A 68,476-nucleotide genomic window follows, 5' to 3' on the forward strand; every position below is an offset into this window, starting at 1 on the left:
GGGAGTTCAGTATACCCAAGGTATCTTTCCGTTATTATTAATATTATGTCCTAAATGACTGAAATAATACCCGGACATTCCCATGACGGATGATCTGATATTGTCGTGTTGGTGTTGTTCCCAGATGACAATGAGGCACACAGTTCGTGCTTTATTCAGTGGCTTCAATAAGGTATGGTGTAACAGCCTGCACCTATAAAAAGTATACTCCCAGAAGAGAGTCTATATCACGCCTAACTCAGAACATAACCTGCTCAGGGTAGTTTTAGTTTTCAGTCTATCAGCTGCAATTTGCAGCTATTTAAGAATTTGACAGAAAGGTTCAATTTAAAAGGACAGTTTAAGATGGATTATCACATATTCACAAATAAAACAAGAAAATATAAAAGATGACATGAAAAATAAAACTGTATCAAACATAGTTTTCATTAGATATAATGATGCTTTGTGCTGCTGAGTACACATGCTGCTGAGTACACATGCTGCAGGAACACAAAGTTCTCTTGCCACCCAATAAGGTAGCTGTACATACTTGAAGTGGACCAATCAGATAGGGAGAAGTACAAACATACAGAATGTTTGGCAGCTAACAGTCTCACATGTGAACTACATGTGAAGGAGGCAGACCAGAACCGTGTCTAAGGCCAGCCACAGTTTTTGGAGCTGGCAGCTTGTTGACGTTCCCAGCATTCCCTGAAACTGAAACTGTGGAAGATTCTCTGAACTTCTGGGACGTACCAGAAGGAGGAGGGGTGGAAAAAGGGCGGGAGATCAGGGTTAGTGCGGTGGAGTGTTCTTACCACTGGACTTTATTTTTAGGACTACAAGAAGAAAGACCGAGAGAGCGAGAAATGCAAAGACAAGCTGCTTCAGTCACATTTTAGAAAAAAATTGACTTATCATCATGACCCAAAGAGTTTTTTCATCATAATCTGCTATATATTTATTTGTGCTGCATCACTTCTGCATTCAGCAGCCACATGACTGTTTCAGACACTTGTCTGAGTTTGCCCGGCAAATTAAAGAAGTAGCTTCTCCTTTAGTGTTCTTCAAATGAAAACCAAAAGCAAGCAAGAAAGAAAAAGCAAGAACGCGTGAGAGAGAGGAAGACGACCCACATTACATGTCTGCATTGGGTTGGCAAAATGTTTTTTTTTGTTCTGGCACTGAGTCAAAACCGTGTTTGACTGCAGACTCTGCAGAGTGGTTAATAACCAGCAAACATTATGAAATAACCATTGAGGATGTTGTGTTTATCCACTTCTGTCACTGTGACTGGAATCAAAATGTGAAAAGGGGCCAGCCTCAAAGGTTAACTATTGCACCTAAAGTGTGAGTTTGCAGCCACGTTGACATTTTTATGCAAAAAGCTGGAGTAATCTTTAAACTTGAGTTCGATTTTGACCACTTCTTACTGAATACGCTTGAACCGCCCGCAGGGCAGGTAGTAAAGACGTGCCTTTTACCAAGACATGTTCCATTTACCGCAAATTCCCTGGTAGCATCTTTAATGTAACAAAATATTGTTACATTACTGATTATCAACAGTAATGAGTTCATGAGGTTGCCAGTCTGTCACAGACCACCATTCACACTTAATTGGTGACTAATTGGTGATGGTTAATCGGTAATTTAGAATCACCAATTAACCTAACCCCTGTGGACTCTGGAAGAACATGCAAACTCCACACTGAAAGACCCCGGCCAGGTGGAGGATTTGAACCCAGGAACCCAGTGCTAACCACTATTTCACTATTCTGCCCAATAATGGACATTTAAGAGGCTAATTGCGTTTATAACAAGTGATACTATAGTTAAACTGCAGCTCAATAAATGAAATTTCTGAGACCTTCTACTGTCATTTATCATGTTCTATCCTTTATGTTCATAAATACATGTGGTCTGAACACGTCTCTTTTTCTTTTTTATTTAATCTTTGGATGAAAGCATGATACATTGCCTGCATCAGCTGACACTAGTATAGATCAAGATAACTTTTTTCCCCACGTGCACACACACGGACACACACCACAATCCATTTGAAGGGGACATGTTTGGATGCTTGTCCATCCTCTCCATATTTGGCGGCTTTTTGCAGCCACACACATTCCCCTGCTGCTCCTTCTCACCACGACTGGGACAGAACCCAAGAACCTGACGACCTCCCTACCCGCCCCTCCTTATCCTCCTTCAGCAGGTTCACTGGGTGATCTTCTGGGAATCAGAAGCACCAGCACTGTTTTTGGACAGCTGGGTAGCGGGAGTATTTCTTTCTCCCTCCAGGCAAAGTGACGAAGTGTTCACAGAGTGACACTGAGCCTGAACTGTGTTTGGCTGCACAGCCATTCTATATTTGTCAGGTTAAATGCCAGCCTGCTCTATATCATATACAACTTGTGGATAAAAAATAGAAAAAGAATGACCTTTTCTAGAGTTTACTTTGGAGAAAGTTCCTGTCACAAAGCCAAAAACGTGCACCTTTGTAAAAATATAAAAAACGTATTTCAGTGATCCACACGGCACTCTTTCACTCATGATCATGTGTTTAAGCAGAGGCGGCACCAACACTGCTGATTGGCCGGCTATACTGTAGCAACTGGCCCCGCCTTCACTCATGCAGCTGTAGCATGCCTCATTCAGAGTCCTCTCCAAGAATAAATGTGCTACTATGTCATCAGAGAGAATATGATGTGTGCAATGCAGCTGAGCGGGTCAGGTCAGTGAAATCCTCCACTCGCTCTATTTCAGGCAGGAATCTGCTGGCAGGAGTTTGCTGCCTCAACACCCCGGAGACCAAAAAAAAAAAAAAAAGGCTTCGTCACAGATTCTACACCTGACTCTGCTCTCTAGATAGCCATCCATGCCTACTCCTCTACACTTACATACATAGCTTTGAAGGGCTGGACTGTTCGAGGCATTTGGAACAGTTCCAGATGTTTTTGACTGCTTTTTGAATTGTATTTATATATGAATGAAATATTACATATGGGTGCTGTCTTCCTCAAGCTCCTGTTGTCTAGCAGAGGCCAAGGAGTTGCGCAGTACCTTAGCTGTCACCAGGGACTACACTCTTCTAGACAGCAACCTCAGATGTTGTGTCTGGAATCTCCTGGAGCCAGTCGCCTAGTTTGAGGGTTACAGCTCCTAGTGCTGTACCACTGGGACCACTTTGGACTTCCACATCTGCTCCAGTTGTTCCTTCAGCCACTTACTTCTCAGTTTTCTCGTTCTCTTTCTTTCTGATGTTGCTGTCGACTGGGATCTCCACATCTATTAGTACTGCTCTCGTCTGCTCCTTGTCAAACACCGACATGTGCAGTTGGTTCGCCAGCAGCTGCTTATGTGTCTGGAACTGAAACTCTCAGAGGATATTAGCTATTGTTGTTCTCGGCCACTTTAGGAGGTGTATGCTATCGGGACTCACAAACTTCTCATCCATAAGCAGCACAGATGTGCCAGACTCTCGGGGGAATCTTTGCACAGACAGCACCTTTGGTCCTGTCATTTCCACGTTCTTAGTCCTAGTCTATGTGTGTCTTGTTCCAGTAGCCCACCTCTTATTATGTATTTCCTGGTCCTCGACATCTGACCCAGTCCTTGGTTATGGCAAAAGGGATCGTTTCAAAATCAAAATCCTTTGGCATCCAGGGATTTATTTTAATATACTTTTTTTGAATGAGTCGCCCAGTTTTGGAGAACTGCAAGCCTACTGTAAAATATAATGGAACAACGTGGCACTTTCTGTGTGGTGCTCAATAAGCCAAGAAATGCATTTAAAAAAAAAGATATTAGAAAATATCTTGCAGAAATAATCATGGGCTGGTTTTTCTAAATTACACTCAGTAACTGTGGCACCATGTCACACTGTGGAAACAAACATCCAGCTACTTACAACGCAACTGTATTCAAACACTCAGCTGACCTGTAATGTTAGCTGCAGGCTTCTACGTCAAACTGCTACCAAAAAAGACTTTTTGTAGTAACTGAGTCATGATTTCTGGAAAGAGACGCTGCTGATGAGTCTTTAAAATGCATTTTTTGGCACTTCCACTATTGTCAGTAGAATGCAGACTCTTTATAGTCAGTGTCTCTAAAACGGGGTGCGCCACAGTAATCTAGATGGATAAGGAGCACTAAAGGCCAGAGGAAAAATGCTCAAATAAACTATCTTTTTAACTTTTCATAGAAATTTTATTCAGTGGCAGCACTTGTTTGGGGCTTAACCAACATGTAACCAAAAGCACACCATGTTCCCTAGTCTTAATCAAACTTGTTGAACTTAGGATTGGTTTGTGTCTCCTGTTATGTGTTCTGACCTCTCATTCTTAATGTCTCAGTATGTTTAAGTTCAGTTTTCATGGAGTACATTGTTCAAGTTGTTGAACGCGATTTTTATTTGATTCTGTGGTATTTATTGCAGGAAGCCTCACAGGCTGTAAACTCAAGCAGTCGGTCCTTCAGAGCTCTTTAAACACACACACAGACACACACAGTCAGTGCAGAGTCAGGCTGACACAGCTGACGTGGCGTCCACACAGCACGTGGAGTAATGTGTGGAGGGAGGTTACGGAAAAAAAAAAGGGGGCTGAGAGTTTTTCAGTTGAAAGGATTTAAAGGGGAGGGCCGCATTTAAAGCGCTCTTTCACACCGGCACACATTTTGAACCCTTACACAGGCAAAAGTGCTACAACCTAAAGCTCACGTGATGACCCTGTGTTTGTATTTTTGAATTTGAGTGAGTGAATAGGTGGCTGCAAAAAGCTGATTGGCCAGCATGACAGCTGCGGGGTCAACAGCCAGCTTGCGGGCTTTTCTCTTTTTCAAACCTGCCCCAATCATGTAAGCAACACCTTTTGTGCAGCATACTATGTGCTTAGTATATGCATCATAGCAAACATGGTAAGCAAAGTGCATGAATTCAACACAGTAAGTTGTGCTTTTATAAGTTTTCAACTTGTAGACAAAAATGTAACTTCTTATTTTTTCAGCATCTCCCTTTAGGGGTCACCGCAGCAGATCATCTGTCTCCATCTGTTCCTAGAATCTTCTTCTATTAGTTGATGATCAGCGTGTTTGATTCAGCAAAGACTTTACACTAGATGCTCAAACCTCCTCATTTTTCTGAGTTTTGGTCTGGAACCAGGAGGACACTGGCTTGTGGCCCCCATGTCGGTGGATTGTTTAACATTTATAGACACTAAACAGAAAATCTCCACCACACTAGCGACCTATTATTAGTATCAAACCTGAAGATGCATTACCACCATCTTCAGACTGGCTCCAAATTGTTTGGAGGGGCGTGTTGCGGTCCAGTCTGACCACAATCCCACATTTTTAAACATGCGTACAACAAATCAGCCAGCCTCTTCTCTCTTGGTGTGTGGCAAGTGTATAGCTTTAAATAGTCGACTAATCATTATGAGTACCTCATCTGGGTACTTGTAGCATAGTACATGTAGCTATACTTGTTAACATGAACATGTAGGTACTCGAGTATGCAGTATGAGGCAATTCTAAATACCCTCATGGAAGTAGACAGAGCTGCATATGGAATCTGTAGCATTTTGTTTTCTCTTTTCTCCTGTTTTGGAATGTCAGGCTCTGTGGTTTTAAGCTTTAGTTTAACCTTGGAGGTATTTTAGCTTAACATAGACTGATTAAGCCACATGCCCATAAATCTCACAAATTCTGCTGAAAAAAAGACAAGAAATAAATACTTTCACTAGCTTTTAGAAGCTATGAAAATTGGAGTTTCACTTCCATGTTGTGTAAAATGCACAACTGATTCACCTCTGGCTCCTTGAGAAAATATGCAATGAAGTTGCAAAGTTTTGTTGTTGCTCAGGAGACTCATGTTCCTCACACCCACGACCAGGATTACATTTACATACCATATGTACTTATGCGCCTACAAACATCACAACATTCAGAGGTGTAAAATGCAAGAGAAAAACAATATTCGTGGCCAGAGTCTGTACATTCCTATTGGGTTAAAGTAGCAAATAAAACATAATCTGCTTCACCATGCAAATCAGTGGAGGCTGCTGGATAAGGTCTCATTTGCTCATGATATCTATGCGCTGGTTGCAGCGCTTTCACAGCATGAATCTGCCCCCTGAGAAGAAGCTGCTGGAGCCACCTAGTCTGCAGCTCGCACAGAACAACAGGAGCAACATGTCAGGATCAAACTGCATGACAGGAGTCTGATAATGGCTTAGTCCAACAGCGTGTCAGAAGCATGAGCGAGCATAGACCATGACATTTATCCTCTGCAGACAAAGCTTGATGAAGATTAAAGCACTCCTTTTCTTTTTCACTACTCTCACTAGTCAGAGTGTAGCCTACTCGATCAAAATCATTTGTAGTTGCATGAAGATTGCAAAAAACAGTTTGTAACAGCTAAAAAGTTATAACATGTCACAATATGTCTAAAAAGGCAAGTTTTAATGAACACATAGAAATCAAACTTTTTTTGTGCATGTCTACACCCATCATACTCATCACTAGATTTGAAGGTGGTAAAGAGTGATGACATCTCCAGTCTGACATTGTTAAGCCCACCTATGAAGCTCTGACTTTAATTGGAGGGAAAAACTGCCAGTAGGTCCCAAAAGGTCTGTTTGACCACTGAAAAATAAGCATAAAAGGGTGATTTTAAGGTCAAGTTGGAGCTTTTTTTCAGCTTTTTTTTTTTTTGTCTTGCTGTCTACCAGCCAGTTCCATGCATCCTGTAATCTGCAAAGTGTCACTGCTGAATAGCAGGTTTTATTGCCACTGCATGAACCCTGACTAACTGCTTTGCCTCTCCCAATCTTTGTGCTAAACTGAGATAGCTACTTGCTGAAGAAGTGTGGAATTTAGGGTCATGACAGTGGCACTGGTATTCATATTTCTTGTGAAATAGTAAAATGATATTGAATGGTAGGGTCACATGGTGTGTAAGGGGGAAAAAAACTACAGGCTGGTTTTCTGTGGTCGCCAGTTTGTTTGTAATTGGTAAATCGTTTGTTTTTGCAGCTTGTACTATTATCATTCAGGTCCGCCCACTTTCATCTGTTCTGCAGCCCTTCATGCATTTCTCGATCACACGAGTCCAAACTCGCCCGTTCACCTGTTCTCTGTAAAAAATTTTGAAATGTTTCAGTAGTCGTGTCATGTTACTGTGATCGCAGATCCTCAAGTGTGTTTAAAAACAGAAAGAGAAAGTAAATTAATGTCAGAATTTTAATATTACATGTTTGACTATCTTAACACGAACTTGGCTTTTGCAGTGTGTGGATGCTGCAGCACTCACCTCTATTTATGGTTGTGGCATATCTTTAAATTATAAGTTGTTAGTTTTTTTTTATAGCTGACATTAACTGTGGGGAATTTTTAAGCCTCAAGGGTTCTTTAAAGTCATGAAACTCCTGCACAACCTCAGTTGCAATATTTCAAAGACACTTGATCTATTATTGCATTTCTTCCATCCATTTACACACGGTTTTATTGCACTAAAGTATTTTCCAGTTGCATATCGGGAAAAATGTTTCCCCTCCTATGACTCTGTCTGCAACAAACAAGTCCTCTTTGTTCTGTTTCAGCTTAGCAGCAACAGCATTCAGCAGACCATGACGTTCTTAAGTTGTTGAGAAACTACACCAGGAGTTTGTTATCTTAGCTGGCGTACATTCCTCCAGACATGTCTTTTTTTAAATAGTTGTATTTTTCAGTCGTTCTCCAAGCTAGCGCTAAAGGTCCTTCATTACAGACACCAGCACACTTCCACTCTGACCCAGGTTGTTTTTTCATCGTGAATCAAAAGAACAGCCTTTCGTATGCTGTAGCTGGAAGATGGGCATCCATAGCATGCCTCTTTTACCAAACCAGGCTAACACAAACAGTAGTAAAACTTTAGAACTTATAATTTGTACAACCACTCTTGTGCATATGTTACTCAGTAAGTAAGGCTTATGCAGAGCACCGACCAGGATCTACTCATGCAGCAAAGTTTTTAAGTGCAAAAAAGAATCTTATGCTGTACTCCAGGTATTGTTAGCAATACCAATGGCTAGGAAGCAACACACTGACAACCTAGCAAGACATTTTCAACCTACTGATTCTGGAATATGGTCCTAAGTGGGACATCATTCCCAGACTTAACACTCAAGATGTAGCATATATATAGACAAGATATAGACAAGCATTATGACCCTAAACTATCTTTAATAGGGTGTTGTATGCATGTAAAGTGCAGTGCTGGACGATGGGTGGCACAGTGGTACAGTGGTCAGCACTGTTGATTCACAGTAAGAAAACTATGAAACTCTGAGGCCTTTTCTGTGGGAGTCTCTATGCTCTCCCTGTGGCTGTGTGGGTTTAGTTCGTCAGTCCAAAGACATGTACTTCAGGTTGAATAGCGATTTCAAATTGGGTACAAGTTAGATGTAGTGCATAAAATAAATGAATGTGTGGGTAAATTCCAGTCAAGTTTATTTTTGATGGATGTGTTAGGCCAGCAACACGCTGTTTACCTTCCATGGAACCTCGTGCATTTTTTGGTGCCCATATTATCAGGTTAGGGAAGCCACAAGGTCTGCATGACTGGGTCTCACCATAAATATAAAGTAAAAGACCTGGTAAGTTATTTAACCATGCATGTTATTAGATCAGAATCAGGACTGCCTGTGGATACCACACATGCTTGAGCCACAGCAGTTCAGTGAGGTCGCCTGCCACGCACAGTTTAAAGGGTACAAACCTCGGCTTGTAAGGTTTCACGTTTTCTGATGAGTTTAAAAGACCGCACCTCCCATTGCAGCATCTTTGAGTTCAGCAGATCCTGTAGTTCTGCTGGCTTCATTATACTGTGACCTTCAGCTTTTCCATTTGAATATCTGTAGTCTGAGCTGTGGTGGGGACATTTTGCTGATTTGAATCACTAAATTCAGTTTAAAGCTCTGTAGCTATTGTGTCTCCTTGTAATGGATTAGCCTATACAATGTGCACAAAGGTAATTGCTCTCATACTGACTTTTTAATAGGCTTTTAATGAGTAAATCAAGCACAGTGACTCATGGATGAAAATGGTCCTATAAGTCACCATTGAGGGAAGCTCACTGGTGATTCATTTCAGTCAGCTGAACATAGACAAAAGACACAAATCCATCCACAAATGCACAAATGCAGTCCAGATGCAGTGAAGTGTTTTTAACAAACACATGTTTGGAAATGTAAAAAACAAAAACAAATAAACCAGCGAGGATTGTGATGAGGTAATGGAGATCAGGTGAGGTGAATCACATTAACTGATTCACCTCCTGTTTGGAGGAGGTGGGCAGACTGAGGGAATCCAGAAAGGCAGGGAATGTAGGAAAAACAGGGAGGGACCCTGATGCATTAGCATTTTAACAATTTTGGGAAGATGGTGCATGATATAAAGTGACGCACTGATACGGTTTCAGGTGCAATTCATAACAGAATGCTGTAATGAAAAGATGATTGTCCTAGGAGTAAAATACGTCATTTACTGAGTACTTTAGAGCTGTGCTCATCACTTTCAAGTAGCACCAACAGGAAACCTACACCCCCATCTTCAAGACAAGTGGGAATTTCATATCTCACTTGTCTTGGTGCCTGTGCTGTGAGGGAAGCTCAGTATAGCCAGGATATCATTTCCTTATTTGGTTTTTCTTACATTATCTTATCAACTTGATAAATCAACTCAGGGTTTCCCAGTGCATGCTCTTTCCCAGAGCACATTCGCGTAGGAAATCCAAAGAGGTTTCACAGTGCAAATGAATAATACTGGATTAAAGATGGTGAGCTTTAGACACTGTAGTCAGTAGGACTGGAAAGATAGCAAAATGTCAGCTATAAAAGTGTAGAGCTAGGGACGTCCTGTTGAATTATATTACTATTTAAGGCCTAACATGGCTTTAGAGTTGCCGTAAGACTGTATGCTGTATGCTATCAGCACATGCTTGATTTTGGACATGTTTGCTGATGCCACGTTAGTATAACAAACCCAAAGTATTAACAAAGAACAACTAATTCATTGTAAAGTGTTTTATCCTAATGTAATTTCATCCAAAATTGTGAAATTACAAGAAAGGGCCTCAAAATCTGACTTTTTGCTGGGTTGACCGAATGGAATATTAGCTTAATATTACATTACAGCATGTAGTTGTCTGGCCTGTTTAAGCAATCAGAGAATCAACAATCAGAGAAATAGCAAAATTTTTCTGATATATGGCTATAAATATAGAGTCAGAGAGCATATCTGAAAAGTCTACCAAAGAATGTTTTGGAACTTTCCTGTTGAACGTTAGCCTCTGTATTATGTCACAGCTCAGCTGATGGCCAAAGCAGATGGGAGATAGAGGACTCAAATGAGACTGAAACCATGTAAGTTTAAAATACGCAACCAACTCTGAATGTGTGCTATCATACTAATCATGTATTACTATAGTAGAATATAATGATATAATATAATGACACTCGTCACTAGTGCTGTGAGATGCTGCAAATTTTGGTATAGATCTGATACCAAGTAAATTAAGAGCAGTATTGGTGATACCAATACCAATACTTGTAACCTAAGAGAGCTTGTGTAGAGGAGAGCAGTCTGTCTTGATTTATTCTGTCGTTTAAATGTGCCATAGGCTATAAAGAATTAACGTGATGATATTTCTTCATTTAAAAAAACAAAGATAAAAATGTATTTAACACAGTTCAGTGGGATACAGTGGGGTCAAGGTTAAATGGGGATTCTAAATTGTCCATAGATGTGAATGTGAGTGTAACTGACAGGCTGTCTCTCTGTGTTAGCAGTGCCACAGACTGGCGACCCGTCATTGTGGAATTGCAAAAGAGAATGATGGAGAGTGGGATACATACTGGACTTTGAGGATAGAAACAAAGTATCAGTCCACTTGTGGTAGTATTGATCCGATACTGATACCAGTGTTGGTATCAATGCAATCGATATTTGGATTGATCTGCCCACCTCTACTCATCACATTTTGTTTAACAACAACAACAACTAATAATTTCCAAAATTTAAGTTCAGTAATAAAAAAACAGCTTATCTCATAATGCATTTACAGGTGTCTACACAGGTGTGTCCAACATTTTCTGGCTTTTTCTCTCTCCTAACGCTTCTCAACACCACAGGATCCACAGGAGGATTTAGTGGAGTCTGAAGACGCTCTACAGTAAGACAACATGCTGACCTTGGGTTTTTCAAGCATTACCCGCTTATTATTTGTGTTGCTTCACACAAAAGCTGGGCAATATATTTTTTATGAATGTGAATATTTCATGTTTAAAGCATTACTAGAGAAATGTATTTCTTTTTGAAACACAAGTATCCTCATACTAGTCCTCTTAATTGTTATGCTGCCAGGTGACATCCCTGATAGTCACCTCTCAGTCTCCTTCTGACCTACCAGAAAGTCTTACATTTAAAAGTTAATTTAATTTCTCAATTACAAAATGAATCTCACACATCCTGTACATCACCTACTCTGGAGCAGGTTAGTTTTGCAGCAGAAGTTGCCCTTGTAGTGTACAGTCTACTCTGGTAAGCACCAAATCCATTTGTTAAGTGAGAAAACCCAGTGTTAAACCTGAAGTAACCCCTCTAAGCCCCTAATCCTGCTTCGAAGTACAGACCTCTGTTTTGGCTGCTTACACTAATATTTCTCAAAGAGCTGAAATGTGAACTGGAAACATCCCAGTGTGTAACAGAGGGTGTGTAACTGATTTAACAATAACAGTTTTGTCAGCAGTCTGACCACAGCCAGCCAGACGTGTGCAGACTAAATCCATGCTATTTAAAGAACACTGAATGTAGAACTTCATAATTATGATTATTATTGTTTGAAACATGTATGTTTTGGAAAAACCCGAAGTTCCTCCTCTGAATAGTTGATGGTAGACTGACTCATTAGACAGCTGTCTGTTGCCTCCAGTTCCTCCTTAACAAAAGAAAAAAAACAAATGAAAAAGAGGGATATTAAGAGTCAGGACTGACTCCTAATTCCTCAAGTTTAAATATAAAACAGCTTGTTAGGATATCATGAAGTGAAACTCAGACAAAGCAGTCTGCAGGTTGGACCTGAGATATGTTTCACTTGGGGGGTTTTTCTCATCAGAGAATTAAGCAAACCAGCAAAAAATAATAACACTTTGGTTTTAATTAAATAACACCAGTTCTCAACAGCAATCACCTCAAATGTGTTATATTGTAAGTTTATACCACACAATATTAGTATCAGAACCCTACTGACAACATGATCCTCTATGAGCAAAAACCTGGCAAAGGTGGGGAGGAAAAACTCCCTTTTCAACAGGAAGAGATCTCCAGCATATTGGCTCAGAGAGGGGCAGCCATCTGCTGTGACTGGTTGGAGTTTGAAAGACTATGAACAACATCTAAGTCAAAATCCAAACTACGAGAGCAGAAATAAGTGATGCACGCAAAAAGTCTTGAGTAAATGCACGGGGTGAGAAAAAGAGGGAATTGAGAAGAAGAGTTAAGGGCTTCATGGGAAGACCCTCTGCAGTCAGAGTCTACGTCAGCATACATCTGATTATGGATGTGACAGTTTTGACAACAGGAACTCAAACTCAGAGTAGGAGCTGGTTTAACAGGAGACGGGCCTGAAAACTAAAGGCTCCATCTCCCATTGCGCTTATGGAAACCATTCAGGACTGTATGTAGGGAAAATGATTTTCAGCTTATCGTTCGAGATCAATCAATTGGAGACCAGAACAACAAACGACGGAGGCACCAGACAAGTGCAATCAAACGATGAGTTTATTAACACCGGAGAGGAACCATCAGCATATGTCTTCCTCTGACAAAAATACATCTCGTACATCTTAATAACTATAAACAGACATATAACTTCTCTTTTCTATAACACCTGCCTTTTAAGGTAATAAACTTCAAGCTTCAGGGTCTCTAAGGGCTAATAATGGACCCTCGTCATCAATCACTAAGTAGACAGAATTGGCGCAGGTCTCAAAGAAAAGCAGAAGACACTTGGGCCTTCGCTCAGGCCTGCTACTAGATTTAATGTGTATTGTAAGCATGCATGCAATTAACCTGCTATGTTCTCATCTTCCCTCAACATGTATCACCTGGACACTCTCACCAGTGAAGCTTAAAACCCTCTTGGATGGAACATCAACTCTAAACAAGCACAGATATGCAATGTGTATAAACTGAACTCAACCTGTGAATAGAAAGGTCAATGTGATAACAAACATATTCAATGCAATATGAACCCTATAAGAAATATTACTGATAAAATAATACTATAAGACATGTTATTAATGCATTTATCATAAGGCAGATTATATGATAGCAATAAAAGAATCTCTAAATCCCAACAAGCTCAATTCTGGATTTGACAGGGAGCCACTGAGGAGCAGTTAATATAGGGGAAATGTTCACGTCTTTCTGGTCCTTGTTAGTGCTCTCTGTTTTTTGGATCTACTGAAGGTTTTCAGAGGAGAACAACTTGATCAAAATTACAGCACAGTAGACAGTATCACTTGTCTGTAACGACATACTAATCATTTTAACAATACATCGAAGACTAAGTCTAATATAATTGTTTAATGTGCTAGTTAAAGGACATATCCTGATCAACACACTGACTCCAAGGTTCCTCACAATAGTGCTGGAGGCCAGTTCAATGCCTATTAAAGCATATTTCTGAGATTTTGGGGGCAAATGCAATGACTTCATTTTGCTTTGTCTAAGTCTAAGCTTTGGTATGCCATCATCTTGAACCAAGTGTTGCAGATTAAGCACTATGTTATAATAACTTCACAAACTATAGAAACAGATATAATGTTTAACTTCTTGTCTTAAACCAAATATCCACTTATACAACTCACAGGAGAAACACTGTTTATTCAGGGAAGGGAAGGTGCACAGATGCATACATACGGTAGTCAGGATCTAGCACTAAAATGAAAGCACAGTACATAAATGATAGTCTATACCAGGGGTCTCCAACTCCAGTCCACGAGGGCCGGTGTCCCTGCAGGTTTTAGATCTCACCCTGGGTCAACACACCTGAATCAAATGATTAGTTCATTACCAGCCTCTGGAGAACTACAAGACATGTTGAGGAGGTAATTTAGCCATTTGAATCAGCTGTGTTGGATCAAGGACACATCTAAAACCTGCAGGTCACCGGCCCTCGAGGCCTGGAGTTGGAGACCCCTGGTCTATACAATGGTACAGAAGGGTTTTGTAGAAATGTTGTAGAAAATGAACAACACGTTTTATATTTACAGCACATTTTATAGATTGTTTGGCCCCACTTGATATTTGACTGGTGCTCTTTTAATATCACCATGTAGCATCTTTGTCTTAAGCAATGCTTAGAAAGCAGAAACCAGGAAATAATCAATTTTTAAAATTTTATTTAACAATATCATGACATTTTCATTACTGTATAGAGGGATTGGGGGTGAGTTATCCATATAGTCAAACTTTTAACTTACACACCACTTTCTTGCACTTAATTCTTTATCAATACCTGGTTGACCAGTAACCAAATTCATATAGTAGTATATAAAAATCAGCAATGTGAAAAATGTCTCGCTATAAACAGTTTGAAAATCTATAACACTGAACATTTATTTGGTATTTACTTATGTTAAAGTAATGACTTTTTTAACTACCCATAGGAATGTTGGAAATCAGCATAAAGGCTTGTGCTAAATGCTAAAATGTGCTAAACAACTATTTGTCAAACCACCATTTTTGGTCCAGTAATATTCATCACTGTGTGTTTTTCTCTGGGTGTTTTTCCATAAGCTGAAAAGCCCAGAACAACCTCAGCGTGAGTCATTACACATCAGAGGCACAGTAATGCCTGAAAAATTAAGAATAAAATGATGGTCAGCTTTTTTTGGTGCTATTCGGTGCATGTTTGATATTTTCCTTTTCGCTGTGGGGGGAAATGAACCAGCTTCGTACGACAACCATGAGTCAATGAAGCTGTCTGTTCATCAAGGGAAGTATAGTCATTTTTAAAACTGTCTGCATCTAGCTAGCAGAGGAAATCGGTAAAGGAAGTTCATCAGTCATCCTGTCCAAAATCCCTTTGGTCCACTTTGTAGCCTGTTACCCTGTGTGATTGCTGTTGAGACTGGACAAAAATGACAGGATACCCAAAGGAGGAAAGGTCCTCCTGCCCATCTAACGTTCACACCAATTACCCGTTGCACCTTTTGTTTGGCTGCGTTAGATGCAGATCGTGTTTTTTAACTAGAACATTGTCTTTTATGAACATTGGCAAGAGGACTTTCCTGAACTTTCAGGAAAGGGGAAGTCTGTGTACAATCATTTTGTTTCTTATTATTTTATTCACTAGAAAAAACAAATAGCCAGTGGAAAGTGAAAGAAAGCTAAACAATAAAACACAGAAAACCCCAACAATCAGACGACCCTCTGTTGGAAAGGACTTGGTGACAATATAATGGAAAACTCCCTTTTACCAGGAAAAAACCTCCAGCACAACCAACATCAGGGAGGGGCAGCCATCTGCCAGGACAAAAGGACACACTGTGGGAGAGAGCCAGAGATTAATAATAACTAATAATAATTAAATGCAAAATGGTTTCTAAACACAAGTATGTAAAGAAAAAATGCATCACTGGAAGCTTCCAGCAGTCTGGCCTATTGCAGTGCAAGGTTCAGCATCAGCTGATCCAGCCCAAACTGTTTGCTTCATCAAAAAGGAAAGTTTTAAGCCTAAAGGTTCCACAGAAGAAGAAGAGGACTCAAAGATGAAGGCTCTGCCTCCTAATCTACAACTATTCATTCATATCTCCTGTTGTTGAGCTAATGAGCCAAATTACAGGAGACCACATTATGACAATCCAGAGGACCACAGAAGTAAGTTCACTATGCAACACCATTGCTTTTTACTTGGAAGTTACTTTTGACTTTGCAATCTTGCATCTACATTTACTGTGAACAGAAGGAAAGAATCATGCCAGATTGCAGTTAAAATACAGACTTACATCCTTATTGAGGATCACATCTTTTAATAGCCAGCATAAATGAGAGGAATTAACAGGGCTGGAATAATCCAGAGAACGTTCCACCTTTAGTTAATAAATAATTAGGTCCAATAAGCATTTTAATACAAAACAGGCTGCTGTCAAGAAAAATACATTTTCATGGGCTCCAGCCTGACAGTCTTCACAGCTGATGCCACAGAGGCAGTTAATGGTCCAGCCAAATAAAACGAATACCAAATATACCAAATATAACAACTAATATAACAACTTTTTTGCTTAAAAAAAAAAAGGTACAGATGCTGTGAAACAGATAAAACTACAGTTTTTATTACATTTGTATTTAAAAACTTACATCTGTATGACGTGTTAGTACTTGTAAGTTATCTGTTTATGCATCTCACAACAAATAGAAGATGTTTATATTGTCCAGGTTATACATAAAAGTAAATGCAGGTAAAACTGGCCAGTTTTACTGTGGTGCACAGTTTACAGTGACGGGCGTTGCACTGTGGTGATGTTTTGGGGTAATTTTCTGATCACACCTCCAGTGACTTTTTAGCTTCATTTAGCATATTTAGCACATCAGCAGGTAGTTTGATTTCAGTAAACAACAATGCTGTAACAGTACCAGTGCTTTCTGCATTCTGGGAAGTTAATAGAAAGCCAAACTTAAAGCTTGTTGTGTTCTACAATGGTTTTCAAACACCCAGTGTAAACCTGGCTGAATTGCCTGAAAGGAGTTTTTTTTTCTTTTTTTAATTTGCCTCTTAAATGCTCTGACTGTTGTTCAACAACATTAAATGACTGTATTTAAAATTGTTAGGTGTATCCTAGACATGCTAAGAAATATTCAATTTGCAGCTCAGTTTTAGCCTTAATGTCTAGACACTTGTGAATCACCATATCAGTGCTTTGCACTGAGGGAATTCACCACCTGCTGAAACAAGTAGATGCGGTTTAGATTGAATGTGTAGTAACTTGGCAATTGTGTAATAAGAGATAATCCCATTGATTATAGATTATTTGTAATTCATCAGATTTTTCTTTTCTGTATAACAAACTGAGCTCTGCTCTGTCCATTTTCATTCCTGGTTTCCAGACAGAACATCTGGTCACCAGAACCACTGACTACGCCTTTTCATTTTTCTACCAACAAACCACTGTGAGAGGTTTTTCCTGTGTGTGTGTGTGTGTGTGTGTGTGTGTGTGTGTGTGTGTGTGTGTGTGTGTGTGTGTGTGTGTGTCCCAAATCCCAAAGCTAACATCCGAAGCTAGTAGATCCCAGCTGATAGTGCAGCGGCTCGCTCTGATGGCATCATAATCCAGAGACAGGAAGTCGGTGGATGAGTGTGTGGAAACACACACACACACAGCTGACAAAGAGAGAAAGTATGGACTTGATGTGCTTTTAAATCTCAAAGAATCACTGGTGTTCATCAGGGTTGATGGTTTTATGTCATTCAAAGCTTTATACTAAAATACACACACACACAAGAAAAAAAAAAACCCTTACAGCCCTGCTGTTTAATCTAAAAGTACAAGCTGTACTGTACTAACAAAAATATAACCATAGGGAATTGTACCGAACAGCTCTACACCGCTTTTGGCATGTTTGGCTTTTCATAACCTACAATTACTAGCTGAACTGGCACAAGGGAGGACATGGTCTCAGGGCTTTCTGCCTGTCAGACTTTTTAAGAGATTTTTAATAGCGCTGAATGTGTCCATTCAAACTCAAACAAAGATTATTTTTCTGAATCAAATCAAGTAGTTTTGATACCTAACCCTAACTGTGACTGAAAACTGAAAATATAAATGGAAAAAAGAAGCTTTCAACCAGAAAGCCTTAAAAGCAAAATTCTTCTAACAGCAATAAAGGTTGCAATTGATTTCACTGAAGCCTTTGTTGCCCAGAGATTGAATCCTGGACATTATTGCAATTCCTTGAATATTCCTTTAATGCCATCATTGGGTCAAAATGGAAAATTTATTAGCTTTTATGACCAAATACTTATTAAAATCATTAAAATCAGATGTATTTTTTAGTGTCTAGCTCAAACTGGAAGGAGATTGCATATTAAGTAAGATATTACAGCACTTGAAATGTTTGTTTAGCATTTTGTAATTTTTTTATTTCCTTGATCCCAGTAAAATGAGCTATCCATACATTACCCGGCACAAAAAATTAATTTAAAACTACTGTCACATTCAGGAAATATGTCAGCTGCACTGTGCAAATGTTGGTGAATCAAAACAAATCATAATTAAGAAGGTTGTGCAGTCTGCATCGTATCTACCTACCTGTCACACCCCCATTTCACAACATGAGGAAACAGCTTTACCTGGAGGTGAATCGGAGAAAGTGGTGAAGGTGTTTTGAGAAAGAAACCTGCAGCACTACACCAAATAAAGCAGGACAAAATCTCTTTTTTTGTCACAGTACAATATAAGCCACACTCCACTTTTCCAGATTTTACTGGAAATGTGTTCTTGTAATAGCTTATAAAAACAGAGTGCGCTACATGTACATGGAATTGTTGAAGTATAGTGACCACAGCACACAAACTCTTCCAGGAATTTTGTCCGCTTTATTACTGATGCAGTCAAACTTGATAATCACAGTCTAAAGATCACAGGCAAACCTCCCCGAAGATGGTTAATTATGATAGATAGCGTAGGAAAACGGTGGGAAAAAGAGAGAAAATCTAAGGGTAAGCGAGAGCAGAAGTGGGAGATGTTCTACAGTAACATTTAATCTTATCACATTTGTTTATAAAGTCCTTCCAGTGCATGCGTCAGTTTTCTGGAAGCTGCGAGGATGGGAAATGGGCAGGGGGAAAAAAGAGAAAACTATTCCTTTTCATTCCACACAGGGTGGGAGACATAATGGTTTAATGGTAGTGAAGGAATGAGATCATTTCTAGAATAACAGCGACTGAGAACAGTTTTACTTTTTTCTCCTTCTTCTTCTTTTCTTTTCTTTTTTCTTTTTTTACAAAACAATCATACTCTGTTTCAACCAATTTCTGTGTTTCTATTCTTTACACCCTTGACTGTTACAAAACATTCCGTACAATTCCAGATCTGGGAAATGTTTACTGAATCGTATCTGAGGTGTTTTCAATAATCCGAGGGCTAAAGGAAATGAAAATGTTACCAGGTGGGCCGGTGTGTTTGCTGTGTGGACCCAAAAGCAGACACAGGAGAGAGGTAAAGAGGGAAATGGAATCACCTGGGGAAACACAGCTGGTGCAAATGAACATGATGCCAGAGGGGAAGCAAAACTAAACACACTGAACATGGAAACACAAGACTTTCAAAATAAAGCAGGAAACACAGAGAGACGTAAAACGGGACACACATGGGAAGGGGGAATGGGCAACACCAAAATAATAAACAACACGAAGCTAAACTGATTCCCACACACCTAACCTTACCAAAATAAGAGCCAAAAATAAAGACAGAGTCTAACCTCCTTAACTTACTTAAAAACAGGAGAAAACGGGCGATCAAAAGAAACGGCAGCTCAGCCCTACCCACTCCACTTCCTCAACTGTCACCAAATGACAGCAGCCAGAGGCGTACTGCCTGGACGTTGGGAGAAACGCAAGAACCTCTCTCGCCACGGCGCTCCAGCCTCCATTTAATGGGCGGGTCCTCCAGCTGGAACCAGTCACTCCAAAGCTGTATATCCATGCACCAATCGCAGCAGGGCCCCGGCACAGCTGAATTAATATAACCAGATGCATTGAATGCACAAAATAAAGACATACAATGCAGGTTCGTAACATGGGCATACATGGCATGGCTCTGGTCTGGGAGCTCCTTGTCATTGTATGTGTATATGTGGGAAGCTGGAAGTGGTGAAGGCAGCAGGAAAACCCCGGCACGGAGGAAATCAGGCATCACTGACAACAGATCATACTTTAATTAGGTATGATGAAAGGGTGAGCTGGGGTGGAAGTGGGTTGCAAAGCATCTTGCAGATCCACAGCAGCTGTAGGCAGGCTAAAGCTGCTTTCTTTCTTTCTTTCCATTACCACAATAAGGCCATGCTGCTTGAAATATACTATTTTATGTTACACATCTCTTATTCCTGCAATGTCAAGTGTGTCATATTTTATACATGAGGTTTTTAGACCTGTACATCATAATTTTCCATTAAAAAACCTGAATAAATTGCACAATATATTCTTAAGCAATACACAAAACAGCCAGTTTTAGAAAAAATGATGTAAATCAAAACTCTATGCATCTATCCATCTATCCAGGGTCATGGGGGGGCTGGAGCTTATTCCAGCAACTATAGTGTGAGAGACGTACACTATGGTTCAGGCTTTACAGTGTTAAAGTTGGATTTTTTCTTTTTCTCATCTTTGCTGCTTAATCCCACAGACGGAAAACTAGCAGAAAAGGTTTCAATTTTTAATCAGTTCCAGCCCCCACAGTTTGGGCGCTGCACACATCTGGCATTTCCAAAGCCACAAAATATCCTAAACACACGCAAACTCTGTCTGACCTTTTGTCTCTGTGTGTGAAGATGAGCAAAAAACGATAATGATAATTTAAGGTTATCGTAAAATGTGTCTGTGTGCTTGTGCAATAGTGTGTGTGCGAGGGGTTTACAGCATGTGAATTCACAGCCACAGAAGGGTGTGTGCTGAAGGGTGGGACACCGTATGAGGTACTGCACGCGTAGGTGTTTAATTAAGAAGATTTGTTGTAATCTGTTCTCAGACTTCACAAATAATAAATCACACATGAGCAAGAAAGACGAGTTGGGTAAGAGTTAGTTTGTTCCCTCAGTGACTTCATCCACACTGAAAAACTATGTGAAAAAGTGCACAGATGAACACAAACGTTTCTACAGTGTCATAACAGTTTATTTGGCCTGTTTAATTTCAGTATTGGGACATAAATGAGTTTGCAGGAAACTCATAACATTACCCAACACATTAGAGTGTATGAAAATTTCACTCTTTCCTCATGAGATCCAGACAGATGTAGGATATATGCCAGATCTCTTACTTCAACTCAAATTGCAGATGAGATGCAGATGAGGAGTTGCAGCGTGAAAACGGCTGAGTTCAACCCTTCAGCTGCACTGAAAAAAACCCAACAATACCATGCACACATGGTAATTTTTTTGTTTGTTTGTCTTTTGGGGGAAAATTGCAAAAGTAAACAGCTACATTAATACATATTTTAAGAGGTCATGTGATTGGCTTAGATTATCTCTGAGCTGGCAGGATTAATCTGAAAGTTACTGACAAAGTGATTCAGATCCACATGTGGATGCAGGACTTTTTGAAGGACTCTTTACTGTTGAAAGTGTATATTTTGTGTTGTATCTTCAACATACATAAAAATGTTTTTACTCATTACATACGGGGGCGGGGGCAAATTAAACAACCTGGCAAAGGAGCATTCTGCAAAAGTCTAAATCTCTGCTGTAGGGCTGGAGCCCACTTTTTCAATGATATTCCCTCATTTGGTGTTTTGATGATGCTGGTCTGGATGCTAAAATAGGACGCTCCTACTTGAACAATTTAGTAATCCCTTGTGTCTGGTGGATCGGGCTTTTGAATTCATGGAAGAGACCAATTATGAAATTATGACTGTGGGTCATCTGACAACATCTGACCAGTGGTAAATAAACTGGCCCTTAAATATCACCTTTTTTACTAAAAATCTCATTCACAGAATTACACACAGATTCATACAATGCTGTTATCTGTACTTAAGCACTTGGATCTAGCATTCACACACACAGACCCTTAGGGAAACTCGAGATTCTAGTATCTAGTATCTTGCCCAAGGAAACTTTGACACATGGACAGGAGGAGCTGGGGATCAATCCATCAACCTTCAGATTAGCAGACAACCTGCTTGACTACCTGAGCCACAGCCAAAACCTGCAAATCACCCACTATAAAAACACCCTGAACCCCAGGCCAGCCATAAACTCAACCTAACATAATACATCAAAGCCTGAAAATAATCCCTAAACTTATCTTGGTTTCACATCCACGATGCCACCAGCTGTAAGTGCTCTTAAGATGCTGATATTTCGCAACTGCACCAGAAGCCGTAGTTAAACCTGACCTCTGAACCCTCTTCAGAAACCAGTCTGACCTGACAGCAGCACTTAATGCAGTGTTAAAAGGTTGTGCTCATTTCACGCATTTTTTACACCAGTGTAGGACTTTCCACAGCCAAAAGTCTGAGAGGATCCACTTGGGCACAATGTGATGTAAATTTCACCATCAGGGCAAATGTTGGGCTCAAACCCGCCCTCCAATTTGTTAATTTATTCTGACACATGCAGATACTACATTACAAGGGCACCAATAACACATGCGCCCTCCAGGCAGACCTCAGTGAAACAAACAGCTACTTTTCAGTATAATCCAGGGAGCAGAGATCAGGACAATTCAGCCTGAAAACAGAAAACAACGCCTTAAACCTAAGACCCTTCAGGTGTCACATCGTACCTCAATTTAAAGCCAAAGATGGCCTCAGGTTGATGTCTCGACCTCCCAAGACAGAAAGCAGGTAAGCTAGAATAGTAAATATTGTAAAACCATCATCCATCCATTCTCTTCTGATTATCCGATTCACCGTCGCGGGGGAGCTGGACCCTATTGTTCTAAGTATACAGCTCTCGGCTGTCTAGATCAAGGTGGCCCTAAAAATACTATTAAAAACTTAATACTTCAAACTGTTAAGCACTAAGCAAGTATTTTAAGGCTGCAGTGTTGTATTTGTATTTGAAAACTTGAAAAAAATAATTAAAAAAACTCTGCAATTTAAAATAAGTTTATCAGTTCATTAAAAACAGCTGAGTTAATTAAGAAACTACTTTAAATGTTCACAGATCTTCCCCCAAAACACAATCATGGGTAGAAATCTCTTACAACCACATCTGGATGGGAAATGACCCCACATAAAGTCACGACCCAACAGCTGAGGTAGGGCTTTATGAACCTGAATATGCATTTTTGTTTCCTCCGGGGCTCATTAGTGACATGTGACTGAGTTCACATCACTCACAGAGCACTATGACCCAGACACAGTTACATTTCCAATATCCAACTACTGTCTGTGGACTGTAACACTGAACTGCTCAGCCTTGCGTGGCTCTGACACACTCTCTCACACACAGGAAGTTACTCAAGCAAGCTGTAATTTCATTCAGATGCTCCATCGCTCTGTGTGTGTGTGTATGTGTGTGTGTGGACAGTTGAAACAAGTGGACAGGTTCAAGTATATGGTCGCCATCTAGTGGCTGATGTAACTACTGCCAATTAAGAAATAAGAAGGAATGTATTTAATATTTTATTATGTACAGAGGGAAAAATAATAACTCAGCAGAACAATTAAAGTCAATAGCTTGTCTTTGAATCAGTGACCTCCCTTTATCCCAGCTCTGCTATGATAAAGGGAAGCCAAATATAAGATGCTCAAATCTCAGGAGTAGTAATTGAGTGTTTTAGTACTGTGTGACTTGAGCATCTTCCAGGCTTTTGCCTTACTCTGGGGTCAAAATGTTATAATTAAGAAAAAAATGTAAAAAATAATCAAATAAAACAAAACAAATCAATGTATACATTCCATATGTTAATCTCTTAAACATAAATAAATAAATAAGGAGGTCAGTCTATGTACAAGCAAAGCCTACCCACCAAATGTTCAGGCTTCAGACTGCTCTAAGGACCCAGTTTCAGATATTTAGTTCTGCTCATCTCCCTGTATGATGTCTTTGACAGCCAATCAGTTGAAAGCCAGATTAAAGGGAGAGGGAGGTAAAACAGCTTGTTTCAGAGGACAATCTGGGAAAATGCACCACAGATGGTATGAAAGATGGATGTAGCCCCATCACCTACTGGTTTCACAGGTTCTGGTTTAAATCCTTTGAAATTTTTGCATGTCCAGTTGGAAATCGCTGACTCCTTGCAGCCTGTCACGGGGCTAATGCAGGGATTCAGAGATTTCCAACTGGACATGCAAACAGTTCGATGCGACAAGTGATTACCCATTGAGTGTGATTTTTCATAGCACAGATAATCCTCCATTTTTTAAACATCGTATGACAGAGGTTTACATAACAGGCTTAATTTCTCATTCAGGGTGAGCTAAAATGAGTGACTGAGCCCATAAACAAACAGAGGTCAAGACAAAGATCCACTTTCCCATAGACTTCTATAGGACAGGAAGTCTTTTTGGAACCACAGCTATCACCATCTGGTGGCTTTCAGATAGGATGCAAGTTTTAGACACTTCTGCACTGGTTTAATTTTTCGGACATGGAAGCTGTGTCCATGTTTGTCTTTAGGATCTCCACACAAGAACACCAAGGCACAAGATAAATAAGGATTATTTTGAACTGTTAACCATGTAAGGCTACTCTAGAGTCCAAGAACAAAACCATGGAGCTGGAAATAAGTAAAATAGGTCCCTCTGAAAGGTCCAAATTCTGCTTCTGGTTTGATCTGATTAATTGTACAGACTGTACTAAGATTACATTACAATATTAAAACCAGCACAGTGTTGCAGTGTTGGCACCTTCCCCTCTCTCTAGGCTTTCCGGCTTCCTCCCACAGTCCACGCATGTTAGGTCTAAATTGGCTGTGGACGTGGGGGTGTGTGGTATAGGAGTACCCTGCCTCTAGCATCAACTCTATCCCTCCACTCGGATAAGAGGTTAGGAAAACGGATGGATGGATGGAATAAAAAAACAACCCACACACAGTGGAAGCTGGTGTATTCAACATTTATTGTCTGTCATTTTAAAAACTGTTTGAGGACAATCAAAATATAAATACATTTCTCTCTGTCACTCTCCCTCTCTCACACATACACACACAAACACACACACACACACGACCCCTGCCCCTGATTATGATGTTAAAAGGTGCAACAAAACAACCATCAACAACTGAGAACAACCGGGATCTTTCAAAATCAACCGGATTTCAGAAGCTTTTACACATAGAGAGATCCTTAGAGTATACAGTCATAACAAGCAGGACCCACCGCACTGACATGAGCTTCAGTCACAGATTCACACCATGTTTTGCCGTCCTCCTAAGACCATCATGACTCAATACATGGAACAGTTAAAACAGAAGGTGGGTATAACTTGAACCATATTTGAGAACAAGCTTAAACTCGAACAGTTTGATAAGATTTGATCAAGTAAGAACTGTGAAGAAGTCATTTGCATAAACAAACATCAATACTGGGAGGAAATCTGGTAATGACTTTGCAAAGGACTTTTTTAGCCAACACTGCGTTGACAGAAAACGGAACTTTTAGTTTTGAGGTTCAGTGAGACTTTGAGGGTTTCCAGCTCTCCTTGAACACAGCAGGAGGGACAGCTTCTGATTCCCAGTTCCAAGCTGCAGAAGCTAAAGCTAAAGATACCCAACACTTAGGACTGAAAGTTGATCTTCCCCCAAAAATATGAACCTCAATTCAACTCAAGGCTCAAAAAAGCTCACAGCATGCTCTTGAAATTGTTCATCATTGATGTAAGCCGAGCCTGACACTTTAATGATGTAAAACACCATCGAGGTTCTCTGAGAAAAGATCGTTTCCAAACCAACAATTTCAAACCCAGATTTCGGTTCAGTCTGACGATCTTCAGAATAAACAACAGGGGCGAAGTTCAAACTGGCAGAAACATCTGGACACCACATGGTGACTCAACATGTGAGTCAGGAACACAGTCAGACATTTACACGCTCTCTTCTTGTGGTTTGAAGCTGCCTGTTGACCCCTCTCATTTACTGACTGAAGCTTTTGGATGAGAATAACACTCGGGTCACGGGGATGAGGAGGAATATCGTCATCTGAAGCTACTGGCTGCACCAAATTTTTAACATCCGCATTTCACAAAAAAAAACAAACAATAATTTAACCGCAGTCTAAGCGGGCAGATTTATATTTAGCTACCCCGCCGTATGAAAGAAATAGACAAACCTCAACAAATCAACCGCTTCCCTCAGTATTCTAATTCAAGAATATCTTTTTTGTATTCAAAGTGTTGAATTGTTGGATTCAGCCCCTCTCCTGAGGCAGTGATCAGTGTATTTGCACATATCCTGAATACAAAAAAAAAATGATGGTAAAATCATGGGAAAGATTTCATTTCCAATTCACATTATGGGAAGAGTCAGGGGTCACTTTGGTCTCTAGGGAGGCAACTTCCTCTATAACCATAAATGAATTACAACAATTTTCTGTAGACAGTCACTATAAAATGTCATGTGACCAAATCTCACTGTTCAGGTTTAGGGGAGAAAATAATTGAATGACTAAAGTCAAGGGGATGCTGAGGAGAGGAGGATACGTAGAGTGCAGTCTGGAAGATGTGTCATTAGAACCACACACACCACCACAGTGAGCTATTGTGATTCATCTTTGTATTTTCTTTCCAACCCGATGATATGTGATAGAGTCAAGTTCTTACACTAACCTCAGACCAGTAATCCTCAGACTCACATGATGTGCCTATGTGTGTAAACCTGATGAAAGTCAGACAGATGGAAACGGTGCAATTTAACTAATATTCCAGCAGTAAATCCGAGGGAGTTTTATTCAATCCCCATTAGTTTTCCCTCCTCGGGTGTCGGGTGGGCAGAGACTCAGTCCTAACATCTGTTTTTTAGCCACCATATGTAGAATTCTTAAATTAATGACTCCTTCAACTTCCAGTAATAGTTTTGAGGCAATAAAAGTTATAACTGTTAGCAAGAAAGCAAAAATTTTAATCACGTCTTTGAATTTATTTATTTATTGTTCAGCAATTCAAATAGTTCAAATGCTGTGTTCAAAGAGGGGTGATTATCTGAGACAGCTGCCTCTGATGGTGCAATAATGATGGAGGACACCGACATGAGGCTATTTTAAGTCTACTCAAAAAAGCGGTTTGACTGAATAATCAGACGTCTTTACATAGCGGCTTTAATTACGTGGGAATATTTGCAGTGCTCTGATTTTATCATTTCATTTTTTCCCAGCTACACACAGATTGAGGGCTGGGCTACACAGCTTTCATTTACACAACACTGAAACATTTCTGTCATCTATTTAGCACGCCTGTGTTTTACTTCACTCAGGTCCTGCTTGGTTTATAACATGGTCAGGGTATTTATCAGAGCTCTGATGAAGACCTGCAGGCCACATCGCCAGAATAAATTGGTGAAAATGACATTTTTCATCTTTTTACCGGAAGTTTGTTTATGCGTTGTATTTGAACCTTTAAATATTCAACACTGAAACTAATATACTGGGAAAGTGCATCTCAGGATTCAACTAGGTGTTAACGTAAGTCTTTTTTTTGGAGGGACAGGGGGGTTAATTACATTTTAGCAATATTTAAACACTAAATTCAACTTCTCAGTTGTACAGAAAGACATAAAGGGATGAGAATTTGCAAGTCAGGCTAAATTTAATATTTTTCTTGTCAATAAATCCCTTTTGAAAAGACCAAAACCAACAAACTATCTGACTATCTAAATACATAATACTAAAAAACAACAGCTTCCCAGTTATTTCTTAAAATAGCCGGTTAGTTAGCTTCATTAATTTGATTTACAACTGTTATTCAAAACAGCCAGTTGGCAGCAATAGAGCAGGGTTGGTTTAGCTCTTTTGTGGAACTTGCTGAGAGTAAGAAAGATAAAATAAGACAAACATATTTTACATGATTGTGACTTTTAAGGCCTACTGGGGCTTCAATTTGTGTGAAATTTCATCAGTGAGTCCAGGTTATATGAGGTGAATAAGTGATAGATGGCCTGAATTTCTCATTCCTCTAGACACGGGGCTCAACCACGCTCCTCAACAATCATTCGGTGTTGTGATCTGACAGTGGACCGGTGCGCAGGTCCTTTCCCCCCCCGGAGGCTGGGTGTGCATCTGCTGCTGTGCTTGTAATCAATCACAGAAAAATCAATCTCTGATTCTGTCTCTGTCCTGTGTGGAGAGGAAAATTCAAAAACGCACAAGTTCCTCTCCAGACTTTTTCATGAACAAAAAAAGAGGCAGAGAAATTTAAAACCTGGACGATTTAAAACCTCTGTCTCTCTCTGCATTTCTCTCCCTCGACCTAAGAGAAGACAGAGAGATGGAGAGCTGTGCTCCCGCTTTCAAACTTCTCCCTCCACCTTTCTGCCCTTCTTCTCTCTGTCCTTCTGGCTCTGTCAGTGTCTTGGTCTGTGTTGCACCGTGGAGGCCACTGGGGAGCGCTGTTAGGATGTCTTCCCCAGCTCTATCTTCTTCTGGATGGCACGAGCTGAATGGTAGATGAGCGAGTCGATCAGACCGGCCACTGCTCAGGTCAGGAGGTAGGATAAACACAGAAACACAGTTTTATTACATTTTTAATATTATATCCATATTTTATTGCACAGGTAATAACAGAGGGCTAAAAAAGGTATATGTAAATAGCACCACTGACCTGTAAATACTCCTCCAATAATGGCACAAACTCCTGTTAGGAAGTGCGTAAAGGATCTGAACATAGAGAGAGAAATTATTTGGTATTTAGATTTGGCAAAAAATATGAGGTTTCTTCTTGTGTAAAGGGAGTTTTTTGTTCCCATTGTCGCCATGCAAGTAAATATTGAGTCTTATAGATGACCTATCTACTAAATCAAACGGGTTTACTGCAATGGCACACTCACAATATAAAAACTTATCATAGTGTTTGAAAAACGGTCATCAATAATGAAAGCTACTGTTACAACTTGCCTGTGTTTCTCTGTGAATTTAACCATCATGGGTGACAGCTCATATAAAACAAAGACGCCTGGCAGCCCCTGGTCTCCTATTAGCCCGTTGGCCACTTTCTCGTGCCTGGTGACTGAGAACTGGTTTGTTTTTACCACCTGGTGAAAAAAAGGAAACACAACAAAAAGCTCAGTAATCAGGGCTGTAATATATTTGTTATGTTTTTGGTGCATTTGAAGAGTAAACATGAACAAATTGTTCGACTAACCTCGCCATCAGTTTTCATGTAGATGGTAGGAACAATTTTCACAAAATACTGGTACATCATTGACGCTGTGGGGAGGAACGTTTTTACCATTAAAATATGAAAGCAGTCACATTTAAAAACATAATAACAAAAAAAATCTATAGACTTCAAACCCAACCACCGTTGTATTCTATTGTCTCAGATATTAAAACAAGTGTTCATCACATGTTTTATATTTAGGGCTACTTTTAATTCAGTTTACAACATGGCGCAATCTGACAACACTTCAAACCCTAAACAAAAAGAGTCACACACACACAGTGAGGGTACGAAGCTGAATCACAGCATGTCAATTAACTTAAAATGAATGCACATAACTAGCTGTTTAGAGAGTCCTTCTCCTGCCATTATTTTTATATTTTAGCTTTGTGCCACTTCTCATCTATACCTCAGGAAATGAGACACCTTCAGCTGGCAGCAGGACAGAGGAGACCAGGAACCGCAAATCCATTACTTGGATATCCCAAAGAACCAAAATGCTTTTTGATTAGTAAAACTTTATGTCAGAATCTTAAAAAATTTCAGGGGGGGTGGGTAGGTAGTTTCTGTACTCAAACATGTGATTTAAATTTGGATTAAATCTACACCACAGCTTTTAAAAAACTGACCTCAAAACAGAGGAGTAACAGTAATGTGTTAAAGAACACAATAGTGTGAATGCTGTTGGGAATTCACACAATTATCTGTTTAATGGAAATAAATAGGAAAATTGTATTAAATGTTGTAATGAAACAACCACAGGATGGCGCTGTTTGCTTCCCCCGTCTACGTTACTGTAGCTCTTTATGACCTTCCTCTATCTTTTCCTTCTTCCTCTGTCCGGTTATGGAGGTCTGCTTGAAAGGCATTTAACAGCAACTGCGCTCAAACTCACGAGAAACCTGAAGTTTCAAATCTAAAAAACAACTCAGTTTTAAATACACAATTAAAGGTAAGCGTGACTTCGGACTCATTCTCTTCAGAAATCACACAGGCTGTCGGTGGGACCGGGCCTCGTCTGTCTCAAGGCCACAGGTGACGTTAGCATGCTAGGCTAGCACAACAAACCACACGGAGAGAAAACGTGAATTTGATAGGTTTCATCATGGACGAGTTGAAGTCACCAAAGGAGACCACACTTTCCTTTGTTATCTTGGTTTACACATAAGCGCTCTTAAACGGCAAACGTTAACACACATGGACAAGCTAACGTTAGCCTAGCATCCCAGTTAGGGAACAGAATAAGTCTATGACCTGATTTGTATTATTGCAAGACAACGCAACAGATTAAAATGTCTTTAAGCTGTAATGGTTTTAACTTGAGTGACTTTCATTACAGACTGATCTCAGGTATGTTTTTATAATATTACTGGCAACGATGCACAAATGTATCCACAAAGTCAGCAAACATACAGAAATGCGCGTAGCTGGAAAATAAACTAATTACTGATGGTAACTGCAGAGTGTACTGGGATGCGTGCGCAACTGGGATCGCTGGATTAACTGAGTAACCTTAAGGCAAAAAAAACCCCCAAACAAACACTTAGTACATAATTGTTATACTTGAATACTTTCATTGCAAAAAAACTCAACAAGGTTCTTGTAGGCACTTTGTGAGCTGTAATGACGACCATGCAGTGATCTGAGATTGTTTACAAGCTTCAACCCGAACATTTACCCGTGACAGCTGCTCACCTACATCCTTGCAGCTATTCTTAGATTTATAGTCTACTTTTATTAATGCAGTTTACACTACTCTTGTATAATCTCAATACTCTTCTTTAGCCCCATTTTTAGTTATTTTTTGTTATCATTGTTGCATTTAAATACATTTTTTTGTATAAGGTCCTAGATATTTGATAGCACTTTTACTGTTTTGTCATTATACACTGTACTATTTTTATTTGTAATCTTGCTGTTGTAGTACTAGTTTTCTTTCTATTTTGACATAAATTAGAGACATTGTAGCCTCTGACACCTGAACTCATAAATAAAGTTCAAAGCCCTGGTTGTGCCAGTTAAAGAATAATATTCTTTAGAAGAATACAACCCGACACATGTAATTTTCTCACGTGGGAATAATATTGTTGGCTGATATTGCCAAGATGATTACTGATGTTTACTGACAGCGCTGACTGAGATTTATTTCAGGATGGGTACATTTTTATGGCTAACATGAGGAAAAACATCTTGAACAGTTCTTCAGTATTTGGATACTGAAGTGGTTTTTTCCTGCCAGAAAAGGGGAATGAATAGCTAAAAAAAGCACCATTTATCAGACAAAACATTTGAATACTAGAATCAGCCCGGAGTTTCATTAATGGTGAATCACAAGTTGCAATCTAGAACTTGCAGTGGTTAATCTAATCAAATGGTCTACAAAAATGATATGCTATCAGTTTTAGGAAGTTTTACTTTTACTTATTTACTTTTATGGCTGGAGTGGTTATGTTGCCATTGCTTTTGCAGATAAAATAGCTAATACTGATGAAATTAGTAAATATTATAATCTCTGAAGTCATCAATTTTGTTGCTCTCTGTAGATGCCGGTGGCTGTAGGTCCATATGGCCAGACCCAGCCAAGTTGCTTTGATCGGGTCAAAATGGGCTTCATGATGGGTTTTGCAGTAGGAATGGCTGCTGGTGCCATGTTTGGTACTTTCTCCTGTCTCAGGTGGGTTTGAATTTGGTCTGGGAACAAACTATGTACATAAGATGTAACAGTATAGTGCTGCTCGAAGTGATCTAAGTGGTAAATCCAGACAGTGCGTTTTGTGTGTTTTGCTACAATAATTGAAAACAATCTTATTAAAAAATGTGTCTTATGCTCACAGATATGGAATTTTTAAATTTAATGTAAATGTTGCTTGCTTTGACTCGATGAAGAAATTAAAGCTTTAACATGTTTCAATCTTGAGGCTAAATATGGAGCGTCTCACTCTAGGTTACATGAATAAAAAGTAAGACTGTTGTTTCTGTCTCCAGGATCGGGATGCGTGGCCGGGAGCTCATGGGAGGAGTAGGAAAGACCATGATGCAGAGTGGAGGGACGTTTGGCACTTTTATGGCCATTGGTATGGGTATTCGCTGCTGAAGACAAGAGGAAAGACCTATATACAAATATTCAACCATGGGACTCTTCAAATATTCCCAGTCACAGCTTTCTGTCCATTCAGTGCTGCCACATTCTCAGCCTACAGTCTAGTTTTGTCAATAAAAGTTCAAATTCGTGAAATGGTTTTCAGGGGGCATGTGATTTACTTTTTGATGCCTTACAAAAAAAAGAAACAAACAATTGGTAACACAGGTAATTATATTTAATTCAGTGACATAACAGGGAAATACATTTTCTTATCAATGCTGGTTTCTTTTGGTTACCAGCCAACCTTCTATTTTAAACATGACCGGAAACCTGGAAGTTCACAATTGGCACATCTCTAACCACAGTTAAGAGTTTGGAGTTGTTGATCAATTTGTCACTGAACAGTTGTTTGACAGGTTTGTCCAACTCAGAAACATTAATCCGAGAAGTAAACACTTGAGATTAAGTGCCAGGCTGCTCCTGCTTTGATGTCAGCAGCACTACTGATATTAAAAACAAAAACTTGTATCACTCACCCTGTGGTGCTGTGACATCGGTCCCATCCAGGGGGTTAACAAGACCGGGGTAATCTTTACCAAACGACAGGTGTTTTATCAGATGGGTCATGTTTATCTGTAGAGAGAGATTACAAGTTAGCAGATCTTGGAAAGTCCTGAGTAACGAGCAGTAGGCATAAAATTTCACTGCTGAAACAACCAGATAGCTTGGACTGTTACATACTTGCAGTATGTATTATGAACACCTTCTTGAAATTACAACTTTAAGAAAACATCAAGAAAAATTTGTGTTACTTACATTGTCCAAGCCAAAACTCTGCAGGTCGTGTACTGCAAAAGAAACAAAACCACTTTAAATCGCTTACTGAAAAATAAAAAATGCAAATACAGGCCATGTGTAGTGAAGGAAATAAAATGTGTTCAAATCAGTTTGTGTGATTGAATAGTGCCCCTTTGTTCAGCTGTTTGACTCAATTGGTGGATGAATCTGTGGCTCCCTGGCACAAAAGTTCATTCCAGAGTTGGTAGATATCTGTCAAATGCTGGAGTCTCGAAAATGGGATAAATTTAGGGCACTTTTATGGTAAGGAGGTTGGATTTAGAGGGACTGACAAGCAGCAAGTTCTACAATGGCTCCACAGACAAACTCGTCACCTTTTTGGAAGAACTACAATCACACAAACAAGTGCTGCACAGTGCAGAAGCTGATCAGGGCAAAATCTTAGTGTAGCCAAAGGATTGAGTTCACCACATGCTTAGCAGTAATGTATTACCCCTGTACTGCAATTATTACTTGTATGTGCAGTAATAAAGGTACTGGTTTAGTAAATTTTATGACAAAAAAAAAAAAAAGTAATACCTCTACAAATTCAGAAAAGCAGACTTAAAATACATTTTTTCTTATACAAGCTGTAAGCCTGGTCCAGTACAATGGGTGTCATTATGTATTTGATGAATTTGGAATTTTACTTATCACACTCATGAGTTACACAGTCAGGGGAACAAAACAGCCCAGAGACCAGAAATGTTAGGTACGCAGATGCTTGCCATTATTATACACAATGTAACTTGGAGCTTCGATCATCAAGCAAAGAAGAGGAGCAGTCTACAGAAGTCAAGTTATGTTGAACCTACACAATCTTTCCATTTTCAAACTTTAAAGATGATGCTGACTTAAAGGGAACCGATTCTGCTTTATTCCTGCTCCATGTGTTTTTTTTCTTGCACTATACTGCAGTAGTTTAGCATGATTTACAGTCCAAAATTATTCATCTTATACTGAGTGCAACTCTTCAGTTCGCCTTCTCTCTGAAGTTCTCCCTTCCCGCTCCCTGTAAGCCTACTTTGTTCTGCTCACAGCTAAAGTAAGAGGACTATATTAGGGACATCCAGGGTTTCTAAAGACAAAGCCAGTAGGGGGGAAAAAAGTGAAACTGAGTGTTTAGGAGGCAGATCTTTTGGCTCACACCATTACTTCTATGCTGACCTCATTATTTTAAAGTTCAACCATGTTTAATAAGAGCGTCCACCACTGGAGCAGTATATACTGTCTCACACACACACACATGTTGTTGACCTGTTTCCGCTGCTTTGGTTTTAATTAAATTAACAACAGGCGCACTAGAGGGGCAACAATGAGACAACCTCCAAGACAAGAATGGTCTTACAGGCGGAGGACACTGGCATTTTTCCCATCTTTGTCATTTCTGACAGTTTTTGATTTATTAGTGTTGCATTTAGCTAGAGTCAGCATCACTGCTTGCAGCATGAGGCAATACCTGGACCCTACAGAGGTTGCACAGGTACTCCCAACTCCTCCAGGATGATCATTAATACATGCCACTGCCAGAAGACTGTCTCCCAACACTGTCTCAAGAGCATGGAGGAGATTCCTGGAGACGGGCAGTTACTCTGGGAGCCCTGGACAGGATTATAGAAGTTCCTTAACCCATCAGCAGAACCAGTGTCGGTTCCTTTGTGATGAAGCAGGATGATGACAGCCAGAGCTAAAAAAATGACCTCCAGCATGGCACTGGTCTGAATGTCTCTGGCCAGGCAATCAAAAACAGGCTACCTGGCACCGTGGAGCCCGACTGGCATTTGCCATAAAGCCGCACAGAGCTCTACAGGTTAGGCAACAGCACCCTGACTGCCCTTAGATATGAGGATGAACTCCTTGGACCCACTGTCAGACCTCATGCTGATGTGTTGGGTCCTGGGTTTGATTTTGGAAAAATGGTCGAGCCTGCCATATCATTTTTTTCACTTTTGTTTTTCAGGGTGTCTTTAGCTAATGTGCTTTCCCCACATTTTTTTGAGCAGTGTTCTTCATTATGTGCAACAATTTATTGTAACAATAAGCAGGCTAATAAACTGCATTAAAGCTGTTCTTCAAAAGAATAAAAAAAATAAAATCTGCAAAAAAGGATGGACTTACTTTCCACAGCGTGCACTACAGAAAAAGGAGAAAAGAGTCACAATAGTAATGCAGGTAGACAGCAAACCATGTTATATTAAAGTGGTTGGGCGTGTCAGTAGGGGCTGCACAACTTTGACAAACTGAGTTTTTATGCTCAATACTTTTAGATTTATTCCATTAAGAAACTAATAACAACTCGGGCAATGAAAACAAGCTCTTTGTGTTTGTGATTTGGCTGTTTAGGAGTATTAAAAGCTTAACTCCTTTATACATTTTGATTTATAAGCTTGAGATTTACAGCACAGAAAAATATCCAATTGAGGAGGATTATATTTGTCAGCTCTAAAAGGTTTGAGCCCCTTGTGATTTAGAAAACAGTTTGTATCCTGTCGGAGTAATTGTGCAGTCCCACACACACAGTACAGAGGGTTTAAGGTCAGTCCAGGCTGGAGATGATTTGGGACCAGAGTAATAATGAAGCTGGTTTATTTCAGCCACAGCCTCGCTTACAGTCCTCAAGTGATTCTTGTCTCTTGTTTCTGCTGATAAGCATTTAAATATTACACCGATGAGATTCAGTCATGATCTCACATTAGCAACTCAAGAACAAAGGTCAGTGTTTTATGTTCCAGGTAGGAAACTAAAATCAACAGTGGAAAGTGCAGTAAAACGTCAGCTTCCTTCACTGTTTTACCAGCCAGCCAGGTTTTTATTAAAACACATGATTCTTTATACTTTTAAATTTGGTATTCAGACAGTTTTAGAGTCAGATCAGAAGTAGTGTTGTGTACCAAATAAAAATAAATGTTTTTAGCATGTGGTAGCTGGCTACTGTTAATTTCCTGCTCTGGTACTCCATGAGGTCTAAGTCATCAATGAGAATAAGAAATGCCCTAACCCACTGTTATTGTGTCTTAGCTGAAGATGTTTAATTTTAATTTGAAAACAGAACAATTTAAAAGTCCAACTTCCACATCCTGATAGTACAGGTTGGCATTACATAAGCAATTTTACAAAATAAATCAGTCAAAGCATAAAAAGTGTCTTAGACCTCATGTGGTGACTGTACTTATGAGGGAAACATTTAGCAGGCAGACAAAACAAAACAAAAAACTTCCAGTCACAATAATGAGCAAAATGCATACACAATGATATTAAACAAAACAGAAACACAAGGAAGAAATGAATAAAAGGAATAAAAACGTAGACAAACAGTATGTGAGAGGTAAAATGATGAGAAAATTGCACTTTGGCTGAAAATAAATCTGCTACAAACAGTTCAGAACAGATTTGTTAGCTCCAGAAAAAATCTTTGGTTTATCTACAAACTCAAAGTTCAGCCGTCTTCTAAAGAGAAACCTCTGAGTACAGAATATAACACCCATCATGAAACACTGCAGTCAGCTTTGTAAAACCTGATGTGGGTTCAGTCAAACTCCCAGGCAGTGCATGAAAAACAACACGAATGACATGCAGTGTCACTCGTACCTCTTTCCAGTAATTGCAAAGCATGAATAAAAGAATGTATTGTTTTCTGCCTGTGAAATCATAAAACCTTTTCAAAATAAAAGACTGAAGATTTCAGAACTTTATGGATTTTAGCTAATATAACACACTGACCATTGCCTTTTTTAAAAAAAAAATAGCCTAAATTTACATTTTTATCCGCTGACTGGTGAGTGCGTGTCTCAGATCCTGTATTGGTAGACAAGATCAGCTGACTGCACTGTAGCAATCCCAGCTACTATATGTCAAAATCTTTATCACTGAGCTAAAGTGAGTATTCTCAACAAAGCAGTCTGAATAGTGACAAATTGCTGTCATATTTATTTCACAAGTAATAAATGCTAAAGCCAAACTGATTTATATTTATTCTTACTATTTTACATTTTTCAAAATGTAAAATAATAAGCTAGCTTTTTGTGCATGATTTTCTGCAGCTGTTTTTAATGAATAGATTTACACGTGTGGCTCAATGTGGACATTTGATAGATGGATGGAAGGATAAATGAATAAATACAGACAGAGAGATTGATGAACATACATACCCATCAAAGGTTTATAAACACCCTTATGACAGCATCGTAAACTTGTCTGCTAGTCACTCCAAATTTATTTGGAAAAATATAGTCACAGTCATTTAACTGCAATTCTTTCTGTTTAATTTAGGTGTCGTTCAAACAGCGCAGTGATGAAATCCAGGTGAAACACTCCAGACTACAGTGCTCTGTCTCAGATCACTGCTGAATTGTCTGTGATAAAATACGTTACCTATAGAAACATCAATTCATGAAAAAGCTTCGTATTTAGAAACTTGATGCAAATCTGAGATGCCAACAGTTCTATAGATTCTGGCTTTTTAAAGGTATTTTGGGCTTCTGATTATAATTACTTACAAAGCTCTGCCAATTAGTAAAATAAAAATAAACTAAGGGTGTTAAAAACCTTTGGTTAGGTGTGTCTGTGAGCTGAATGGAGTGGCAGCATCTCTTACCGTGGACATGAGACTGCTGGAAACTTTTTCCTGGAGCGAAGTGGAAATTTCCTGCCACCTAAAGCATATAAAAACCCACCGCAAAACATAAAACATCTATGTATACACAGATATATCAATGTATTAAATTCACTTTGATTAAAATGTCAAGTGATAGCATTGCAAAGGAGTTTTTGTTTAAACTGCAGTTACATTTATAACATATTATTCCTGTTAAACTCTTTCTTGCAAAAATGCTACATTAATATTTTTTTAAAATGTTATCTTGTTATATTTTAACTTTGCTCAAAGATCATCTCAGATCATGTTCCACACATTGGTCCCAATAACAGGGCACAACATTGCTGCATTAGGGAAATAAGGCCAGCTTATGACTGAAACTGGTGCTCAAGGAAACGGCGAATAAAAGGCACAGACAAATAAGAGTGACATTTACTTATTTACATAAGTAAATGTCACTCTTATTTGTCTGTGCCTTTTATTCGCTATTAATAACTCTCAAAGCAGTTTCTTCATAGGCTGGAAATTCTGGATCTTGCAATACAAGAACCAGCAACGTCAACATAAAGTAACACAGTTATGTATCATTCTGAGACTTGACGAAAAATGCAGGTGAGCCAGTTGTGTCATCCCAGGTATGACATACTACTGATGTCATCTGAGCAGTATTCTCGTTCTGAACCCTGGATGTCCTCCCGAGAGATAACAAGCCTGCTGATCTTTGACAGCCCTGCCATGTTATTAAGGATGACGTGTAAGAGTTCATACCTTGTTGACTTCCAGGAAGCCGTAAACCTGACAGCCTTCATTCTTCTGCTCCTGCATCTTCTGAGTGAAACCCTCTCTTTTACACTGCTCGATGGTGTCTGCACTCTTGAACGCCCAGCCTCGCCGCCGATACGCTTCCCGCACATCATCACAGGTGTTGCAGCATCTGGACACACACAGCAAGAAGAACCAAGGCGAGTTAACACAGGGTCATACAGTAAACAAAGTAAACAGAGACAGAAAGAGCAGCCTGTGTTTGTGTCTTACTTGAGATCTTCAGTTTCAGCTCCGTAGCAGCTCTCGCATCTGTCTGGGTCCAGCGTGCTGGGATCAAACACTTCGCCATCATCAGCCTTACCAAGCTCTGAACAAGAAAACACAAAATAATCGTGACGATTAGCAGCCTAACAACATCCTTACCTCAGCACATCACTCTAAGGAAGTTAAGCCCTTTCTAAATGACATAGTTGTGTGTTTTTAAAAAAAATATATGTCAGTAAAAAGACCTAATATCCTGTCAGTAATGCACATATGACAATAGTATACACATGTAAGAAATATTCTTTTTGTACAGATTCTTGTCATCTTCATATATTTGTATTTTGAGGTTAATAATGAGACCACACAAGCAAAGTTACAGGTGAAACTGACAAATATTTCCAATTTTCTATAGATACTGCAACAATATTGTTAGTCAATTTTTTGAGTCTCAAGTTAAAATCTGATTATCAGAACAGACCTGAGCAGCATCTAAGCAAAACAAAAGGTTCAACTGCTCCCATGTTATAAGAGCCACAAAGAGCTTTTAAGTAGTGGTGCCTCCTGCATTCACAGTATTGTTGACTGCTTTCATTCTCCTTACACAATAAAATAAGAAACACTCCCATCAAGTTTCACCATACATTCCTTTATCTGGGAATTAAAAACACTTCATGGAAACATTTTTCCCAAGTGGTGCTTCCCCAATAGGAATCTTTCATTTTTAGTGCTCCACCAATAACAAACCTCCACCTTAGTGACAGTGGAACACTCAACCAGTGATGCTCCATTAACAGGAATTTCCCCAAATTCCCCACAGTCAACGGTGCTTTCTATACTAGAGTGCAGAGAAGCAACTTGACTTTTGGATTTGTGAACATATCTTTCTGAATTTTCTCAGAGAGCAACAAGACTGTAAAACTCCTCGTATTTCTCACTCGTCAATAAGTCACAGATCTTATGCGTGTATCAGTGATGCATCATGTTGATCACTGGAATGTTTGGGGAGCAAAAAAACTGAGCAGGAAAATGGAACGAGTTTGCTGACTCATCGTCTGTTTTAAAAATATGCCCAAAGAATTTTGCAATGCAGAGGCTCTGCAACAAGAAAACAAGCAAACAAACAAAGGAAAAACTGAACAAAAACACAATCTAACAAAAAACGATCACATATCTTGACATTATTTGTTAATCCACTGCGCTGACAAATCAAATATGCACACCTCCACACACTGAACAGTATCAGCACCTTACTGGTGAGCTTAACATCAGCTTTTACCGTGCTTTTCTGCCTCCTGGGTGACAGGTTTGAGCTCTTTATCCAGCCGCTGTTTGAACAGATTGTGTTCAACGTCCAGCTGCTGCTCACCAGCCACGTCCATTGCATCTATACTAAGATCTGCCAAGAGAAAAAGCAGATGTTGGTCTTTATCATTAACATATGTTACAATTAGCATGCTAACTTCATCAATCTGGAGCTTCTTGAAAACAGAGAACTTACAGGCACACGGCATGTGAGGGAAAATAATATCGATGTTGATTTTGAGTTTGTCTCCCCGTGACGTGTCGACATACAGCTCAGGATGGACCTGCCGGGCACAGATGAGTGTTAACTTAGTCATCCACGTAAAACAGAAACACCAGTTCAAACAAACATATTTAATCAGTGAGGGAACAATTTATCTCTGATGCTTTTTGTTTTTTAAACACCAAAGAAACAGAAACTTAAGTCTTCATTTCTGCACTAAACACAGTAAAGTTTATGAGAAAACCCTCACATAATATATTTCACATAGAATTTCAAAAAACATCAGTTAACATCAGCTGATTTGATTGATCTGAGTCATGCAGTGAGGTCAAAACAAAATGCTACATCACTTTAACACTCAGGTTCTTACTGGATTTAGAGTTGATCTTAACTGCATTTCAGCTGCCAGTGAAAATAAGTTAGTAGTGTAACTCTCAAATCCTTCACACACACACACTATTTCACTGTTTACATATGCAGACTCATCAGAGCAGTCTAACAGGTATTTCGGGCCACCTATATCAGCACAGTCTGTACTTTTAATCATTGGTAGAAAACATTAACACAATCAGGATCTTGGAAACCACGTCATCAGTTTCAGTTAACTGGTATCAAAGGAGACCAGATTTATGATTATGGTTCTTTGTAGATAGTAAATACAGATTCATTCATAATGGAAATTTTATTGGAAATTTGTTTTATCAAGGAGAAATAAACTGAGATGCTGCACTGAGCCCCAGTATGAGACTTAAGTTGCCTGCTGTAAGCAAAAGTATTCATTTTGGTATCATATATGGGAACAAGAACAAAAATAATCATCATATTTAGAGACTACACTAGACAGTAAATATTTTCTTAAATTTTACTGAAAAGATTTAGCTCTAGCTCTAGAATATTCACATTCAAAAATAGCTGTGAAATTTCTGTAAATGAATTTCTGACATGTTTGATTAGACCACTGGCCTGCACATGTAGAAGCTCAGAAACAAGTGTACAAAAAAACGGTTTTGGAAATAAAGCCTGTTATTTATTACTTTGTGTGCCAGGTGTTGAGTTTAATTTCACAGGGTGGAGGATGACACTCTCTAAAGAGGACATCAAATTAAAGTGGATAAACTCACCTCTTTAGTCAGATAGTATTGCAACTCAGAGACAAACAGGATTAGCATGATGACACCACTGATTATAGTCACTGCAGAGACACAGAGGAAGTATGCATTTTAACACCACACAATATCACATTTCTGTATAATGAGAAAACTCTGAACTATAACCAAGTGATTACATGAAAGGAATATGTGTACAACAATAACATGGAAAAGAAGCAGCATTATTATTACTTGTACCTTCTTTCCAAAAGTAATCCAATATTCATATATCGCCTAACTCTCGTGTGTACAGATTGTATATATACATACATAATATGGCACCAATAATTCCACAAACTAGCCTACACCATCATCTGCTCAGCTGAATGCTACAGATAGCGCTGAGTCAAAGATCTTCTGCCGAATAACTACGTCTGTGTACACTACGTGTAGATATTTTTTGACACCATGACATTTAATATTTACATAATACATTTAATATACATAGTGTATTCAAGTGGTGCAGCATGGTGGCACAGTGATTAGCGTCAAGGCGATACTGAAATTTGGTCTAGTCCTTTGGCATCACTGAATGACATGCTGGGTCGTTGGCAACAGTGAGACAGAACTGACGCTCCCAAATGCTCTTTTTTCAAGGATCATGTTCTAACTTTTCCTAAATCTAAACAACTAAACAGTCCATAAATCTGAATAACAAAAGCAAAAACTGTTTCAAAATGAAATCAATTGGCAATTGAGAATAAAGATGAAAGTGGAAAAGACAAAAGTCCAAATGTGAGGCGAACCTCTGTCTACTGTGAAAAAAAAACTCATAATGTAGTCTGTAAATCAAGGTTAGTATCTCTCTGTTACAGCAATGCTAAAAGATGTGAGCATCAAAAAGATTCTTCTAAGACAAAGACAGAATGTGGGAAAATGGCATCATGTGACACACCAGGATGCCGACTCACTCCATTGTCTAATCTTTATCAGCAGGAAAAGCTGTAAAACTTAGACAAATAACGTCCAAAAATGTATGCATTTCTTCATATTTTCCAAAGCCGTCCGCCGGGCAGGCTGGATTCAAGTCTTTCTTGGGCGGATTCTGGTTCTTATGTTTGACACCCCTGGTTTAGATGATACATGCTACATACTACATACTTCTTCTTCCATATTCACAAAACAATTTGACAATTTTGACAATCATTAGTTTAAAAAAATCCCAGGATTATAATTAACAATAGCCCTGTTGGAAGATCAAAAGGATTAAAAAGTCTCGCGTTTATTTATAAATCATCCTCTACACAATTTTAGTTCCTACCAAACTCCACAATACTGTCGTAGTTCACAATTCATGATAACAACACTGTCTCTAAGCAAATGTCTGCACACTGCGCTGTAATAGATATGTTGTATATAAATTTTCTAATGATGCTTGTCCCATCTCTTATGTTATTGTCATCATAGTATAATTAATTTAGTTCAAACCTTTTCACATCTGTTTTTACCTCTTGAATACCCTCTCTCGAATTAATAAAGTTTTACTCTATAAAAACCACAGGAGCAAGACTACACACTAGTCATCAGTCTTGTAAAATCATGCAAAATTCAAAGTCCTTTACAAAAAGCCTGTGGCACAAACTGCTCAAAATATGTGATTTGCCGGTTTCTCTGCATTTGCAGCCACTTTATGCTCAACTGTTACTGAGCTAGCTGCATCGCTGCTCTGTTATCGGAAATGTAAATATTACAGACATCTATTCTGCTTGATTTCAGGCTTCCCTTGAGCATGCATGCCACGACTGTAACTTTATTCATGTGCACTGTATTTGATCACTGATAGGAGAAATGAAGCAAATAGCCTTGTTGTTAGCCGCTGCAGCTAACAGGCTGTATGTATGAATGGCTGCTGCTCTGTGAAAAATTAAAGCTTCTCACCGGTCGCTCCTCCCCACGTCTTCACTCGGAAATCCTCCAGAGTTTTAGGATAAGCGTCAAACTGCTTCAGTTTGTTTAACGTGTCCATTTTCTAAACCTCTAATCACCCGCTACAAAAAAATGTTACCGACAGATTCCTCCAGACACACACCAGTCCTCCACTTTCACTTCCGGGGCAAGCTTGGGCCAATCAACGCCGGCCGCGTATTTTTTTTCTTTCGCCTTGTTTTCTTTATTCAAAGGTCTACCTGTGGACACGCTGGTTTACACGCTGGTTTACATACAGTTACGTATGTTTTACAATAATAATAATCATCTTTGTGGTGATTATCAGTAGTTACATTTAAGGCTATTGATAATCAATAACAAATGCATCATAATTAACACCAGTAATAAATAAATTCAATAGAAAGAAAGAAATATTACCTATTCATTAATACAGAGGATATCAAGAAATACGTTATTTATTTGACTGTGGCCAGTTGTTTGTAATTTTTTATGCTTTGATACTTTTTGGATATTTCCCACATACTTTGATACTTTTTCATACTTGTTTCAGCTGATGTATCAAATGTCAGGCACCAGAAGGAGCTTGTATGTTTTTGCAGTTCCTGTCTGGGTTCAGGCACAGCACTGTGGTTTCTAGTTACTCAGTGGCTCTAATTCGGCTTAAGGCGTAAATATGGTTGTCTCTCTTACTTTGTTAACCCTGTGATGAACTGGTGGATGGTGACATTTCCAGGTCGTATGCTCTTAAACCCTGAATGGGTTGAAAAAAACTGAGAAAGAGCCTAAATTATTGATCGTATCTCCAGACTCCCAAGAACCTAATCCAGTGGTGCATCCTTTGAGGTGGAACAAGCCCAATCCATACATCCTGCAACCCAGAGATCCCGAAAGATCAGTGCCCACATCCTAATATCAGATACAACACTCCAGAGGTAGTGGGTGACAGCTATTTTGGTTGAATACGAGAGGCCTAGCTTCACTATTATGCAGTCTTTCACCACTAATAAGGTGGCAAACCTGCCCAAGTCACAGTTTGCATGTTCTCCCTAGGGGTCGCAGATGCATGGGTTTTCTCTGGATGCTAACAAATTTAAAAGACATGTTAGGCTAACTGGCGATTCTCATTTGGCTGTGGATGTGAGACAGATAAAAATGTTCAAAGTGATGTATAGTCAAAGTAGCTTTTAGTAAGGAGTAATTTGAGCTCTCAGTAAGACTTAAAGCACAAGATATAAATGCTGGCCCATTGCCACAAATATACTAAAGTAAAGATAAATGGTGCAAAAAACAAACGAACACAAGATTCAACAGCCTAATCATTTTTAATCAAAATGTGGATTGCTAATAAAATAAAGACCTATTCACACAGTGAGACACAATAAGATTATACAGAGACAGCATTACACAGACTGATCTACAGCAGATCTTACTAAACATTTTAACTTCCAAATCTCCAGAATGTCAAACATTATAGTTTATCAGTATGTTCAACTTGAGGAATTTATTTTTAGTGCCAAAAACAATCACCTGGGTTTGTGCCGCTCACTGAGATAAAACAGTGCGAAACAACTCGGACATTAATTTGTCTCCATTTTTTTTCATTGTCATGTTTTTGGACAAAAGAAAGACAAAAGACAGAATCTGGAAGAAACTGATGATGTGTCCTTAATAAGAAAAAGTCGTTAATCAGCCTTCTTTCTCTGCCTCAACCTGTAGATGAGAGAGGAGCTCTCTGTCACCTCGCCTGCCCAACCTGACCTGCAGATGACCAATGACCTCATGTCCGACCTCGAGGTCAGCCACAGCTGTTTGAACCAGCTGCAGTCGGGTTTCTCTGAGCGAACGCCTCAGTTTGGCGCGTCGATTTTGAAACCAGATCTGAGAGAGAGAGAGAGAGAGAGACTGGGTTATTCTAAGTGGACATTTTTTTTCACATATTTTTTTCTTGTATATATACACATTATTATATGAACTAAATCTGCTAAATACTGATACCCTAAACACAAAGCCAGTTTATGAAAACACTTTTTAACAGTGCTGACTTGTTATTTCTCATGTTCATAGTTCTGACAGTCTGGGTAAAGATTCAGTTCAGCTGGTTTAGTTGCCGCCCCTCCCTGAGCCTGGTTCTGCTGGAGGTTTCTTCCTGTTTAAAGGCAGTTTTTCCTTCCCACTGTTGCCAAAGCACTTGCTCATAGGGGGTTATATGATTGTTGAGGTTTTCTCTCTTTTCTTTGCAGTATTGTAGGGTCTTTACCTTACAATATCACACTCCTTGAGGCAACTGTTGTTGTGATCTGGTGCTAAATAAATACAACAGAACTGAATTGAATCAAATTATTTATCAACTCCAACTCTAACATGATTGGCTCCAGTTTAACTTGAGATGGCAGATGGCACAGGATTATGTGAAACTTAAGCAAATACATCCAGATCTGTTGTCTAACATGTAGTGTTTAAACCTCACCGCTGACCTATAAGTCCTGCAAACAGAGTTTGATGGATGAAATCTGATAAGTTTCAGAGGAAAAGAACCATCACTGGGTCCTGAGATTAAATGTAGTAGGAGCAAGGGCAGGGACTGACAAACGTGTAGTGGTATACATTTAGTTTTTCAGTATTCTGTATGAAGCTACCTGTATTCTGTCCTCATCCAAGTCGAGTCTCTCTGCCAGCTGTTCCCTCAGCTGAATACCCGGATAACAATTCACCTGAAACACTGTCTCCAGTATACTCACCTGGGAAGATGCACACAATGATATTAATAAACTAGGAAAAAACCTGTATTTCCTCCTATAATGGATTGATGTCATGATCACTGTATCATAATTGAAGAGAATTATTGAATAACTGGCCGATAAACTGATTACCTGGCTGTTGGTAAAGGCAGTGCGTGGTCTGCGTCCAATATACCAGTTTGATGTCGGCTGGGAGTTTAGCTGCTGCTGTTGTTCTCTGTTCTCGCTCTCCACATTATTTTCTGGTTTAATGGAAAAAATGAAAGAGCATTTCACATTAATGCAACTTCTATAATCGCAACATTTAGGCAGCATTAAGCCAAATTCTAAAAGTAACACTGGAAGTAAGAGTTACTTTTTACAATGATGAATCTTACAAATGCAAAATATGAAATATATAATTTAAGAAAAACTATGAAGACAATTGTTTAATTATGCTTTACTTTGGCTTGATTTATAGTTTTGTGTAATGAGCCAGAAAAAGCTTAGTTTAGTAGTTTACTTCTAGTCTGTTGCCAGTGTTCAACTGTAAAATAAAATTGACACTTGGTAAGAGGGACAACAACAAAGGGACAAGCAGGAGAACAAAGAAAGACATGAAAGACAAGAAAAATGCATGTTCTTCAAAAGCATAGACCGATAAACTCAGTTTGATTCCTGTTACAGCAATCGGACGTAAGGAATCGCCCCAAATCAGGTTTTAAAAAAATATCAAAATACTGAAAGTGTCAGACTGAAACACTCAAAGTTTAGTATCAACTGGAGGATGTTATATTACAAAAATTACAGACTGAGAAGTTTTATAATGACACAAACATGAATCAATGTTGTGATTCAGTTTAATCTAATTGCATTTTTTAATTTATCCAAATTTCCTTTTTGCTTTGCTGTAACAGAGCAGTGCTTGTCTGCATCCTTCATAGTGAAGTGAATGAATGAACGATTGTACTGAAGTGCTGAAATTTAAAAAATAAGCTTTCATGTTTTACTTTTTGTCTACAAAAAACAGCAGAAATGAACCTTTAAACCTAAACTTTAATATTACATACGATAATTAGTTTATTTTAGATTTTGTTGTTTTTCCATGCTTTGGAAATATTGTCATATTACAGTACAGAGGTTAGCACTTCATCACTAACTAACAGACTACCCATTACTAACTCTTCAGAACTTTTGTTCCTTACCTGCCCAGGGTCGGTGGAGTTTCAGGCAGTTTCTGGGCCTTTCCAAACCCAGAATCCGATCGATGGAAAATGCCAGCCTGCTTTCAACTGTCACAGACGCCATAATGATTACGCTGACTTATAAACAACCCTGAAAGCCAAGCGCCCCCGGCCTGCAAACAACAATCTTACGTTGTTGTAAAGAAAGAACAAATCCAAAAATCAAGCAGTAGTTGATCGCACTGTGGGTCCTGTAGTTCTGTAGTCTAAAATAAACTGAAGAGACCAGTGGCTGTTTTAGTCTGAGGTGCATGAAGCAGCAGGACAACAAACTGATGACTGCTGGTTTAAATGGGAATGGGGGCTTTACAATGGTCACCAATTAGAACTAAGAAGTCTTTTTTTCCATGTGAATGAGATTCCCTGAGGTTCCACATAGGAGCTAATCTCAGCTAATTGTGTCTGTGTGACCTAAAGACAGCATAAATATTTAACTCCACAGTCAAATACAAGTCTGCAAAATTCACAGGAAACAAAAACAGCTCATCTGACAGCATTTGTGCAAATGTGTAAGTTTCTCTCCCAGATGATAAACTGCATGAGTGAATGTGTGAGATTAGGTTGGGAAGTCTTTTTTTTGAAAACTGCCACCATGAAACAAATACAAAGCAACACTGACTCCCTTTCTTCTAAATTACCAAAGTAGAAAATCAGTTTAGTTTTCACAGTAAAAAAAAACCTACATCCTTCTGTTACAATGCTGAGGCAGAAGTTAAACTAATAATAATGATAATGATAATAATGATCCAGTGAGATCCACTAATGCTATTAGCCTAATCTGTTTGTGTTGTGATGCAGATGAAGCTCGTAGTGTCTGAATGCAGTCTGAATCAGCAGGCAGGAAACCCTTTTCAGAAACAGATTAGCTCCTAATGAAGGCCTAGGGCAGCTTTAAATCAACAGCACACTTGTTTATTTATCCATGAATGAAAGGTGGGACGGATGTGACTACATGCAGAGAGAAAAGCCACTTAAACTAAACCTCAGTGTGACTGTGGCAGTAGAGTTGAAGCAATATTTCAACATTACTTATCACAAGGTCGGGGACAAAAGAAGAACACCTTCCTTGGCTTTGTCCAAATTTAAAATAATGAGAAACAGAAATGTAAAAACAGGTGTACAAGGGTCAAAACCCAACTCCACGACCATCAAACTCTGGAAATAAACACAGCCAACATATAAGCACCACAATTTTTAAAGTATGTTATCTTTAAAGCACTAAAAAAAAAAAGAATGAGTAAGGATATTTCTATCTCAACATAATAAGGAAAATAAGGACACACATAGCTTGTCATTGAGGGGGATGACAGACTATGTGTGTCGTAAATCTGCCACGTTCAAAGGTATGAATACAGTATACATGCTAAAATCCTAACATTGTGTGTGAAGACACACAGATAACATACCAACAATTTGAGGACATGACTGACACAGTGTGTACTCTTAAATTTTTTGTGAATCTGTAAATGCTATTGTTGCTGTGCTGTGTTTAAAATTTAACATAACAAGTGTTTTCTTTGTCACACTCATTTTTGTTACAAATTATATATTTTTCAACTAAATTTGACCAATAAAAGCTGATTTTGAAACACTTTTAAAAATGTTGAACCCAAATGCTACACATAATTTTGTTCCGGATTAAAATATCTTTACTCGCTACACTTTTACAAATACATTCACTGTGCTTAGACCACACACCTTTCAAACTTTAGTGAATCTTCAAAATTTTCCCAGTGATGTCAACATGTCAGCATTTCTCACTTTAACTCCGCTGGTTCCTTCTGCAAAGCAGCATATCAAAAATCCCTTGCACATTCCAACATGTTCACTGGAAAGTGAGGGAGTGACAAATAGTTCATGCTGAGCAGGAAGAAGGGTGAGTTACAATAAGTGAAAAGATTCCTCTATTAAATAAAGACTTTGGAATTCATTTAAATTGGTTTTGGAATTTAACTCCTGTTTGCTGAAACAAAGTGACTGAGACAACCTTAAAATACAATCAAAATAAAAAAAATACATATTTATATTTAGTTTATTTAAAAAATATCAGAAGGTTTAATAAAAAGTTTGGTTCCCAAATAATTTGAACTGGATTTTGTGGCAATTATTTCATGGTTCAGGCTTTACAGGGTTAAAGCTCCGCCCCTTATGTAACACACCTGAGATATTCCAGTAAGTGTCAGTCATTTTTCCGCATCTTGCTTTCCACCCCCATCCCCTCCCGCCCAGCACACAAACTCAACTGACAAGAAACTTTAGTGAGCTCAGGCAGATCACATCAGCAGCATCTGCTGTGAGAGAGCAGCTAAAGGAGGAGGTTCCATAATTCTGGCATTTCAACCTGCTACAACACCGTGTGCTGAAGTTTGCTGTAAGTTTACTGAAGGCATGATCCAAAGGTAAAGTAAATGTCAGTGAGGATAAAGTTGTGACTGACTACATTCCTTCTGTGCTTTCAGCTTCACCCGGAGAGAAATGTCTTACAGATCAAATAATGATCTCTCCTGTCCTATCTGCCGTGATATCTTTAGAGATCCTGTTGTCCTCTCATGCAGCCACAGCTTCTGCAAAGCCTGCCTGAGGAACTGGTGGAACGAGAAACGAATACAGGAGTGTCCAGTTTGTAAAAGAACATCACCAAGGAGTGACCCAACTTGCAATTTAGTATTGAAAAAACTGTGTGATTCAGTGTTACAGAGGAAACAGAGAAGTTCTGCAGCGTCTGAGACCCTCTGCAGTCTCCATGGTGAGAATCTCAGACTCTTCTGTGTGGACCATCAGCAGCCAGTATGTGTCGTCTGTCTGCATTCAGACGAGCACTCCAGACACAAATTCAAGCCAATTAATGAAGTTGCATCAGTTAACAGAGCTCACCTCCAGAAATCCCTGAAACCCTTAAAAGAGAAACTGAAGCTTTTTCAACAAGTTAAAAAAAACTGTGAGAAAACGGCAGAGCATATCAAGGTCCAGGCCCAAAACACAGAGAGGCAGATCAAGGAGCAGTTTCAGAGGCTGTGCCAGTTTCTACAAGAAGAAGAAGAGAACAGAATTGCTCTTCTGAAGAAGGAAGAGCAGCAGAGGAGTCAGGAGATTACAGAGAAGATTAAGGCTCTGAGCAGAGAGATAGACAGTCTTTCAGACACAATCAGTGCCACAGAGAATGAGCTGAGAGCTGGAGACGTCTCATTCCTGCAGAACTACAAGATTGCAACAATAAGAGCTGAACGGCGCCCCCTGCTGGATGCCCCACAGCTCGTTCCAGGAGCTCTGATAGATGTGGCCAAACACCTGGGCAACCTGACCTTCAACATCTGTAACAACATGAAGAAACTGTTTTCCTACTCACCTGTGATTCTGGATCCCAACACAGCAAATCCAGAACTCGTTCTGTCTGAAGATCTGACCAGTGTGAGAAAGGAAAGTGAACAGAAGCTCCCTGACAACCCCGAGAGGTTTGATTACTGTCGCATTGTTCTGGCCTCTGAGGGCTTTAACTCAGGGACTCACAGCTGGGACGTTGAGGTTGGAGAAAGCGAGGACTGGTTTGTGGGTGTTGCTGCAGAGTCCGTTCAGAGAAAGGGAAAGCGCCCGTCCTGTTTATGGAGAATAGGATGCTTTAATAGTAATTACATAGCACGGTCCTTATCGGATCCCTCCACGGCTCTTACACTGAAAACAAAGCCCAAAAAGGTCAGAGTTCACCTGGACTGGTACAGGGGAATACTGTCGTTCTTTGACCTAGATACAAACACACACATACACACCTTCACACACACTTTCACCGAGAAGCTGTTTCCATATTTTAACACTGTAAATGCGTCACCACTGAAGATAATACCCAGGAAAATAGCGCTAAAGCCCTGGTCAGACAGTATTAGTGTAGAAATCTAAATCCATTTTTTTTTATAATTAATGGATTCATGTTATTTTCATATTCAATGTTTGATGTGATCAATGTAAAAGGTTAATATTTTTAAATTGGTCAGATTTCATAACTCATTAGTTTGAGCAATATTTAAGATTCATATGCAAATTATATATTTTTTGGCACTTAAAGGTGGGATAATTATTTAGTACAATTAATTTATGCATTCTATGTGTGTTTATTATTGGATGGCATTTCTATATAAGGTTTAATTTGACATGCACTGAGAAAGGGGAAAAAAAGGCACTCATTACATTTTTAATATTTTTGTAAGGGTTTAATATGAAACATATCACCGCCATGACGTTTGGAAATATATTGGTATGAAGTAAAGGGCCTCAGTGAAGTTTATCAAAGAGTCTCCTGGATGTGTTTGTCTGGAAGTTTGGATTCCATTGAGGGAAGAACTCGGGAGTGTCACGCTAAGGATTCATTCATTAGGATTTACAGTTAGTGTTGACTGAAAACCTTTCGAGGCCATTCCAGCTGTCATTCAAATACAGGTTCTACACCAGCTTCACCGCATAGCTGTGGAAAACACGTACCCGAATGTATGGACTTAATCATAGTATAATGTGCCAAATTGAATGTATGTGCAAATGACGCCATTCAATTTTTTCTTTTAAGTTCCTTTCTAATCATGCCTTATTTCTACATATTTTTCACATTATTTGAAAAAGCAATTTTTTCCTTTAACATGGCTAATGTGTATGAAAACAAAACTTCAGGAGATGTGTTGAAGTGCTTGGAAAAAAAGTTTAAGTCTTAAATGTTACTTGACATCAATATAATATTGTTTTTTTCAAACAACAAAGAAATCTGAAAGTGCTGCAGAAGATTCGCGGCAGTGTCATCCATGTAGAAAGAAAAATGTAAACTGACTTCATGTGACTCTGATTTTATTTTTCTGTACAGTTTAATGAAATACAGACTTGAATCAGACCAAAGAAGCAGTGACGTTTCTCTCTGGAGGTCAGAAGTCAGAAGATTGTTTAATGAATATGTGACAAAGTTTAGAAGCAGAATGTCATAGGCAGCATTTAAATGTGTGAATTTTGCTGCTGTCTGAAATAAAACACATGCCCACAGAAAGATTCCTTTAAGATAATTTATTTTGTACAATAAAACTGAAGTCTAGAGCATGCTTTGTGGAGAAGACGGTGGAAGAATGACTTATCACACACCCTGGATGTTTCACTTCTCACCACTTGCATTGCTATTGAGTATCTTACAAAGATGGACAGTCAATCAACTTAGCAGTCAATTGTGACAAAGAGACTGATACGAGATGTCAAAACAGGAACTGCTACCAGTAGTTAACTCGTTGCTGATCAAACAAACTTTGCAGCAGGTGCGTTCAAGAACACCACAAATCTGAAACAAACGTGAACCACAATATTCAGGATACTGAAAAAAAAAAAAAAAAAATTTCACAATATTTGTCCTACCATGCCACCAGCTTAGTAAAAAAAAAAAAAAAAAAAAAAACCAACAACAAAAAAAACCCTGTAAGAATAAACATAGTACATCCACTCCAAGTTCTGTTCCCCATCTCAGAAAGGCATGTTTGTGTTTGTCAGTAATTATGTGGCGAAGATCATCACATGGTGAGCATTGTGGGGTCATTGAACGCAGCCCTCTCCGTTTTCGGCCCAGGTTGGGGTGTGTGAGAGGTGTTTTGATCCATTTACTTAGGAGGCCTGTAGGCGATCTTCCTGCTCTTCAGCACAGACCACCTGTGTCTCTTCATGTAGTAGAGCAGAGGCACAATGATAGCTGAGCCCATCAGCAGCTGATAGGAGAAAGAGAACACAAACATTAACCTATGCCAAGATCCATGCTTAGACATGTTTTAAATATTCTTGAGACGACAGGAAGGACACTTAACAAGTCGTACAGTTTAGTGCATGACATAAAAAATTTTTTGTTACATTTCATACCCACGACATGTTTCCTGCAAAAAATCTTGCAGAGTTGCATGTGTTGATTTAATTAAACATATCTAAATTTGGAGTATCACTCAAGTAAGAATGCCAGCACTTAAAATGACACCCAAAGACAAAAAATAGGCACTCTAGTTGGTCAGAGGTGTACCTTCAGTCCCATGCGTTTGCGTTGGTCATGCTCGGGCTCAGCAGCCCACCTTAAGAAAGTACACACATCCTTAGCAACCTGACTCATGGTGGCAGGGGTTCCTATAAGAAAACAAGAGAACAGAAACCATCAGCCACACTTTTTTTGTTCCTTCCAAAAAACCCCCAAAAACTGTCATGCTTCATTTATCAATGTAATAACAAATTACATTGCAATAAAGTTATTGAAACCATTTATGTGCAGCAAAAGAGTTGATTTAACCAATTTAGCGCACTAGAAACACTTAAAATATGCTACTCAACACAGCAAATGGATTCCCTCAGGCCTCACTCTGAACGCCACAAGTCACAAAGAGGCGTCTTTCTGTCACATCCTCTCAGAATGGTGCACAGATTTTGATCTATAAACGCCAGTGTTTAAAAAAAACTAAACCTGCGGAACGAGTGGGCAATATTTTCTGCCAGAAAAGGATACATTGAGCAAAGAGCCGCACACTGAACGAAACGCAAGTGTTTTTGAAATCCATGAACTTCAGAAGACTCCAGAAAAAGAGAGCAAATTAAATGCTTAATACTGTCTATCTGGTGAATTCCCACATTCATTTCCAGCCAGCATTATATTTTATGATGATTTTATTTTTTTAATTCGCCTGAGACAATATGATCACTACTGAGCAATCCACCCTGCACTCTTAGTTTGAAACTTCAGTCATAGCTAACCAGTAAGCATGGCCCTTGCAGTCTCCTATGTCCCTACCAGGAAGCTCATCAGGCGCCTGCAGTGAGACCCAAAAGCACAAGTGTATTTATATTAAAAGGTAAAAGAAAAGGCATGTTTTGCATGCCTTCTTTTTTTGGTTCACTCTAACAAACTGAAACTCTTTCTAAAGAGGGAAAAAAAACAAAAAAACCCCCCAGAAAATAGTGCTCCCATTTCTGCAGCCGGACAGAAGATTATCCAAACATGCACCTGCACTTCTTACCATCATCATACTCCAGAATTTCATTGTAGATCGGTGGGGCCATGCCGATAGCCTGCCCAGGGAAGTAGGGGTTGTAGTAAAGTCCCTCTCTCACTGTCACTCCTGCAGGAGGGTCGCAGTAACCTGTCAGCAGGCTGAACACATAGTCTTCTCCTCCGTGTCTGCAGGAAGCAGAAGGGTGAAACAAGTTAATGCTAAGGATACTGCAGATTTTGGGTGTTTGCACCTTTCAGAGTAAACACAGGTTTTTAGGACTTACCTGGCGTTCACAATGTAGCTGAGGTCTGGAGGCAGGGCGCCATTGTTGGCAGCCCTGGCTGCCTCGGGGTTGGGGTAGGGCTTTGGGAAATAGTCTGACAGCTTTCCTGGTCGGGTGAACATCTCTCCATTCTCATCAGGACCATCAACTACCTCAACCTAAACACAAATCATGAGAAGAGAGAGGTCACCACCTACGGGCAGAACTTACTTCTAAAGATAAAAATAATGAGACAATTTCTAAAATAAAAAATAAAATAAAAAATTCTGTCTGTAAAAGACTAAAATACCATTAAGTCATTAAATTTAGAATATTGGCAGAATCAAGATTATTCACAGGATCACATCTCCCCACATATAGACTCACCTCTTCAGCGATGGCCTTCACCTCGTCCTCTGTGTGCGACACTCCCACGAGGTTTCTGAAAGCCAGGTATTCCATACTGTGGCAAGCTGAGCACACCTGCTTATACACCTGGTAACCACGGCGAATACTTTGGGAGGCAGAGAGAAAGATATGAAACATACAGAGTTATTTTATAAGAGCTGCATGAAACTGCCAAAACAGACTTTCAATGAAAAATTCAAACTGTATAAAGAAAATGAATGTGAATAAAGTGAAATTCTCTGCAAACTCAAGTCTTCAAAGCCAGCTAATTCTTTTAGTGGCAGTTTTACATTCAGTGCCTTTCATCACTCGAAGGATGTTTAGAAACACTTCAATAGTCTGTATACATTCAACTCACCTAGCATGGTCCAGAGAGGACAGAGGTCCAGCGTGACTCCAGGGGTACTGAGGGGGATGAAGCTCCAACTCGGATGCTTTAACTGACTGGTGCAATATCAGTGCAAGCCCGGCTCCACCGGCTGTGACCACACCCAGCGTTGTCAGGGCAACCTTCTTCCCCCTTGGCAGGCTGGCGAAGGACATGTTGGCCTGTGAAATGAAATAAGCACAAAAAGTTACTTTAAGAAACTCATCCAAAAAGGGCAATCTACAGACGACTATCCATTAGATTCAGTTACTTTAAATTATATTAGAGCTGAAATGTGCTTGGGCATGGCGCCCAAGTATACAGGACTACTGGATATTCAAGCACATTTGACAATTTATTTTTTGGTCTGAGTACATAATTAATTTTCAAGTTTACAGTTTCCCAGTGAGCCTAAGCTCTTCCTTCTTTGTGTTGACCTTTTGGCTGGTATCCTTCTACATCACACACCTCTCTCTGTGGACTACAAGAATAATTATTGTTCTACTCTGAAGAATTGCTATGAGCTGAAGGCCAAGCCTGAGCAAAACCTGCTGCAGGTAGAGAAGTTTGTGTGCAAGGCTTAGTTAATTGAGTGGCCCTTTTTATAATCCAGTCTGGTTGTCCTTATGAAACTGCCCTTCACTGCTGATTTTGTAACCAGGTGTTAATGACAGCATGCGATAACAGCATCCTCACATCAGCAAAACAAACATAACACACCAACCTCAACCTCTGACAAAATAATGCTTGGCAACATTAATTTAGGGTATTTTATTTCAGTTAAGGAAGAAAATCAATATAGCAGTTAATAGCCTAATGATTGACATGCATGTCATTTACTAACAGGAATGCCCCAATTTAGCTATTTCTCGCTATGCCCTTCTCCATCTCTACTGGAATACTCGCTCTGATTAAGCATTAGTAAATAAGCAAATAGAGTTTGGGAACCAGATCTTTGCAGTCTGAAGATTATATCCCCAATAATCACAACAAAACGATCTCAAAGAACCTAAAGCTGAAAAATGTCTCCTTGTCCCTAAACCAGGTCACAAGCTCAGTTGGGGCCAAATGACAATTACGTTCAGCTTCTTAGGTATTCTCGGTTATATCCATCGTCTGAACCGCGTATCAGTGAACTGTAGACAGGGCACAGATATTTAGCTTGGCGATTGAAATTGAGGACGGCTTTTATTCACCGGAAGTCCTTTCAGTCCTTGAGATGCTAACTCTTTAGCAAGCTGTTTAGCTCAGCGACTTCAGCAGGTGTCGTTACTGACAGAAAGTCAACAATCGCGACCCACGCCAGCTGAGTTTAAATATGCACAAATACAGTGGCCAGACAATTCACATTAATCTCCATGCATCGTTGGCCAACGTATATTTTAACCACATTGCACGTTTGCCGGGTGCTGGACACGACATCATGGTTTAGCTCACCGGCTAGCTTCCTAAACACATTGAGGAGAACCTGCGTTAAACTGTCTGTGGCATTTAATTTTGGAGATACTGATGCCGTACGGCTATCAAGAGGTTATCAGTGATAAAACATTTAAGAAATTAAAGCTACAGTTGTTGGTAAAATCCTAAAAAGTGTGGGAACACGAGTGACCTTGTCTCACCCCGCTGTCCGCACCAAGCTAACCTTAGCTCCTTGCCAGGACACCTCACAGCAGCGGTTTTCTATTAAACTGTGTCCTAAACACGTTCTATCATGTGTGATAAATACTATGTTCATCTGTCGCACTACCTTGGAGGTCCTGAGAGTTTTCGGGGTGCTGAGGAGAGCCCTCCCGTTCCCCGATAGCACCACCGCTCGTAGCGCCGCCATCTTCTTTGCGGTTCTCGCTCTGCTCTGGAAGGAGTTGCGGCAGATAAACAGCTTGTTCCGGTCTGAATCTTCAAAATAAAGACTGCCAGTGAAGCGCTTTTATTACTAGTTACACGGGTCCTTTGGTCTCAGCTGTCAAAATAAAATCGCTGAGACCCAGCCCTCCATATCTACAATGTATGAAAAAACAAGGGAATTACTGAATACTGAGTACGTTCAAATTACTCTAGATTTATTTTGAGTTTTGCATTATTTGTATGCAGTTGGTTTATTTAAGTAACCCATTTCTGACATTTTGAACAGCTAGTTTGCAATACACTGCAGCATACAATATTTCAGAGTTCAGTAGAAGCAAGACAGAATACATGTGTGTGAATGAGAGGGAGATAGATGTAATAATGAAGCTGCAAGGAACAGAGGTAGCGAAGGTAGAAGAGTTTAAATACCTGGGGTCAGCCATCCAAAGCAAGGCACAGTGCACAAGAGAGGCAAAGAAGAGAGCGCAGGCAGGGTTGAACGGGTGGAAACAAGTGAAACACGTGTAAGACCTACTAGGATGTATGGCTTGGAGACAATGTCACTGACAAAAAGACAGGAGGCTGAGCGGAAGATGCTGAGATTTTCACTGACAGTTAACGGGATGGATAAGATTACAAATGAGTATCCAGGGTATTCAGTATTCATTTCAGGGTCATAAGGTGCTGGAGCCTATTCCAGCTTTCACACAGCAAGGGACAGAGTTCATGTTGGACAGGACTAACACAGAGAGACAGACAACCACTCACACCTACAGACAGTTTAGAACAGGGGTCCCCAATCCCAGTCCACGAGGGCCGGTGTCCCTGCAGGTTTTAGATCTCACACTGGATCAACACACCTGAATCACATGATTAGTTCATTACCTGGCCTCTGGAGAATTTCAAGACATGTTGAGAAGGTAATTTATCCATTCAAATCAGCTGTGATAGATCAAGGACACATCTAAAACCTGCAGGGACACCGGCCCTCGTGGACTGGGATTGGGGACCCCTGGTTTAGAATCAACAGTTAAACTAATATGCATGTCACTGTACTGTGGGATGAAGCCAGACTACCAGGAGAGAAAACCCACCCAGACACATAGAACATCCCATCTGGACAGCGGATTCAAACCTAGGACCTTTTTGCAGTGAAGTAATGGGGCTAACCACTACACAATCCTAGTACTATATAATACATTATATAATATAAATGTACATATTTTCATAACTTAAGATATAAGAAAGAAATAATACAACTTTATGCCTATTTATTTATTTTAAAATAAATACATTTGCAAGTGGAGAATATGGGCCTATTGCAGTGGCAATAGGTAACGTATTGCGTATTTATTTTCTTCATACTGTCCGCTCTTATTGTGAAGATAGCTACAAAAGTACACCGGATGTATAAGATGCTAGCTAACTTGACATAAATCTTACACAACTTATTTACACAACATTTTTTTTGGTTAAGTAACGTTTATTTGTAACATTCCGTCATTAATAACATAAAAATAGTATTTACAGATTTTACCCTTACAGCTGCTTTCTGACAAGATTTCTTGCAATGAATGAAATGTAAAGTTTTTTTTTTTTTTAAGAAAATGTGAAAATAGCCCCACCTAGTGGCTGCTCCAGGGCTTTTCAGACAGTTTGACCTACATTGCAAAGGCTGATGTCACACTTTTACTTGCTGCTATTTTAAACTTTTTTTTGTTCCTGTAGGCTGACCTATGACACTGTGAACGACTGAAATGATGGTAATGTGATTATAAATACACTTTAAAATCATTATTTCAGAGTGGATTTTAAAAATATCTTTAATCTACTTTTACAGAGGCAGACAGTGAAAACACATTACAATGTAGCCTCCCAGAAACACAAGATTTAATGACGAGGTGACAGAGCATCTAAAATCATCTAATTTAAATGGGTGTCAGTGCCAGAAAACTGAGACCTGCTGTATTTTCCCATAGCTGTAGGTCACATCTCTCATGTACTCTATAATTTGGAATAACACATGTTCATGTTTGCTTCTTTTCTGCTTTGATTTTATTTTATTTTTTAAATTTAATCTTCTTTTTCATTTTTGAAGGTTGATTTTGTAGCCCCTGTCTGGTTACGACCTGGCCAGGGTGTACCCCGGGATAGGGATAAGCTCCAGCGCCCCTGCTACCCTTATAAGGATAAGCAGAAGAGAATGGATGGATAGTTTGATTTGTGTGCTGAAAGCTAATAAATTGTGAGGGTTTTGTGGTGAAATTCAAGGCCTTTACTTTTTTAATCAAATAAATAAGTCAATAAAGTAATTAGTTATTAACTAAACTAAGATCTTTCAAAGCTACAGTCCTTTATTAAGAAGAGCTTTGTTTGTACCCCCTAAACTTTTTCTACATGAAGTCATATTCATGATGAAAAGATGTGTTTTCTTTTTTCTTTTTTTTTCATGTACTCAATTTATTTATCAAAGTGGCAACAGTGAAGCTTCATTTTAACCTTAGGGTCTCCATCCTTTGCCCTGTATGCATATTGGAAAGGGATTTAAAAAAAGCAACAATATGAACAGAAGGAATGATTACAGAGAGCAAATTTTCTCACATTGCAGGTGTTGTACCTGCAAATTCCAGAAGGTGGAAGCAGAGTTAAAAAATAGAATTCACTTACCGTATTAAAGTTCATAGTAAAAACAGAATAAATAAATATGAGCAAAAAATACAATTTAAAATTAAAAACAGTAGATTTAAATACAGATATAATAGATTTATGGGACTTATGTTTTTAATTGTGAACACAGAAACAGGAAAATTCTCTGCAAGCATGAAGCTATAAAAACCCAAATATAAACAAAACCATTCAATAAAACCTGGAATATACTATGACCCCCAACATATTTTGAAACAAGTATAAACAGGGGAAACATTAAAAAAAATGTATTGTGTGTAATAATAGGTGTTATTACAACATGAATGAATCTTGCGTCTCCAATATAGACATGAGACATTTTTCAGAAACACAGATGAAGAAAGCAGATCTTATCTAAATAATAAAACAACAAACATCCAGCTTGAAATATTAAGATACATAAAACATCTAACTTGTTTAAATGAAGTGAAGTTCATTGTAAGCTTAACTGCAGATGGATGTTTGCTGTTTAACAGCAGGCAGGTAATAAAGTATTAATCAGACCCAGAAGTCACTGTCTTTGCTGGTGATTGTTGCTTGAAAGAAAAACAATTCCATTTCAATTCAATATTTTTTAGGTTTACTTCTGTTGCACAGGTACCATTTTGCATTTTGGGGGCAGATTGGCCTGCAAGGCTGTTGTTAGTTTTTCTCATACCGAGAAAGCTCACCAGAGATTCTTTTTCCTGTTTTAATTAATATTTGTTTTTTGGTTTTTTTTCAGTAACATCTGTGCAGTTGTTATCTGGCAGAAACTTGAATGTAAATCTTGCTTCTTCTTCCGGTTGCTCCCTTTAGGGATCGTCACACCCTATCCCTAGCACCCTCTTCTGTCCCACCAACCCTCTGCATGTCATCCTTCACTACATCCACAAACCACCTCTTTTCCTCCTGCTCGGCAGCTCCATATTTTTTTAAAAATATATTTTTTGGCCTTTTAACTGGCTTTATTTGATAGATACAGCAAAGATCGAAAGGAAAGCGAGAAGGGAAGACATGCAGCAAAGGGGCACGGGTCGGACTCGACCTCGGGCCACCCGCTTTCAGCCATCCGGCATATGGTCACCTGCTCATCCGACTGAGCTAAACCGGAACCCGACAACTCCATATTTAACATCCTTTGTCAAATACATGCACTATTCCTTCTCTGCACATGTGCAAACCATCTCAACCCTGTCTCTCTAATCTAGTCAACAAACCTTCTCCATCTGAGCTGTTCCTCTGATGTAATCATTTCTAAACCTGCTCATTCTGATCACAGTGAAAATCTCTGCATCTTCAGCTCTGCCACCTCCAGCTCCACCTCCTGTCATTATTGCAGGTCTCACTACATCTTGTAATTCTTCCCTTTCACTCTTGCTGCTGTCCTTTAATCATCAATCCTTTAAATGGACTGATTCTTACATTGCGCTTTTCTACTCTCCTGAAGCACTTAAAGCACTTTGTACAACATGCCTCATTCACCCATTCATACGATCACTTTCTTATGCTTAAGTGCTTTTCTATCTAATATTCACACACATTCATACTCAGGTGGACGCATTGGAAAGCAACTTGGGGGTTAGTATCTTGACCAAGGACATTTGACATTTGACATGCAGCCAGGGCTCAAACCACCAAAGTTCCAATGAGTAGATGACCTGCTCTACCTCCTGAGCACAAAAGACCCCTCACAGTTGTCTCCACCTAATCCACACTGCTTGTACTGTGTTATTCGCCTGTCTTATGCATTGTCTGTTGCCTTGGATGATTGACTCCAGGGAGATAAATTTGTCCAATGTCACTACCACAACTCCTTGCATGCTCATGTTCACATTCACACGCATGTATTCTGTCTTACTTCTTCTTACTTTCATTCCTTTTTTCTCCATATAATGCCTCCACCTCTTCAGATTCTCTGCTACCAGTTCCATACTCACTAAAGATCACAATGCCATCAGCAAACATTGTAGTCCTTGTCTGCCCACCTGTCTATTACCACAGCAAACAAGAAGGGGCAAAAATCACATCTGTAGAGCTCTTAATGTCATGAAGCCATACAACTGCTCACCGATCACCAACTCTCTTCTTAACCTAGCTTCAGCTACTCTTTCCTGTATCTTCATGATGCAGCTCATCAGCGTTCTCCCTCTGTAGTTGATACAGCGCTGCACATCAGCCTTGTACTTGAAAACTGGTACCAGTACACTTCTTTTCAATCCCTCAGACATCCTCTTGTTCTCCAGGATTGTGTTAAACAATCTGATGAAAAACTCCACTGCCTCTATGCTAGACAGTATCATCTAGGTCAACTCCCTGTCTACTCTTCATAATCGCGGAAACTGGAATGTAAATAAAGCTCCAGAAAAAAACTAATTTGCATGTATGTTAAAAAAACAAACAAACACTTAATTTAACAGGTGTCTCTTCCACAGCATGTCTTTTGCCCTGTCTTCTTCCCTCACCCCAGCCGGTTATGGCAGATGGATGCCCCTCCCTGAGCCTGGTTCTGCTGGAGGTTTCTTCCTGTTAAAGGGAGTTTTTCCTTCCTACTGTTGCCAAAGTGCTTGTTCATAGGTGGACATATGATTGTTGGGGCTTTCTCTGTTGTATTATTGTAGGGTCTACCTTACAGTATAAAGTGCCTTGGGGCGACTGTTATTGTGATTTGATGCTGTATAAATAAAACTGAATTGAACTGAATTCAATTGTATGGCAGTAATAAGGCATGGGTGCAGCTACAGAAATGTTTTGAAACAACAGAGGGTTATTACCTTTTCACAGAGGGCCAGGTTTAGACAGCATTTTATTCCCTTAATAAATTAAATCATTATTTAAAAATTGAATTTTTATTTACTCCGGTTATCTTTGTCTAATATTTAAAATTTGTTTGATGCATGTCTGAAACAAGTGTGATCTTCTGTAATGCTGCTTTTTGTCCCTACGTTGAATTCCAACAGCTTTAAATAGACAGTCTTGAGAGTTTTCAGGATGCAGAAAATTACTAAACTAATCACTCACTTTCTCAAAAAATCAGCTGTGAACATCAAGTACATCATTTCTAAGAGGTCAGAAAGAAATGTCAGTGCACGTGAAGGAGGCCATCATTAGAAGGATATAAAAAATAAACTCATCAGACAGGTAGCAAAAACTTCAGGCTAAATCAACAATCTGCTACGTTCTCAAAAAGAACGAATACACTAGTCAGCTCAGCAACATCAAAAGGCCTGAAAGACCACAGAAGTCAACTGAAGTGGATAATTACAGTATTCCTTTCTGGGTAAGAAAAACCCTTCACAACATGTAGCCAAGTAAAGAACACTCTCCGGGAGATAGGCGTGTCATCGTCACAGTCTACAATCAAGAGACACCACCATGAATGGAAATACAGAGGCGATACAGCAAGGTGCACATCATGGGTTACACTCGAGAAGAGCAGGTTAGACTTTGACATAAAACATCTAATAGAACGAGCACAAAGGGTGGCATGATGGCTAGCAGGATCGCCTCACATCCTGTGTTTGCATGTCATCCCTGTGTCTACGTGGCTACTCCCTGGGTACTCTGTCTTCCTAACACAGCCTAAAGACTTGTATGGGGCTAATTGATGATTCTAAAAACTGACCTTCGACGTGACTGTGAACTGTGAATAATTGTCTGCCTATATGAATGTTAGATTGGGGCTGTGTCTTGCCTGTACTCTGCCTCTAACAACTAGGACAGGCTCCAGGCCCCCGCAGTTCTGAAGAAAATGGATCAATGGAGTTTAGAAATTTCTCTAAATTTCTGGCACGTATGTCTTCCAATGGAACCAGGTCGCTAGTGTTTAATGATGATGTGACTGCTGAACGAAGCAGCTGGATGAAAGTGAACACGGCTCTGCTCTCTGCTCAGAATCAGCCAAATGCCACAAAACTCATCAGACAATGCTGCACACATGCAAATAGACAATGACCCAAAGCATATTGCAAAAAACAATCCTACCCACATATTGCCAGTATGTTCAGTGAGCAGTACTCAGATTCAGTTTCTGTAGTGAAAACTGTTCTAATCTCATTGTATAATCAAACTGCCTTGTTGAGTTCTCAGTTCTCGCTGAGTAAATATATCCAGTGAAGACTACATTTATTTTTGCACGTGTGTGTCTGCGTTTGATGAATCAAACACATGATGGGATACAGCACACAGCAGCAGTTTTGCGCATCAAGGCCCCCGATGAATTATGGGAGCTCACTATTGGGAGTGTGGTACTGCTGTTGAACTCTACCATCAGATCAGAAGAATCCATCACCGCGGCGTTTTTTCATTTTAACTCGTACGTCAGGAATGATTTTTTTAGGTCAAATGATGTTGGTGTGGGTTCATGAACAAAGAGTGGGATGCTTTCATACTTTTATTGATCTGTATGAATTTAACTGAAGTCTCAGCGTGACAGTGAGGTGAGCTGTAAAGACACATGAGAATACTCAACAACACCTTACTTTCAGAGCAAGAAGCAATCAGAAGACAGACAAGCAAAGTTCACGTGGTTAAAAACTTGCAATGAAAGTAAACATAATAGAGTGTGGAAGAAAAAAGCACTTTACTGATAATCAGAGCAGCTTCTTTCTGTTGGTTTCTGCAGCAAGCAGGCTACAAGACTGCCAGTGTTACACTGCAAGGGATAAGAGACTAAGTGAAAGTACCTTTACTGTAGATATTTGTCTTGGGCAGCCAGAGTGGTATTACAAGTATATGTAGATAAGAGCTACATGCTTTTAATGTGAGCAGCTAATTAGTTATCTAGCCCGCAAACTGATGTGCAGTGCACAGCGTGTCTTTGTTTGGTCATTTGTTTAACAACCTCAAAGTGAGACGTGCATATGTTAGATGTTAGATAAAAAGAAGGCAGCAGCAGTAATTACACTGTTGTTGATCACGCTGAAAGCTGGTTGCATAGCAGGCCGCTGTATCGCTCAGTGAGACTTTCTACTGTACTTATGATATAAAGCTGAAAACATTTGTTACACACAGATTCTCGGCCTGGCCGAGAGTCTCAGCTGTGAGCAAAAGATGACGACCAATAAAATTCTAAAATATATGTTATTAGCTAAATTGCTGAGATCAATAGGAAACAATATCTGCTACAATGTTAAAAAAAATGGAGGGATAAAACTTTCCAGTGCCCCACTGGCAAAAGGGATAAAACACACAGTGCAAGGCCAGGGCCAGCTATGTCACAATCAGCTACACTTCACACGCTGACAACTCCGACAGGAAACAGCAGTTGTCCTCCCAGACCCACCACCCTGTAAGTAATAAGCCGGCAATCACCCCGGCCTCAGCAAGCCAACTCTGCCTTTAGGCTGTGGTGTATAGTTGGCCCTGGCCTTCACAGAGAGACAGAAAATATCAGCTTCAAATGCTTCTTAACTGTACAACTCACAGAGCAGCAAACTGTCCAGTCTGGGCATAGGACATACCTGCACAGAGAGATAGAAAATACAAAACAATGTTTGCAGTATGGACTATAAGTAGACTATAGTTTAATTGGCTGTGTGAAAAAAAATTTCCATTCTACAGTAGACATGTGTGAAACGCCATAAGAAAAGCCAGCCAAAGACCCAGACTGAGAATCCAAGCACAGATGGAAGAGAAAAAGATCAACTCGACTTTCTGATATTTCCAATGTTTCTTATCTTACCTCCTCTGTCTATGAAAAATGCAGTTTATTGAATAGTTTCTGATGCATAAACTGCATATAAACAATGCACTATTTTGCCCGAGGTCTTCACCCAGCAAACCTCTCAGTTTAGAGAAGAAAACCCCCGCTCAGCAGAACCACACACAGCCTGGGGGTGCAGCCTGGCCAGTCAGCCAGCGAAATTTGCTCCCTTGGTGATGGTGGCAACTTTTGCATCGTTAGCCTGTGGCAATAACGATGTGTGGTTTGTGATGATCGATAGTGTCTTGTAACCCTTCCAGCCCCTATATGATAATTTTAATGATTCACAAACATATTACAAGTGAATATTTATATAACAAAAACAACAATCAACCTACAATGTCAAATCAAATTTGGTGGCTGGATGTATTTCCAATCCTTTCAACCATAGACCTCTATTTAAAAACGTAAAATAATACATTTCGCTTGAACCAAACAACAGAAATATACAGTATTTCCTTCTGTTTCCCATTGCAAAATCCTGGTGTGTCCTATAAAGTAACAAAAACAACTCAAACAACACCCATTAAATATCCCCCAGGTATCACTGAGGTGGAACAGGTCTGCCAGCAGTTTTTCAACAGTCATCCTCTGTTTTTGTATTACAATGCAGGAAACAAAAAATGGCAGTAAATAGAAAAAAATAGAAAAACAAAACAGAAGAAAAATTTGAAATGATTATTTTTTGCATTGGAAAACACAAACATGCAAACTTTTACAGAAATAACGAAGGCATTGTTTCTGGGAAAGGAGATGGAAGTCAAATTTACATGAATTGCCCATTTTTGCTTTTACAGTGTAAAAAAAGAAGAATTTAGTTAAAAGTTTAATGATGCTTTCCACAATGGATTCTTTTCAACAATTATGGTGTTCAGAAATGTTTATATTCTACCTAAAGACATTATTAAAATGTAGCGTGCCCTTAACATTCAGACAGATTTGCTTTATTTCGGATGCACAATTCAATTTTCCTATTATTTAAGAATTTACAACACTTCATGTATTAGTTGCTCTCTAGTTTTGACAGACATTGTTGTGAACCGTGCACTCATGCATTCTGTGCAGCTCTACTCCATAGAGACTGAAGATGAGCTGGTAAGTCATCATTAAAAAGGTTGCTCTGTGCAGATCTTTTAAAAGATAAAATCTGCTAATTAAAATGAAAATAACCCAGATTAGCATTTGTACACCGATGGCTGAAGTAAATGACATCCTTGCATTATTTTATAGTTTTCTGTCTTGTGTTTAGGGGCAATGGTTTTTTTGTTTGTTTGTTTTTTCAGCTACAATATCTCTTTCTTTGAGGCAGTTGAGACTGTCCATAGCAACCATCCAAACTTCCCTTTCCGGCATGTGGCAGCAAAAAATGCTTTCTAGAGCCAGTGTTTCCTTGGTCCATAGTTTAAAAATCAGACTTGGCTCTTTGTCAGACTCAGGGACCACAGTGTTGCCCGGTTTCAAAAATGGCTGTTTTGATTTTCATGAAGGAGACGCTCTCACGACTCATCAAGTGATGCCTCTGACTAGCCAGTCGGTGGCATACTGTCTGTTGATGTTACGTTTTCGGATTGCCTCAGAACGCTTGGAACCACAGCCAAATAGGTACTAAAAAAGTACCTGGTACCAGGTCTGGTACCAGGTCACCTAATGGAAAACCCTAACAACTGTGCCCAGCCAAGTGTTAAAGGGCCAACAGTGTCCTTTGTATCATTTGTATGGTGTTGCACTTCTGGTTCCAGTGAAACAGGTCTGCACTTCTATTCTGTCAAATATGGACAACTTGTCATATTTAAATTCATTAAGTATGTATATTTTTTAAAATGCAAGATTAGTGTTAGTGAAGGACTATATTGTAACTTAAGCCACAACCATTTTAATAACTAGTAGTAGGTATTTTTGTGCTTTGTCTAACAGTGAAAACAAGGGAATCAAAAGGTAAACACAAAACTGCCAAAGGCTACTTTGACCATCAACCTTAAAGCAGACATTATGCATATACAACACATTCTCATTGTGGAGCACATTTTGACAAATGTGTCTGTGTCTCATCATTACTGTCATCACCATCGTTGGATTTACTGGGTACGGAAATTTTCCCCAGCAAGATAAAATGGTTCAGATTTAGACATAAAATTCTGCATCAGGAAGTTGTGAGGTGGTGAGTACATATCTCTTATGAGACTCTTTCTATCCTGTTTAGGTTCACTTCTTTCCCCAGTCCCTTATTTTTTTTTACTGTTGCTTAGTTGTTATGTTTATGAACTAAAGTGAGCTTGGTTTATGTTCAGGAAAATATTCTATAGATAAAAACGACACCCCTTTGCAACAGCAACAATGCACATTGAAAAATTATGAATCTAGAGTGATGATCGCATCTCATTAATGTCAGTGTATTATGGCACCAACATTAGAGACACTAAATGAGAACACTTTGTAGAAACATGGTGGACTTTGTGGAAAAAGATCTGCTTTTCTTTTGCTATAAAGGGACCATTGTAATCCTGAAAAAATATATAGTGCAATGAAAAACCAAACAGACATATTTTTCAGACATTATCTATTGACAATACGAGCACCCTACATCCTGCACACAATGGGCTTTTTAATGAGCAAGTATAATCTGTAACAGTTGTGAATTGAATTAACTGGGTGGTGAATTGCAACACATTTACAATGAAAGAGGCATACAGAAAGAGAGGATTATTAAAAAAATGGAAAAGATCAATATTCAAACAGTGGTGAGCAGAGCTGACAGCTGAGGTAATTATCTCAAATCATTTTCATGGATGAAACGGATAGATGTTGTGTAATTACAGACATGCTAGCTGTCGTGAAGATTATGGGCTGTACAGGGTCTGGTTATTTGTTCATTCAGATGAATTGTGCTGAGATCCTTATAAGCGCTTCTATCGGCACGCGTTACTTGGGTTGTATCAGAAGTTTAAATCACAGTGAGAGGCTCTTTGACAGGCAAACGTATCTGCTTTCCAAGTCCATGACATCTGATGCATTAATTATAATGATGAGCGCAGATAAATAGACTTGAAAAGAGCAGGTGGCTGATTTAACAGCTGTACATTTTTCCTCTCAAATGTACCTCGGGGGCAGATTTCAAATTGCCCTGGAGA

At 39.3% G+C, this 68,476-nt stretch overlaps 5 protein-coding genes across 7 annotated transcripts; 2 read left to right on the forward strand and 3 right to left on the reverse strand.

The window, feature by feature from the left end:
• Nucleotides 1-24,791: 24,791 nt before the first annotated feature.
• Nucleotides 24,792-43,318, reverse strand: ergic3 (ERGIC and golgi 3). 2 transcript variants are annotated; one of them, XM_031735799.2, is made up of 14 exons: nucleotides 43,152-43,318; nucleotides 41,247-41,317; nucleotides 40,099-40,186; nucleotides 39,877-39,996; nucleotides 38,607-38,703; nucleotides 38,340-38,505; nucleotides 37,572-37,629; nucleotides 35,096-35,110; nucleotides 32,957-32,988; nucleotides 32,677-32,773; nucleotides 29,041-29,105; nucleotides 28,794-28,930; nucleotides 28,501-28,556; nucleotides 24,792-28,371 (listed from the first exon to the last, which is right to left on the reverse strand). In XM_031735799.2, the coding sequence occupies exons 1-14, from the start codon at nucleotides 43,237-43,239 to the stop codon at nucleotides 28,292-28,294; spliced, it is 1,170 nt and encodes a 389-aa protein (XP_031591659.1). In that variant the 5' UTR covers nucleotides 43,240-43,318; the 3' UTR covers nucleotides 24,792-28,291. The 2 variants fall into 2 exon arrangements, with proteins under 2 accessions (XP_031591659.1, XP_039467818.1); XM_039611884.1 differs by lacking the exon at nucleotides 35,096-35,110.
• Nucleotides 29,865-32,298, forward strand: romo1 (reactive oxygen species modulator 1). The gene is made up of 3 exons (XM_031735798.2): nucleotides 29,865-30,010; nucleotides 31,602-31,732; nucleotides 32,044-32,298. Exons 2-3 carry the CDS (start codon nucleotides 31,602-31,604, stop codon nucleotides 32,150-32,152), a joined length of 240 nt encoding a protein of 79 aa, XP_031591658.1. The 5' UTR covers nucleotides 29,865-30,010; the 3' UTR covers nucleotides 32,153-32,298.
• Nucleotides 43,319-44,617: 1,299 nt separating the features above from the next.
• Nucleotides 44,618-48,942, reverse strand: LOC116317139 (homeobox expressed in ES cells 1). The gene is made up of 5 exons (XM_031735819.2): nucleotides 48,820-48,942; nucleotides 47,083-47,234; nucleotides 46,031-46,140; nucleotides 45,797-45,898; nucleotides 44,618-45,038 (listed from the first exon to the last, which is right to left on the reverse strand). Exons 2-5 carry the CDS (start codon nucleotides 47,183-47,185, stop codon nucleotides 44,847-44,849), a joined length of 507 nt encoding a protein of 168 aa, XP_031591679.1. The 5' UTR covers nucleotides 47,186-47,234; nucleotides 48,820-48,942; the 3' UTR covers nucleotides 44,618-44,846.
• Nucleotides 48,943-49,358: 416 nt separating this feature from the next.
• LOC116317113 (zinc-binding protein A33-like) lies at nucleotides 49,359-52,534 on the forward strand. Of its 2 annotated transcripts, none has more exons than XM_031735787.2 (2): nucleotides 49,359-49,492; nucleotides 49,581-52,534. In XM_031735787.2, exon 2 carries the CDS (start codon nucleotides 49,597-49,599, stop codon nucleotides 51,010-51,012), a length of 1,416 nt encoding a protein of 471 aa, XP_031591647.1. In that variant the 5' UTR covers nucleotides 49,359-49,492; nucleotides 49,581-49,596; the 3' UTR covers nucleotides 51,013-52,534. The 2 variants fall into 2 exon arrangements, with proteins under 2 accessions (XP_031591647.1, XP_031591648.1); XM_031735788.2 differs by having other exon boundaries at nucleotides 49,398-49,520; nucleotides 49,653-52,534.
• Nucleotides 52,141-57,020, reverse strand: LOC116317114 (cytochrome c1, heme protein, mitochondrial). The gene is made up of 7 exons (XM_031735789.2): nucleotides 56,883-57,020; nucleotides 55,127-55,317; nucleotides 54,748-54,874; nucleotides 54,382-54,539; nucleotides 54,123-54,283; nucleotides 53,141-53,241; nucleotides 52,141-52,838 (listed from the first exon to the last, which is right to left on the reverse strand). Exons 1-7 carry the CDS (start codon nucleotides 56,961-56,963, stop codon nucleotides 52,734-52,736), a joined length of 924 nt encoding a protein of 307 aa, XP_031591649.1. The 5' UTR covers nucleotides 56,964-57,020; the 3' UTR covers nucleotides 52,141-52,733.
• Nucleotides 57,021-68,476: the final 11,456 nt, after the last annotated feature.

The sequence above is a fragment of the Oreochromis aureus genome, linkage group 5 (genome assembly GCF_013358895.1).
Source record: "Oreochromis aureus strain Israel breed Guangdong linkage group 5, ZZ_aureus, whole genome shotgun sequence".
NCBI classification, from domain to species: domain Eukaryota; kingdom Metazoa; phylum Chordata; class Actinopteri; order Cichliformes; family Cichlidae; genus Oreochromis; species Oreochromis aureus.

Coding starts and splice junctions, on each gene's coding strand:
- LOC116317113 (XM_031735787.2), top strand. CDS start 49,597: ATGTCTTACAGATCAAATAATGATCTCTCCTGTCCTATCTGCCGTGAT.
- romo1 (XM_031735798.2), top strand. CDS start 31,602: ATGCCGGTGGCTGTAGGTCCATATGGCCAGACCCAGCCAAGTTGCTTT. Junction 31,733..32,043: donor GGTACTTTCTCCTGTCTCAG/GTGGGTTTGAAT, acceptor TTCTGTCTCCAG/GATCGGGATGCGTGGCCGGG.
- LOC116317114 (XM_031735789.2), bottom strand. CDS start 56,963: ATGGCGGCGCTACGAGCGGTGGTGCTATCGGGGAACGGGAGGGCTCTC. Junction 54,284..54,381: donor AGCTACATTGTGAACGCCAG/GTAAGTCCTAAA, acceptor TGCTTCCTGCAG/ACACGGAGGAGAAGACTATG. Junction 53,242..54,122: donor AATTCTGGAGTATGATGATG/GTAAGAAGTGCA, acceptor GTTTTCTTATAG/GAACCCCTGCCACCATGAGT.
- LOC116317139 (XM_031735819.2), bottom strand. CDS start 47,185: ATGGCGTCTGTGACAGTTGAAAGCAGGCTGGCATTTTCCATCGATCGG. Junction 45,899..46,030: donor CTGCCTTTACCAACAGCCAG/GTAATCAGTTTA, acceptor GCATCTTCCCAG/GTGAGTATACTGGAGACAGT. Junction 45,039..45,796: donor TGGATGAGGACAGAATACAG/GTAGCTTCATAC, acceptor TCTCTCTCTCAG/ATCTGGTTTCAAAATCGACG.
- ergic3 (XM_031735799.2), bottom strand. CDS start 43,239: ATGGACACGTTAAACAAACTGAAGCAGTTTGACGCTTATCCTAAAACT. Junction 41,318..43,151: donor GACGTGGGGAGGAGCGACCG/GTGAGAAGCTTT, acceptor GTGTCTCTGCAG/TGACTATAATCAGTGGTGTC. Junction 40,187..41,246: donor AATACTATCTGACTAAAGAG/GTGAGTTTATCC, acceptor TGTGCCCGGCAG/GTCCATCCTGAGCTGTATGT.